The sequence below is a fragment of the Oncorhynchus kisutch genome, linkage group LG18 (assembly GCF_002021735.2).
Source record: "Oncorhynchus kisutch isolate 150728-3 linkage group LG18, Okis_V2, whole genome shotgun sequence".
Classification (NCBI taxonomy): Eukaryota; Metazoa; Chordata; class Actinopteri; order Salmoniformes; family Salmonidae; genus Oncorhynchus; species Oncorhynchus kisutch.
Window position 1 is genome coordinate 39,379,717 of NC_034191.2, and position 63,635 is coordinate 39,443,351.

The following is a 63,635-nucleotide window of genomic DNA, read 5'->3' on the forward strand; positions in this document are numbered from 1 at the left end:
GGAATGCACAAAAAAAACTATGTTGATTCAACGTACAATTGCAAGGCAACCAGCTGCAATAGGATTGTGAGTTTGCTCAACATTTGGGCATATAGCTTGAACCAACATACATTCCGAATTTGAATTGTATGTACATTTTAGCTTGAGCAAACATACAATTCAACATAATATCCAACAATTGGAGCTTTTAATCACCTGCATTTAGAATGACTGCCAGGGTAGGGAAGACTGATTATTGAGACTACCTAAGTCAAATTACTGACAGATTCAATTCATTTATAAAAATGTATGATATTTATGTTTGTGTTGCATAATATTACTCAACCAATCAATGTACATGCAAAAATACTGGTATTGAAATAAACAATTCTGAAAAGCAACCTGCAATAGAAGCATGATGGGAAATATGATAATGATGGTTATGGCTTTGAGTGATTTTGAGAAAACATACATTTGTAATTTTACTCAACAAGCTTGTTCAAATTCAGCTCACTTCAAGCTGAGTTTGTTGATTCGAAGTACAATTGTAAGGTAACCAGTTGCAATAGCATTGTGAGTTTGCTAAACATTTGGGCATATAGCCAAGCTGAACCAACATACCTTCCAAAGATGAATTTGTAATTTGACTCAACAAGTTTTTATACATTGACCTCACTGTGAGCAAACGTTCACACATTAGCTCCATTTCCTGTCCTTCGGAAGTCTACCCAACTCACAGAATAATGCTGATTGAGCAAATTGGTTAAGTTGGCTTTTTTACAGTGTACCATACGCTTGTAAAGATTCTACTCTGATATCAGCTGAGAGATAGGCCTATTTAGTTATATCAGCCCGTTTCTTCTGTTTGTACCTCAGATGAGAGCATTAGCTAAAAGTGACCCACCAAAAAGGCAATATGTGTGCGTGATTGATGCTGCAATCTCTGCTGTAAGTGAATTCATTCCTTATTCATTTATTCATTGGCCTAAAGATTAGCTCAATTAGACATCATTACTATTTTAAACACCATCAATCTGTGTTCTGTGCCACTGTGTAAAATGTTGTTCTGTACTGAATACTTATAGGAAAAGAGTCAACTCAAACGTTGTGTCTCCTTTAAAGCAGTAATCAGCAGTAGAAACAATAACAAAGTGTCTTCGCCACCCCTGTTTTGACAAAAAGCTGAAAAGTGGGGTTGGTTCATAGACAAAGCTATGGATGCAAGGTGCGACCACCAATAATATCAAAATTATAGTTTTAACCATGTTTTGGGGCTATATACTGTTTGTTTACGTTTAATTTGTTTACAAACAAGCTTATATTTGGGGTCCTGATGAGGTACGACAGTTGAACTAAGCTCATGAGGCATTTAAGTTATATTCTTCACCATCCCGAGTGGTGCAGAGGTCTAAGGCACTGCCTCGCAGTGCTTGAGACATCACTACAGACCCGGGTTCGATCTCTGCGTCGTCCAGGTTAGGGGAGCATTTGGCTAGCTGAGATTTCCTTGTCCCATTATGCTCTAGCAGCGCCTTGTTGCGGGCCGGGCAGCTGCAAGCTGACTTCGGTTGCCAGCTGGAGGTGTTTCCTCAGACAACTTGGTGTGTTAAGCTTCCGGGTTAAGCGAGCAGTGTGTCAAGAAGCAGTGTGGCTTGGCAGGCTTGTGTTTTGGAGGTTGAGAGCCATGTGTCCTTCTCCTCTCCTGAGTCCGTAAGGGAGTTGCAGCGATGGGACAAAGTTGAAGCGAATAACAATCATTGTTATAAGTAAAAAAAATGGCTGTAGCAACTGCCTTGTGAGCCACTGCATCCTTTGAACATGTTTTCAGTACCAATCAGTCCTTAAGAAAGTATTGCCTTTCATCGCATTTGTGAGATGCATGCTGATTGCTGACAGCGCGTGTATTTGTTCATTTATGATTACCTGCTGTGTATAGAGCGGTGTCTCTCAGTCCCCGCAGGCAGCGATAGAGTGGAGCCCGCTCATCCTAATGTACCTCACAGACACATTCACAGTCACAGGGACTTCTCACTGATCGGACCTGTGGGGAGACAGAGACACAATTCAATGAGAGACACACATCACATAGCCATGCAGACATTACCTGGGCGAAAATGACTAAGGTAATGGATTTGCAGTCTAGCTAAGGATTTGCAGTCTAGCTAGGATTTGCAGTCTAGATACCACTGCATTGAGGCTAGCAGATCGATATTGAGCCATTAGAACATGAATTTGATAACATTACTGATTTGATAATGTCCAATTATCCTCGTCAATATACACAGAATTCAATGAATTGCATTAAAACAACACTGCTCTATGACTGCTTTATGGGAGGAGCAAAACATCCCATAACAAAACAATCTACCGGAAGCCTAAAGTAGCCTAGGCTACATCTCATGCCTCCTCATCAACTGTGACAGGCACAGAAATAGGTCCAAGTGATCTTTCACCACAGGCCTCCAGTCAACAAGTTCTCAGTATTTTAGGTTCAGCTATAATACAAAAAAATGCATAATGACTGTAGACTATTCTTCAGTGCTTGTTGTCAAATCCACAAAAATGATCTTCCTTGAAAATATGATTTTGCCTTCCTATTTAATGTCCTGTTTCAGACATTCTGTACTTGTTGAGTAGTTTAATAATCCAGCACTTGCATCCCATTATGGTCCAAACACACCATACCAAAAGACCTGTGTCCCCACAACACTGGCACAGCCAGAGTTCAAGGAATAGGTCTAGTAACAGCCAACAGAAAATTGCCAATGAATAAATAGGTCTCAAGATGATTTTCGGAGAAACAATATCCCTTGTTTCTTCAACAAAACAAAAGATGGATAAGCAAAATGAACTAACAGTAGGCGTAGGCTACCAACAGCCAAAATAACAGAAAGGTACCCTCGTAAAAAGGGAAACAAAGTGCAAATTGGTGAAGAGGCTCACCGGTGGCGTATCAAGCGGACAGGCAGGGTAGGGTGCTGCATAGGAGGCTGTGGCTCCAGAGTGAGAGGAGCCAGGGAGGGATTGTATGAGCACAGCGATCCAGAATGCCAGAGATCAAGTTACAGAGACGGTAAATATAGCAGTTGCCTATGACCTCCACAGGTCACTCAACACTCATTGGCATTCCAATTTGCTCTTAAAGGATTAGCATTAAGGTTTTTTATAGGCCAGGAATAGGCCACGCTGTGTAGGCCAGCAGCAACCACTGGGATGTGCTCTCTCTGTTATCTAAAGGGGTTTTCATTGTAAACCTTCAAGGAATGGAAGTCAGTGAAATGTCCAGTTTCATCCAAAAGTGGAAAAAATACTAATTTACACATTGATTATCAACAACTAACCATGGCTAGTTTATATAAAAAAATATACATTATATTTATATTATAACGGGTGTATGACACCATTAGGATACAAACAGGCAGCTATTGTCATAACTTGTGTTAGGACTGTTTTAAGAATGGGGGTAGTTCTTCCGCAATATTACACTGTCCGGTTTGAAATGCATATCACATAATGGATAGTTGAGTGATGAAAACTGAAACCCTGGGCTGATGAGCTACTTTGAGTGCAGGGAAGGGCGTGGGTGTACTGTACGGGGGCACAGTTTATGGACTAACCGCCAATACACTAGGGGCTAGCAGCTCCCCGAGTTTCTATACCGCAGCAGTTGGCTAGAACCACATATCACTCACTACCAGTCCCAGGGCAAGCAAGTTGGTTAGCTAGGCTAGCTAACGTGTTAGCAGAGTGTGCGCGCGAACGAGTCAGAGCGCGGGCGTGTATTTTTTTATTACAAGGGACGGGTTTCTTTTTAGCTAAGCATCTGATTGTGACTCAAGACCACCGGTTTTTAGCTTAGCTGCATTCATACTACGAGATTGAAGCATACACATTTTAGATAAACTATCAGAGTGGCAAGAAATCAACTGTTCCAAGGTTTGCCTGCAGCCACTGGCCAGTGGCCACTGCATTCTTCACTCACCCCCAGTCTGAGATCATCCCGTTTGTTGTCAGTCCGACTGGCAGAGCGTCCCCAAAGTGGCTTCTAGCTGGCCTATCGGCGTCGTTAGACCGCAGTTTTGAATATCGGTATGCTGAACCGATAACATTTGACATAAAATAGCTATCACTGCCTTTGCATTTCAATAGTTTTTAGCTGACCAAGTAACAGACCTTTCTCTTTAACTGTGACGTTAGTTCAGCAAATAGCTGTCGTGGATTGGTTTATTCCTGTCCACGAACGTAAAAGCAGAGGACCGCCTCCCTCACGATCACCTTGGCGACGGATGTAAACAGCACACAGAGAAAAAGACCCCCACGCTAATTCAGGTCCACACACTCACGTTCACATCTGATCTGACATAGCCCACACAGCTACTTGCAAAACAAATTTCACTTTATCATAAATCCCATTGCGTCCGTGGGGTTCTAGCCCCCACTCTGACTCTCTTTGCTTGCCTCTCCTTGATTGCTGTTCGTGGCCAAGACCACACACGGCTCGGAAAAAATAATCAAGATAAAACTCGACAATCCAGAAGAGGGCAGCGTTGTGTCATAATGAGAGCCTGTTACGTCACAACAAAGATTTTCTACTGTCTCTCTGGTCACATAACCACAGACATGTTCATAGATGTCATGGTTAACGATAAGCATAGTGGTTATGACATTTCAAAATGTTAGATTTGGAATTCAGTAATACCACATAATATACACACACACAACACCATTAAATATTGAAAAAATGTTTAATGCATTGTTCAATGACAAACATTGGGCTTGGGCACTGCATCTCAGTGCTAGAGGCATCACTACAGACACTATGGTTCAAATCCAGGCTGTATCACAACCGGCTGTGACTGGGAATCCCATAGGGCGTCATTGCAAATAAGAATTTGTTCTTAACTGACTTGTCTAGGTAACATAGAAAAATCAAAATAAAACGTGCATTTTTTATTTTTATTTTATTTTACCTTTATTTAACCAGGTAGGCAAGTTGAGAACAAGTTCTCATTTACAATTGCGACCTGGCCAAGATAAAGCAAAGCAGTTCGACAGATAAAACGACACAGAGTTACACATGGAGTAAAAACAAACATACAGTCAATAATGCAGTATAAACAAGTCTATATACAATGTGAGCAAATGAGGTGAGAAGGGAGGTAAAGGCAAAAAAGGCCAAGATGGCAAAGTAAATACAATATAGCAAGTAAAATACTGGAATGGTAGTTTTGCAATGGAAGAATGTGCAAAGTAGAAATAAAAAAATAATGGGGTGCAAAGGAGCAAAATAAATAAATAAATTAAAATTAAATACAGTTGGGAAAGAGGTAGTTGTTTGGGCTAAATTATAGGTGGGCTATGTACAGGTGCAGTAATCTGTGAGCTGCTCTGACAGTTGGTGCTTAAAGCTAGTGAGGGAGATAAGTGTTTCCAGTTTCAGAGATTTTTGTAGTTCGTTCCAGTCATTGGCAGCAGAGAACTGGAAGGAGAGGCGGCCAAAGAAAGAATTGGTTTTGGGGGTGACTAGAGAGATATACCTGCTGGAGCGTGTGCTACAGGTGGGAGATGCTATGGTGACCAGCGAGCTGAGATAAGGGGGGACTTTACCTAGCAGGGTCTTGTAGATGACATGGAGCCAGTGGGTTTGGCGACGAGTATGAAGCGAGGGCCAGCCAACGAGAGCGTACAGGTCGCAATGGTGGGTAGTATAAGGGGCTTTGGTGATAAAACGGATTGCACTGTGATAGACTGCATCCAATTTGTTGAGTAGGGTATTGGAGGCTATTTTGTAAATGACATCGCCAAAGTCGAGGATTGGTAGGATGGTCAGTTTTACAAGGGTATGTTTGGCAGCATGAGTGAAGGATGCTTTGTTGCGAAATAGGAAGCCAATTCTAGATTTAACTTTGGATTGGAGATGTTTGATATGGGTCTGGAAGGAGAGTTTACAATCTAACCAGACACCTAAGTATTTGTAGTTGTCCACGTATTCTAAGTCAGAGCCGTCCAGAGTAGTGATGTTGGACAGGCGGGTAGGTGCAGGCAGCGATCGGTTGAAGAGCATGCATTTAGTTTTACTTGCATTCAAGAGCAATTGGAGGCCACGGAAGGAGAGTTGTATGGCATTGAAGCTTGCCTGGAGGGTTGTTAACACAGTGTCCAAAGAAGGGCCGGAAGTATACAGAATGGTGTCGTCTGCGTAGAGGTGGATCAGGGACTCACCAGCAGCAAGAGCGACCTCATTGATGTATACAGAGAAGAGAGTCGGTCCAAGAATTGAACCCTGTGGCACCCCCATAGAGACTGCCAGAGGTCCGGACAGCAGACCCTCCGATTTGACACACTGAACTCTATCAGAGAAGTAGTTGGTGAACCAGGCGAGGCAATCATTTGAGAAACCAAGGCTGTCGAGTCTGCCGATGAGGATATGGTGATTGACAGAGTCGAAAGCCTTGGCCAGATCAATGAATACGGCTGCACAGTAATGTTTCTTATCGATGGCGGTTAAGATATCGTTTAGGACCTTGAGCGTGGCTGAGGTGCACCCATGACCAGCTCTGAAACCAGATTGCATAGCAGAGAAGGTATGGTGAGATTCGAAATGGTCGGTAATCTGTTTGTTGACTTGGCTTTCGAAGACCTTAGAAAGGCACGGTAGGATAGATATAGGTCTGTAGCAGTTTGGGTCAAGAGTGTCCCCCCCTTTGAAGAGGGGGATGACCGCAGCTGCTTTCCAATCTTTGGGAATCTCAGACGACACGAAAGAGAGGTTGAACAGGCTAGTAATAGGGGTGGCAACAATTTCGGCAGATAATTTTTGAAAGAAAGGGTCCAGATTGTCTAGCCCGGCTGATTTGTAGGGGTCCAGATTTTGCAGCTCTTTCAGAACATCAGCTGAATGGATTTGGGAGAAGGAGAAATGGGGAAGGCTTGGGCGAGTTGCTGTTGGGGGTGCAGTGCTGTTGTCCGGGGTAGGAGTAGCCAGGTGGAAAGCATGGCCAGCCGTAGAAAAATGCTTATTGAAATTCTCAATTATGGTGGATTTATCAGTGGTGACAGTGTTTCCTATCTTCAGTGCAGTGGGCAGCTGGGAGGAGGTGTTCTTATTCTCCATGGACTTTACAGTGTCCGAGAACTTTTTTGAGTTAGTGTTGCAGGAAGCAAATTTCTGCTTGAAAAAGCTAGCCTTGGCTTTTCTAACTGCCTGTGTATAATGATTTCTAGCTTCCCTGAACAGCTGCATATCACGGGGGCTGTTCGATGCTAATGCAGAACGCCATAGGATATTTTTGTGTTGGTTAAGGGCAGTCAGGTCTGGGGAGAACCAAGGGCTATATCTGTTCCTGGTTCTAAATTTCTTGAATGGGGCATGTTTATTTAGGATGGTTAGGAAGGCATTTAAAAAAAATATCCAGGCATCCTCTACTGACGGGATGAGATCAATATCCTTCCAGGATACCCCGGCCAGGTCGATTAGAAAGGCCTGCTCGCAGAAGTGTTTCAGGGAGCGTTTTACAGTGATGAGTGGCGGTCGTTTGACCGCTGACCCATTACGGATGCAGGCAATGAGGCAGTGATCGCTGAGATCTTGGTTGAAGACAGCAGAGGTGTATTTAGAGGGGAAGTTGGTTAGGATGATATCTATGAGGGTGCCCGTGTTTAAGGTTTTGGGGAGGTACCTGGTAGGTTCATTGATAATTTGTGTGAGATTGAGGGCATCAAGTTTAGATTGTAGGATGGCTGGGGTGTTAAGCATGTTCCAGTTTAGGTCGCCTAGCAGCACGAACTCTGAAGATAGATGGGGGGCAATCAGTTCACATATGGTGTCCAGAGCACAGCTGGGGGCAGAGGGTGGTCTATAGCAGGCGGCAACGGTGAGAGACTTGTTTTTAGAGAGGTGGATTGTTAAAAGTAGAAGTTCAAATTGTTTGGGTACAGACCTGGATAGTAGGACAGAACTCTGCAGGCTATCTTTGCAGTAGATTGCAACACCGCCCCCTTTGGCAGTTCTATCTTGTCTGAAAATGTTGTAGTTTGGAATTAAAATGTCTGAGTTTTTGGTGGTCTTCCTAAGCCAGGATTCAGACACAGCTAGAACATCCGGGTTGGCAGAGTGTGCTAAAGCAGTGAATAGAACAAACTTAGGGAGGAGGCTTCTAATGTTAACATGCATGAAACCAAGGCTATTAAGGTTACAGAAGTCGTCAAAAGAGAGCGCCTGGGGAATAGGACTGGAGCTAGGCACTGCAGGGCCTGGATTCACCTCTACATCGCCAGAGGAACATAGGAGGAGTAGAATAAGGGTACGGCTAAAAGCTATGAGAATTGGTCGTCTAGAACGTCTGGAACATAGAGTAAAAGGAGGTTTCTGGGGGCGATAAAATAGCATCAAGGTATAATGTACAGACAAATGTATGGTAGGATGTGAATACAGTGGAGGTAAACCTAGGTATTGAGTGATGAAGAGAGAGATATTGTCTCTAGAAACATCGTTGAAACCAGGAGATGTCATTGCATGTGTGGGTGGTGGAACTAATAGGTTGGATAAGGTATAGTGAGCAGGACTAGAGGCTCTACAGTGAAATAAGCCAATAAACACTAACCAGAACAGAAATGGACAAGACATATTGACATTAAGGAGAGGCATGCTTAGTCGAGTGATCAAAAGGGTCCGGTGAGTGGAGAGGTTGGTTGGTGATTTAGACAGCTAGCCAGGGCATCGGTAGCAAGCTAGCATAGGATGGAGGTCTGTTGTTAGCTACCTCTTGCGTTCCGTCAGTAGATTAGTGGGGTTCCGTGTGGTAGAGGGGATTAATCCAAATCACACAACAACAACAAAAATAAAAACAATAGATATAGTTATAGAGGCCCAAGAAGAAAACATAATAATAATAATAAAAAATAAAAAAATATATATATAAAAAAAAAATTGTCCGATTGTCTATTCAGATAGCAGCCGGTAAGACAGCTAACGGTTAGCAGGCCGCAGATGGGCGTTCAGGTAACGTCGCGACGGAGGAGCCAGCCGAATAACTCCTTCGGGTAGATAACGTCGGCAGTCCAGTTGTGAAGGCCCGGTGGGGCTCCGCGAAAGCAGTAAAACGGGTCCGGATAGGTGACTGCAGCCCAGGTGTGATTGATGGAACTCAGGAGTGATTGACGGAGCTTGCTAGCTCCGGAATAATTGATGTTTGCTCCGGAATCGACGAAGGCCGATAGTCACACGGATAGCAGCTAGCTAGCTGTGAGATCCGGGTATGAATGTCCAGAGAGCAGTCGAAATCCAGGGACATGGAGAGAAAAATTGGTCCGGTATGTTCCGTTCCGAGCCGCGCTGCGCCGTACAGAACTGGCGATAGATTTTCGGGCTAAAGGATAGCTGATGACCACAAACCGTGGTTAGCTGAATACTAACGATTTGCCAGTAAAGGAGCTAACTAGCTTCTGAACTAGCTTCTGGATTAGCTTCTGGCTAGTTTCAGGCTAGCTTCTTGGAGTTTCTGGCTAGCTTCTTGGAGGATTACAGATCTGAGGTAAATAATACTTTTTTATAAATATACATTGGTGAGGCGGGTTGCAGGAGAGTGTTTTGAAGATGAGTTGATGGAAAATAAAATGTATGTGAAAAAGTTGTAAATATAGATATATACAGGACACGACAAGACGAGGACAAAAGACGTCTGAACTGCTATGCTATGCCACCTTGGAGCATGTGTGTCCCTTGGTTATAAATCCTTTAGTTTGTTTCACAGCTACCAAAGCTGATAAGAATAATGTAGTTATTTGCAGTCTAGTTACTCACACTGCAGTGACCGATTGTCTTTTTTTGGAATTTAGGAGGGGGACAGAGATAATTCACATAATACAAATCATTAATATAAAATTGTGTCATTGATTGTTTTTTCACCTGCCCTGCCTCTTATCAAAAGAAAGGTTTAGAAGCCAACATAATCTTTAACATTATCATAGCAGCACCTCTATACATCCCATGCCCTAAAAAAAATGTGCCACATTTATTTGGATTTACATTGTTGTAATGTATTTGAGCTGAAATGGGGCAATTGTTTTGTAACTTCCATCAAGACAATGGAAGGTAAGACAACTGGGACTGGCAACAATACCACAGACAACTTCATAATAATAATAATTAAAAAAGGAGGCTGATAGAAATGACTGCATCGACAGCATCGGTCTTCAACATCTCAGTCAAAGTAATAGTAGAATAATTGAATACTACACTGTAGAAAGAACACCACTGTTTATTCTTGTATGCATCTTTCTCTACACAGGTGACTAATATGGAGTTAAGAGGAATTACATCAATCTGCTCATCTGCCATTTAAATTGCATTCAATCATACAAACTCATACAGCCATCATTGAACGATACATGTTCCATACTTATATTTATGCCACACATATATACCTTTTCTAAACATTTGCATGTACCGTAGTAAACACATTTGGACAGCATTGTTACATCCAGGAGGCAGACAATCAGAAAACAGTCTCTATACTGGTTGAACTCATGGAACACACATATATCAGGTGTTTAGAATCATGCTCATGTCGATGTAGCTAGCTGCCCGGTTTACCTAGCCTGTAATGTGGCTGAAATTCTCAGATTCTTTTGCCACATTTAAACCATTCCCTTCAATACAACAGTAAGTGGTACATTACTTTACTATCCCTTTCTTCTTCCCACATTTTACACAATGATGAGAATACACAAGGTTAGGTTGAATAAGCAGAAGGATTCATACCTACAACAGAACAGCAGGAGATATATGTACTGTACCTGATTATTGTGGAGCTGCATAATGGCTTTATAAATAATTTGCGGTTCAGGATAGGCACTAACCCACAACAGCGATAAATATTTGTACTACTCCGGAACAAATAACACATAAATGAAGTATAAAGCATTGGCTATTAAACCCAGACTAAAGTAAGGTGGTGACCTGGAATAGATGCTAAACAAATCCTTTACCCGAAAACATACTGATCATGAAAATAACTAGTGCATCAATTCAGTGTGTGCTGACACTACTAGGGAAAGCATCACACAAAAATAAATAAATAAATAAATAAATATTATACATTAAAATATAATTAAAATGACACATTCATGCATTTCAAACTCTAGCAGATATAAGTTGATAACTTGATTCAGAATCCTTAAATGTGCTATGTTGATGATGATGAAACGGAAATAAAAGGCATCACTGCAGTATGAACTGAATGAACGGGCTCAGATGACTGTCGCATACCATTAGCCTATAGCGGATTCAATTTTCCTTTAATTACTGTACTGTGCCACTCTCAATTCTGTCACATTGTTACTAGTAGTGTCCACTGCTTACACGAAAACATTATTTCAGAAATCACAGGAAGCATTACATCTAGGCACATGACATTATCTAAATGTACATTGAGCCATGGCTCCAGAATCAGATGAATGTTCTATTCCTTTATATTTGATTAAATCTTTATCCCTTTAGACAGTGCCACTCTCAATATTCACATTCATGCATTAGGGTGCCTGCCAGTGGGTGGGGTTATATCCTGCCTGGTTGGCTCTGTCCGGGGGTATAGTCGGACAGGGCCACAGTGTCTCCCGACCCCTCCTGTCTCAGCCTCCAGTAATTATGCTGCAATAGTTTATGTGTCTGGGGGCTAGGGTCAGTCTGTTATGTCTGGGGTATTTCCCCTGTCTTATCTGGTGTCCTGTGTGAATTTAAGTATGCTCACTCTAATTCTCTCTCTCTTTTTCTCTCTCGGAGGACCTGAGCCCTAAGACCATGCCTCAGGACTACCTGGCCTGAAGACCCCTTGCTGTCTCCAGTCCACCTGGTTGTGCTGCTGCTCCAGTTTCAACTGTTCTGCCTGCGGCTATAGAACCCTGACCTGTTCACCGGACGTGCTACCTTGTCCCGGACGTGCTGTTTTTCAACCCTCTCTCTCTACCGCACCTGCTGTGTCTAACTCTGAATGATCGGCTATGAAAAGCCAACTGACATTTACTCCTGAGGTGCTGACCTGTTGCAGCCTCGACAACCACTGTGATTATTATTATTTGACCCTGCTGGTCATCTATGAACGAGGACTGGCCACCCCTCAGACCCTGGTTCCTCTCTAGGTTTCTTCCTAGGTTCCTGCCTTTCTAGGGAGTTTTTCCTAGCCACCGTGCTTCTGCATTTGCATTGCTTGCTGTTTGGGGTCTTAGGCTGGGTTTCTGTACAGCACTTTGTGACATCGGCCGATGTAAAAAGGGCTTTAAAAATACATTTGATTGATTGATTGCCAGTGCATACTGACTACATTAAAACATGGGTTCACTAACCAAGAGAAGCCGTCTAGAGTAAACCAAGTAGCCATCTAAGCGAAATAGAAATATTATGCCTACCAAAAATAACGGACCCTTACCGCTCATTACAATGTTTTAATGACTAAATAAATACAACAAGCGGTATGAAATATGCTGCTATTGTCTAGTTTCCAATCTTTAGCGAGATCTAGCTCTACTAAGCGCATCTTCCAATACTTTACTGTCTTCCAAATCAGACAATGACATAATACAACAAATTATGTCAATTAAGATCCAACAGGGAAACAAACAGCCTGTAAATTGGGATTTAAAGTGGCGGTGTCCCTTAGCTGTGAAGTACCAAGCAATGCCTTAGTTCTACTGTCCCAGACAACCGCTACTGACATAGTGACCTTTGCCCTCGCAATGACAAAAATAACACCAAGCATGAGCCTCTTCACACACAAGGAAAATGCATCAACATTGCAATGAACAGTACACAGAGTTCATACAAATCTTTGGTGAACACACAAAGCCTCTGTCTGCAATAGACCTGAGATACTTTGGCTCTGGCACAGAAGCAAATGTGTCAATAGGTGTTCAAACGTAATTTAGGCTTAACATATATGGACGGTCCCAGACAGTGGAAGGATCCACACAAACTACATAAAAACACACTTAAGGAAAGAACAGTCTCATGCAGCACTCTATGGTACATCAATGATTTCAGTCAGAGGCATCAATATCCTATAAACACTATGATACAACTGGAAAGACCATTTGAAAGCTCAACACGATTTGAGTTTGAATATGAAGTATCCTCCAAAAATACTAATCTTACTGAATTCAACGTAGGAGAACTAAACCTAACTTAGAATAACCCATCAAAAACTATGGCTCGGTCTTGTGAGGAAGTGGAATGACACGACGCGATGAATACTTCCGTTAGCTACAGTACAATCAACCTAGTACACTCAAAACAGAGTCTGTGGCACAGCAGTATACCATATCCTTTCATCAACATCCTCTGCACACCACAGGGTATGCAAATGGGAGATTGTCTTAAAGATAAAAAGATACTGTGGTTGTACTCCGCAATATCTCCTGTGCTCCTTCCCCAAAAGATAGCCTTTTTAGGAGTTACACCAAGACAAAGAGGGGACTCAGTCACACATAATACGCACACCTTTCGAGGGCAGCATACAATACACATTTATTCTGATTAATTGGTGTGTGTGTGCATGTGTGGTGCTGTGAGGTGAAACGCAAGCCAGTCAGAATCAGAGTCAGAGTCGCTGTTATTCCTGATAGTGTGTCCCACACTGAATGTAAAACATAGGATGGGCGTAAGGAGGGGTGCAGGGAGTTCTTCAGACAAGATTAGGATGGGGAAGGGTATTAGCATAGAAATATAATTACTAGAACTGCATTACCCATTCAAGTCAATGTGCCATGATAGGTGGACCGTTCTAGTTATTCTACTTCTATGGCGGGGGAGTTAAGGTTTTGGAGTTAAGGTTTGATAGTGGTTTGGCAGCGGTGGTAGTCCCCCGGCCAGCCTTAGGCACCACCAGGAGTTCGTCCCCGTCCTGGATACTGTAGGAGTGGAGGGCTCTGGTGTGGTACTTCATCTCCTCCGGCCCAAAGACACACTCCTTGTCGATGTAGTAAAGACGCATCTGATTGGCCGACAGCTGCACCACTGTCCTCAGCTGTTTCTTCAGCTCGGCCACAGTCTGGTCCAGGCGGATACTCACCTCCTCCACTTTGTCCTCGCAGTGCACCTCCACCTTGGCGTGGCAGCGGGGTCGAAGGTCGATCTCAGCCAAGGGTTCAAGCTTCCCGTATTTGGTCACCAGGCAGTGATACCTAGGACGGCAAGTAAAAACGGGTTTAGCAACACACAAACACACTACATTTACGTCACGGTGAGGTGAGGTTATTGTAATTCTTTTTAATGAATGAGAAGATTCGATTTTTAATGTACACATTTTAATAGGCACCTGATACTACAATTAAGCCAGTTAAGTATGTGCCAAATCCTTTTGAATGGATATATGCAGTCTCACTGGATCAGTGAAAGGAGAAGCACAGTGTTGTACACCTGTAAGGTAGCTCCTCCTCTGGGTAGTCGACATGGTAACGAATGAAGAACCTCTCCGAGTCCTCTCTCTCCCCGTCCGTCACCACACTGCCATTGAGCGATGATACAGAGGGCAGGCTGCGAGGATGAAGGTTGAGCTTTTCACTATCTAGATATATGGCACTGTTGAAGTATTGTGTGGGTGTCTGTGTTAATGCAATGTCACAGTGAGTATGTTTACAGGCACAGTAATAATTTGATATTAAACTGATTATGGCAGTAGGAAGATTATGCAGTAGTCATGTAAACACCTCACTCTGCTTATCATAATCGGTGTACGGTCAAAATTGAAGTCAGCACACACCGATTAAAACACCTGGTTTTCTGAATAATCTTTCAAATTATTAGGACATGTAAACACCTTAATCTGTGTTCCAGTGCTGTATTCGATCTGTGTATGTGCCGACACCAGCCGAGCGAGTCTCCCTCTTTAGCGCGAGTGAAGTGAGTTCGGAACAACTGAATGTATCCGTCTTAGAAGTCGTTTTCACAGACAAACTTTCTAATGTCCGAACTCTGAAAGAAAACTGCTTAACCAAAAATAACAAGGTGGCTGTGGTAGAATGTTTATTTTGATTGGCAAAAAAAAAAAATCGCCATCAGGTAACCTGTGTCCTTGTAAACAGGGTTGTTAGGGAAATTGTTCTTCTTGCAAAGCATGTAAACGTTTTAATCAAACTACTACATTCTTTTTTTATTATTTTTATTTTTATTTGACCTTTATTTAACTAGTCAGTTAAGAACAAATTCTTATTTTCAATGACGGCCTAGGAACAGTGGGTTAACTGCCTGTTCAGGGGCAGAACGACAGATTTGTACCTTGTCAGCTCGGGGGTTTGAGCTCGGAGGTTTGAACTTGCAACCTTCCAGTTACTAGTCCAACGCTCTAACCACTAGGCTACTCATTATTGTGTGCATGCAACCGCACTCAGTGAAAAATGAGATCTTTCAACTAATTTGTGTGTTGAGGTCTGTGTGGTTGCCTCACTCACCCAGTAGCTCCCAGAGAAACTTACTGTGATACCATGAGGCTCCGACGCTCTGTGTTGGTATAGGTCTGCAGTAAGGGAATCCCCTGCAGCCTCACATCTTCCAGTTTAGGAAACTGGTTCAGCTTCTCTATGTCCTCCCATCGGTTAAGACCTGGCACACACAGAGACGGATAGCAGACCGCACACCCACACACACCTTATTAGTCAATGAGATTAAAACTCATAACTTCCATAAGCAGTCAAAAATAAGGATCTTTACATTTGTGCCCTGGCTCTGACACAAACGGTTGAGATAACTGATGGTCAAAGAGGATGGTGGGAATGGGAGAAGAGGGGGATAGATAGATAGATAGACAGACAGACAGACAGACAGACAGAGAGAGACCGACCGACCGACCAAGTAGAGGGGAGTGTTAGCGATAAGGATGTTGGGTGCACTTAAAATATCCAAGGACAGTTGCCAGTGAAGGACACAACCCCAATACTCTGCTCTGGTTGATACCTGAGTTGTGCAGATTGATGCTGCGTAGGTTGGGGAAGAGGCGCCGCAGCATGTCTTCGGAGTCCTGAATGGAGCTCAGGTTGCAGTTGGCCATAACCAGAGTTTCCAGGCCGGGGAACATGGGCCCAATCTTTCGCACCTCGGCCCAGTCCTGCAGGTTGTTGTCGGTGATGTGCAGCAGGCGCAGTGTGGGGCAGGGCACAGTAGAGGCTGACACGGTGGTGTACTCATTAAGGCACAGGAACAGCTCTTCCAGCCTGGCGGGCAGGGCAGGGAGCAACACAGACCATTATATATATACCATTAACTTGTTTTAATGCTTCTACTGTAATGTACTGTTGGCTGCCTGCAACCTGGACCTCATGACAGATAACCACTCACTACTCTCTCCAGTCCACAATACTCGAGAAAGATACAAAATCCCTCTCGCTGACTTAGAAAAACAAAATTTTCCGTCTTGAGAAGTGAACAATCAGAAGTTGCCTTTGCAACAAACAAAAAAAGGTGTTTAAAAGCAGTGTGGCATCAAGGTTGATCTTACTCAGGCATCTCCCGTGTTAGTACGAGCACCGTGTTCCAGGACACTTGAGTGTTGTTGAGGACCAGGCGTCGGACTCGGGCAAAGGCCTTAGCACCGCTAGGCTCCAAGACAACCTCACTTAGCGGGTTGGAGCTCAGGTTGAGGAAGTCCAGGTTGGGGATGTTTGACACAATCTTACTGATCTGAAAGGAGTGGCTTCATACTTAGTGTGACGTCCTCAATATAATTATTCACACATGTAACTAGCTACAAGGATATGGGTGAGATTCCATACAGGTAGAGGAATTAATGTACAAAGTTACGGTATAATGTACCCAAATCTTATACTAAATGTACTCAATGTTTCCCATCTTGACAGAGTACCCTAGTTGAGCCCACCCACCTCATGCCAGTCCTGGAGCTTGTTCTGGGACAGGTCGAGCTCCATCACGTGGGCACAGAAGGCTGCGATCTCTCTCTGCTCTCCCGCATGGCTGATTCCACAGCCAGCCAGGACGAGCACACTGGGAAGGTTCAAACGATCTGGAGAGAGAGAGAGCAGAATGACTTGAGTAAACCTGGCCTCTCTCTACCATCGCTCAATCATCATAATCCTCATCCTCATCTTCATCTTAACTGAGCTGCTGAAGAGGAAGGAACCTACTCAGGGATGCCAATGGCGTTTTTAAAACAGGGTTCAATGGGTAAAACTGTGGATGGATGATATTGAAGTCCTCACCTTTCATGGGCGAGCCCTGTGGGAGAGTTGGCACTACCACCACGCCCATGCCGGGCCATCGGCGGTACGGGAAGTTCTCCGGGCTGTACTTCTCGCTGAGAACCTGCATGAAGGTGCGGCCCTCCTCCTCGGGTGGATCCACGGCCCCACTGTCCCACATCCCCTCTGGGTCGGCTGGGACGCCGAAGTGGTAAAAGAGCCAAACACTCATAGAGGTTAGCTTGGCAGGGTCAGCTGGCTGAGACAATAGTGGAAGTCATTCACCTTCACACTCACGTCCAATCACTTGGAGGGGCTCGCCCATCACTAACACTAGCCTAACCTGTTTCACCTTCTAAACAGCTATACAATACATACCAGTCTTCACTGAAAAGTAGGCTATTCACCTACGACAAATTCTATTTTCATCTACAGTATTTCAATCAGGCTTGTTAACAGTTACTCTTTCACATGGTCATTCAGTTGATGCTGCTTGATATAAATACCTTGGAGACCAAACAGACAGACCATAATATTACATTCAGTCGTCTGTCCTGAAGTCCTTATCAGTAAAACACAGGGAGACTTTCCCATAAAGCCCTCTGAACGCCTGAGAAAAGGGCGGGCCTATAATCGGTGATTCTCAAACTGTTTGTCTGGATTATGTTGTCGAAACCAAAAACAAATGAATTGAAAAAGTGGATAGACTTCTGCTGTTTGGACATAATATTTCATGTTTAACCAATTGAGGAAAGATTAAGAAACCAGCACACTGCTCTTGATAGTATTCACTGATCTTTAATAAGCTTTACGTATCGGCCTCACGGTCTTCCTCAAATGAATGACATTATTACGCGCTCCACCACCTTTGTTATCTACATGATTAAATGTCCATGTGGGCTGTGCTATGTAGGAAAAACCTCTCGTTCTCTCAAACAGAGAATCTGTGAACACAAAAGTTCAATCAGGAGAAACGACAGGGATTATCCAGTCGCAGTACATTTTGTGGCATAGAGAAAGTTAAAGGTCTTAATGATGAAATGCCTACGTATGTTATGTTGTAAATGTGAACATGAATTATGCCCCTATTTCAGATTACTCTGACGTTTTTCTTGCGCTGTACCCATTGATTTATGAAAACTTGCTTGGTAGGTCGATGTCCTCATTGTGGTTTTACAGACGTGTTTAATACGTTTTATGTACACACTTTATTCTAATATTTATGAAATGCATATTGTTATATTTGGTAGCACTTATTTGTTTTCCCTCGACCTCAACCCCATTCGATGAGTGGAACGGATGTGGGCGGGGCTAGGTCTACATAAGGGTGCAATTATTATTTTTTTAACTCACAAAAGTTCTGACGAAGGCCGTGAGGCCGATACGTAAAGCTTATTAAAGAGCAGGGACACTAGCAAGAACTGTTTGCGGGCTTCTTCTTTTTTTCTCATTTTATTCAACTGTACCCATGCACCTGCAAAAAAAAGATAGCTCAGATGTGCGAGTGCCTTTTGAATGTTTAACCAACTGAACAGGCAAAGTTTGACACAATCCGGAGACACTGATGACATTATCTGGTGTGCATCAGGTGATTTTAAACAACTATGAGCAGGCAAGCGTTAGTAGTGTTTGACAACAAAACAGAGAAACCCATCCTTTTCAAATATGTTGATATTGGAATGGTGCTGGAGATGATGAATGAGGTCGTTAAGTGGTGAAATTTCTCTTTCGATATTCAACTGTGAAAAAACACATTTTTGAACGCCTTGCAGGTTGCCCTAGATAAACCACCATCTGCTGCTGGCTATATAAATAATGTATATACGTTTTACTGAAATGAAAGTAATAGTATCATATTAAAGTACTTCACCAGAACGTGTAGGTCACAGTAAACAGGGGATATGGCCTATATTTGTTATATTACGACAACAATAAAAGGAAATGATACATTACAGTATCCATAATATCCTTATACTTATCATTGTACAAAAGTGACACGTTACTATTAGGTTATTGACTAATATGAGCAAAATTATTTCATTAACATATATGAGTATGAGGAAAATCATAGGTCATATAAAGTACAATGATACTACAGTAACAAGAGTGTCTTACCTCCAGCAATGTTCCTCTCCACCAGTCCACTATCACAGCTCATTGTGGGTTTCTGCAGAGAAGGTCTGTCAGAAGGACACAGTTTTTGGAATTGAGGGACATTCATGTGCTGGTGGGACGGATTTGCAAGTAACACCAGTATAAAAGGAAGTACAAATCTCTTCTTCGAACAGTGTGCAATAACTCAATTTGCTCTTGCACTCTTTGCAAACAATGCCATTTTTTGAAATCTACAAAACATAGTGCACTCTGTTTACAATAGATTGTAGTTTTGGGAACAGAAAACTGTATTGAGGTCGGGCTTTTCATCGATGAGAAAAATCTGCTGAATTTCGGCCCAGTTCCATCTCGCTCCATACTCTCCCACTGCCGGCCACTGGCCTTCCTCTCCTCACCATACTATTTATACATATGATGAAACATCTGGCTTCTTGTTCTATCTGTGATGGCGCTGGCTGTGTGCTCACAGATGCCATAATGGGACATTTATAAAGATGATATCTCTATAATTCTCAATGCTTACTCCATAGTGGCTGGCTGGGCAGGGGAAGAGAGGCTGAGCCCTCCTCCTTCAGACTTCTCTCCAGTGAGGGGCTGCTAGGTGAACAGGAGGGACACGCAGGCACCACGTGAGAGTAGACACTAGAATCAAAACAAACCATATGCAGTTATGCATGATATTCAAATGACCTTAAAGAAATCTACATAAATATGTTTGTATTGTTGACTTGTTAAAGCATAACTTTGAGGGGCAGGTAAAATAAATATCAGCATGGAAATGAATTTCGATTGTAAAATAGGCCTAGGTCTACTCATTATATTCGTTTGACTAGGCTATAGCCCAGTCCAGGGACGTTCAACTAGATTCAGCCGTGGGCTGATGTATTCCTGAGCGGATGGTCAGGGGACCGGAAACACCATTACAAATCATTTGTAGGCTGCAAATTGACCGCAAGAACCCAAACAGATATAATATTTGACTAAAACATAATACTTTCAAACCTTGCTTACATTTTTATATGATCACTTATACTATATCTCTCTATTATGCGTGAGAATACTTTGGAACAGATTTCCTAAATAAAAATCACTTGGCGCTGATAATCTGGTGGTTTTCAGTCTTTTATGTCCGACATTTAAAACATTTTTGGACATTTTGCTCAGAAAACTTGGGGGGGGGGGGGGGTCAAATAACAAAATCCCCTGCGGGACCCAAGTTGGGGAACTCTGGCTAAGTTATGTCCCCGACGTAGTATTATGTTTTGTGAATAGCTTGGCTCTGATGAACATCAATAGGCACATAAACTGACCATAATATGGTGCTGTTAACTTCAGAATAGAAGGAATAAAAGAACCAAATAAAATATGTTTTTTTTCCTGAGGTTCAAATATGGTCACGAGATTGTGCGTATAATTAGCCTGGTTCATATCTGTTTGTGCTATTGCCAATTAAATTTCTGTCAATGTCAAGCCAAACATTGTTTGTGTAATCCATGCCAAATCCTTGTCACAGCTATCTAGCTCATTTACAGGTCAGATATTGCTCAAATTAAGTATTTGATATACTAGCTAGTGCTCCAGTACAGCAAATGCACATAATGAGTAATTTACTGCAGAGAGCTAACGTTAGCTAAAAATATGGCAATCATATCAGGGACAATTACGTGCAGATCAAACCGATCATGAAAAAGAACACAAAACAATAAAAACAGTGAACGGACAACGCTACGCTGGAAAAATAAATATGTCAAGCATGACATATTTACGTATTTTATAGGATAAACCTCGAGGCTGATTACAACGTGATTTCATAAACATTACCGGTAAACATTCTGTACAATTTGACTGTAGCTTTCAGCTGCTAGTTATCTGCAGGATCAGTGGTTTGCTAGCTTGCAATGTATTACGATTACACTAGTACGATTAGCTAGCTAGATGGTCTACGAATGGTCAGAGATTGGTCCAGACTCCACAGTCAGCATCATTGAACGACCCATGCAAAGACAATGCATCAACATGACGCAACTACTATTGTCATAATACGATTGCATTAGCTAGATATAATCTAAAGTAATATATATACATTTCATATTTTCGCATTTCCAAACTCACCTTTATTGATCTGATCTGTGCAAATGTCTTGTTGTTGATCAAGCTGTCATTGCCTCTCTATCATCCCGGAAATGACGTATATTTATGAAACGTCTGCATATTTTCCCGATATTCTGCATGCGTAGCTTTGTATAGTATACAATACAATAATTTGTAATAATAACCCATTTGCAATCATATGTAATGCTACTATAGCTGACATGACTGGTAATGATGCGAAAGTTTTGAAAAACAGTTTGCTGACTAAATATGTTGCACATCGATATCTCTGCTAAAACGTTTTCAGGGATATACTTCCCGCTCCTCTTGCTGTTGCATACAAATACAAATGATGAATTAAATTTGATGACATTGACTGAAGGAGTGGTGGGCAAAACCGAGTACATCCACTTGTACATGACAATTGTCACTGAAATTCCCATGACTGTACGTCACTTTAATACCATGTCCTGCAGTGTCCTCTCCTGGTAGAGAAGCTTGTTGTTTTGGTTCAATTGGAAGTGGTGCTGTCCCCGCACAGTAGAGGGCACTGTGCTGGCGCCCTCTACTGAACATCCCAGCCTGGTCTCATACGAAATCAAACCAAATAAAATTATAGCACATACACATGTTTAGCAGATGTTATTGCGGGTTTAGCGAAATTATTTTGTTTCTAGCTCCGACAGTGCAGTAAAATCTAACAAATAATATCTAACAAGTTTACAACAATACCGATAATACACACAAACCTAAAGTAAAGGACTGGAATTAAGAATATATCAATATTTGGATGAGCAATGTCAGAATGGCATTGAATTAAATACAGTAGAATATAATATAATACAGTATATACATATGAGACGAGTAATGCAAAATATGTAAACATTATTAAAGTCACTAGTGTTCCATTATTAAAGTGGCCAGTGATGTCAAGTCTCTTTATATAGGACAGCAGCCTCTAAGGTGCTAGTGATGGCTATTTAAGTCTGATGGCCTAAAGATAGAAGCTGTTTTTCAGTCGCTCGGTCCCAGCTTTGATGTGACTGCACTGACCTTGCCTTCTGGATGATAGTGGGGTGAACAGGCAGTGGCTTGGATAGTTGTTGTCCTTGATAATTTTTTGGTCTTTCTTGTGATATCGGGTGCTGTAGGTGTCCTGGGGGGCAGGTAGTTTGCCCCCGGTGATGCGTTGGGAAGACCGTACCACACTCTGGAGAGCCCTGCGGTTGCGGGTGGTGCAGTTTCTGTACCATGCAGTGATATAGCCCGACAGGATGCTCTCAATTGTGCATTTGTAAAAGTTTGTGAGGGTTTCAGGTGGCAAGCCACATTTCTTTAGCCTCCTGAGGTTGAAAAGGCTCTGTTGAGCCTTCTTCACCACACTGCCTGTTGGGGAGGACCATTTCAGTTTGTCAGTAATGTGTACGCAGAGGAACTTGAAGCTTTCCACCTTCTCCCCTGCGGTCCCGTCGATATGGATAGGGACGTAACATAGTAAATGTAAATCCGAGACACTCAAATTAGTATGTTACTTTTCATATAGTATGTTACCTTTGGTATGGTTACATAAGATAAAAGTTGACTTAAGGCAGAAATTAAAGAAGGGTGGTTGGTCGGGGTGTCAGGTAGCCTAGAGCATTGGACCTGTAACCAAAAGGTTTCTAGATCAAATCCCCGAGCTGACAAGGCAAAAATCTCTCGTTCTGCCCCTGAACAAGGCAGTTAACCCACTGTTCCTAGGCCATCATTGTAAATAAGAACGTGTTCTTAACTGACTTGCCTAGTTAAATAAAGGTTAAATAAAATAATTAAATAGATGTATAACTTGAATACCTAGCAATCCAAAGGTTGCATGTTCAAATCTCATCACAGACCATTTTAGCTAATTAGCAACTTAACAAATACTTCCTACTTTTATTTACTTTGCATTTGCATTTGTATGTTAGCTAATCCTTCCAATAACTCTAACCACAGATAGAATAATGAGACATACATTTGAAGTCGGAAGTTTACATACACTTAGGTTGGAGTCATTAAAACTCATTCATCAACCACTCCACACATTTCTTGTTAACAAACTATAGTTTTGCCAACTCGGTTAGGACAACTACTTTGCGCATGACACAAGTCATTTTTCCAACAATTGTTTACAGACAGATTATTTCACTTATAATTCACTGTATCACAATTCCAGTGGGTCAGAAGTGTACATACACAAAGTTGAATGTGCCTTTAAACATCTTGGAAAATTCCAGAAAATGATGTCATGGCTTTAGAAACGTCTGAAAGGCCAATTGACATAATTTTTAGTCAAATGGAGGTTTACCTGTGAATGTATTTCAAGGCCTACCTTCAAACTCAGTGCCTCTTTGCTTGACATCATCGGACAATCCAAGACCTCAGCTGAGCCAAGACTTCAGAAAAAAAATTGTCGACATCCACAAGTCTGGTTCATCCTTGGGAGCATTTTCCAAATGCCTGAAGATACCACGTTAATCTGTATAACCAATAGTATGCAAGTATAAACACCATGGGACCACGCAGCCGTCATACCGCTCAGGAAGGAGCCGCGTTCTGTCTCCTAGAGATGAACGTACTTTGGTGCGAAAAGTGCAAATCAATCCCAGAACAACAGTAACGGACCTTGTGAAGATGCTGGAAGAAACAGGTCCAAAAGTATCTATATCCACAGTAAAACGAGTCCTATATCGTCATAACCTGAAAGGCAGCTCAGTAAGGAAGAAGCCACTGCTCCAAAACGGCCATAAAAATGCCAGACTACGGTTTGCAACTGCACATGGGGACCAAGATTGTGCTTTTTGGGGAAATGTCCTCTGGTCTGATGAAACCAAAATAGAACTGTTTGGCCATAATTTTCGTTATATTTGGAGGAAAAAGAGGGAGGCTTGCAAGCCAAAGAACACCATCCCAACCGTGAAGCACGGGGGTGGCAGCATCATGTTGTGGGGGTGCTTTGCAGGAGAGATTGGTGCAGGAGGGACTGGTGCACTTCACAAAATAGATGGCATCATGAGGCAGGAAAATTGTGTGGATATATTGAAGCAACATCTCAAGACATCAGTCAGGAAGTTGAAGCTTGGTCGCAAATGGGTCTTCCAAATAGACAATGTCCCCAAGTATACTTCCAAAGTTGTGGCAAAATGGCTTAAGGACAACAAAGTCAAGGTATCGGAGTGGCCATTACAAAGAGCTGACATCAATCCTATAGAACATTTGTGGGCAGAACTGAAAAAGCGTGTGTGAGCAAGGAGGCTTACAAACCTGACTCAGTTACACCAGCTCTGTCAGGAGGAATGGGCCAAAATTCACCCAACTTATTGTGGGAAGCTTGTGGAAGGCTACCTGAAACGTTTGACCCAAGTTAACCAATTTAAAGGCAATGCTACCAAATACTAATTGAGTGAATGTAAACTTCTGACCCACTGGGAATGTGAAATAAATCATTCTCTCTACTATTATTCTGACATTTCACATTCTTAAAATAAAGTGGTGATCCTAACTGACCTAAGACAGGGAATTTTAAATGTCAGGAATTGTGAAAAACTGAGTTTAAATGTATTTTGCTAAGGTGTATGTAAACTTCCCACTTCAACTGTATATACTACCGTTCAAAAGTTTGGCGTCATTTAGAAACGTCCTTGTTTTTGAAAGAAAAGCATTTTTTTGTCAATTAAAATAACATCAAATTGATAAAAAATACAGTGTAGACGTTGTTAATGTTGTACATGTTTTATGGAATATCTACATAGGCGTACAGAGGCCCATTATCAGCAACCATCACTCCTGTCTTCCAATTGCACGTTGTGTTAGCTAATCCAAGTTGATCATTTTAAAAGGCTAATTGATCATTAGAAACCCCTTTTGCAATTATGTTAGCACAGCTGAAACCTGTTGTTCTGATTAAAGAAGCAATAAAACTGGTCTTCTTTTGACTAATTGAGTATCTGGTGCATCAGCATTTGTGGGTTCGATTACAGGCTCAAAATGGGCAGAAACAAAGAACTTTCATCTGAAACCGGTCAGTCTATTCTTGTTCTGAAAATTGAAGGCTAATCCATGCAAGAAATTGCCAAGAAACTGAAGATAGAAGACCAGCATCCCAGAGTCGCCTCTTCACTGTTGACATTGAGACTGGTGTTTTGTGGGTACTACTTAATGAAGCTGCCAGTTGAGGACTTGTGAGGCGTCTGTTTCTCAAACTAGACACTGTAATGTACTTGTAATCTTGCTCAGTTGTGCACCGGGGTCTCCCACTCCTCTTTCTATTCTGGTTAGAGACAGTTTGCGCTGTTCTGTGAAGGGAGTAGTACACAGCATTGTACGAGATCTTCAGTTTCTTGGCAATTTCTCGCATGGAACAGCCTTCATTTCTCAGACCCTTATGGTTGTTGTTTTTGTTGTTGTGGTAAATTACTGTTATCTTACATGTAAAAGAAAAGATTATTGGGAAAAACCAACTCCAGGAAGTTTTCCCACTGAGTGGTGTACATTTGGCTCATCTAAACATATTAGTTTTCACCTAGTTGGACAACAGCAAAACTCTGTTTACTGAAAAATAAGCTTATCTGTAAGCATTATTAATAGTCCTATACTCCTGAACTGAACCAATCACTTTTTCCACATTGCCCAAATACACAACCTACCCCCATGCACCCGCCCTGCTGTTTTCCTTCAGAAACCAAGCTTGAGTCTCGTCTCTCTAACATCCCTGAGTAATGAGAGAGGGACTCTTTGCCAAGACGCTTTGGGTGGATGGGTGGAAAACAAAACAGAAAGAAATAGCATTGTAAAACACAAATAGATGTAGACCTACACACAACAGTTGTGCTGTAGCTTTGTGACCCTGTAGTTAGGGGCCAGAAAACAGCCACTCGTATCCAGACAGCGCATGGTAAGATCTGTTTGTGAACCTTGTTTTCCATTCAGGTTGGTTACCAAGGAGTTGTCACCTCAGCTCTGTCACGGAAAATGTTACATGATTGGTTTAATCCTCTCTCATCAATGAATTAAAGGAAAGTTAACAACAGGCTCTTCAAAACACAGAGATGATTTGGGAGTGAGGTCCCATCAATCTCCCATCGTTAATGGTCATTTAAAACAAAGCCAAAATATTTGATCTCTGTTGTCGTTTATTCTCATTTAATTAGATGATTTATGTACGATTTCAAAGCAGATAGATTATTACATCCAGCTGTTTAATTATGGAACATCAGGTGAACAGATGAAACATTTATTTTTTATTAAAAATTGCAAGTATCAGTCAAATTATCTGAGGATTAAAATATTTGTTATCAACAATCACGAAGAATAGTAATTATTCATTGTTTAATTTACATAGGTAGAAGTACACATCTGAAAATAATCTTTATCTTCATCTTCAATGATGGCTGTCGAATTATTTTAGTCAGGGTCTCAGCATTTGACAAAACCCGGAGAAAACACAAGCTTGGAATGATCATACATTAATTAGACTGGGATTTACAGTTTGACATTGATTACAAGCAGCCACAATAAATAAGTTCATTGGTTGGTACATAAATAGGCAGTTATGATTTCATCCACTCACACAGGCTTCAATCATCTCTTGAGTTGCTCAACATACATTACCCCATATACTGTATATCACAAAATGAAAATAAACTATGAATCATTATTTTAAATACAATGAAAATCACCACTGAGATGACAGATAATAAAAATGGTGTAGTACCTTAGATCGAACTTTTATCATGTGCAACTACAAAACGGACTCCAACCTTACCCATATCAATGTCAGCACGTTATGGGATTGTGTGTGACATTTTGATTTATTCCAAACAGTGCTCTTGATCAGTAGAACTGATTTAAACCATAGTTCCTATCTAACCCTCATAGTCACCTAGGTGCAGTACTAAGAATCTTGTCCAATAGGTTGCTTGTGTCTCTTTGCCCTTTGTCAAAAGGAGTCAATACCAACAACCCACAGGGATTCAAGTCCAAAAGTCCTTTAAATGGGTATTTTAATATTTTTCTCCATATGGTTGCACTTATGAAATCTCTTTCCCAGTCTTGCAAGGACTAGGCATATCGCTCACAATGGAAACAGTCATCACACTTTCTTTACCAAGGTGGCTGTGAAGGGTGAAAGGTCACAACATGGCTATTCTTTCCATGTGTTGTTCCACTTCCTCAATGTGTTGTGCCGCCCGCCCCTGGTATCGCCACCATGTGCAGAACTTGACAACGAGCTCCATTGTGACTTGCTGTTGAGCTGCTGTCTGTCTGCTTGAGTCATCAGAACGTTTCCAGAGCAGTTGGGGCCGTTAGAGCATGTCGTCGTACGCCTCTCTGACCGGGACTCGCTTGGTACGCCGCCGTCTCAGGCTGGAGAAGCAGGAGGAGGCGGTGAGGGCGATACGGCTCAGGCCCAAGTTCAGGCAGTGCACCTCGGATGTGACGGGCACCTCTGAGAAGAGGGCGCGGTCGCGGGACAGCCGTGTCAGGGTGTCACTGTTCTCAATGTCCTTCACGATGTTCAGGATCTCCTGGCGCTCCGTCTGCCGAGTCATCCCACGGATGTTCAAGATGGCCGACACATGTTTCTTCCTGCAAACAGAGGAGGAGAAAGAGGGCTTAGTCTAGTTCACACTAATACAAATCGACATGGAACAAAGATGTCATATAGGCCACATCTAGCACATAAAGCCTTGATTGAGTTGATTTGAAAAGAGTGTATCTTGCATCACTGCAATGGCAGAGACAACCATCACAAGGACATGATATGTGTAGGAATAAAGAGAATCATCAAAATACTGAGAAGGCAGTCGGCCCTGAGGCAAGTCACTAAGGAACATGGAAAGTTAGACAAAATAGTTAGCAAAATACAGTTAGTTAGAGAGCGTTCCCAAATGGTTACATGCAAACACAATTAGTAAAACATCTGTCCCTGTTTTAGGGTGCCTGACTGGCCTCTGATTTGACACCTTGGCCTATGGAAATCTCCCTGCGGGCAAGTACGAGCGGCTCTGAAGCCACTTCCTCTCTGTTGCGACTTCCACTTCCTCTCTGTTGGGCTGAGCAGCAGCACAAGGCTGAATGACAAGCAGCCATAAACACTAACAGCAGCCCTATCCCTGGGATGGTAGTAACTCCACCTTACCTGACACCCTAGACCCACACCAATTTGCATACCGCCCCAACAGATCCATGGATTACGCAATCGCCATTGTATTAAACACTGCCCTATCCTATCTGGACAAGAGGAATACCTATGTAAGAATGCTGTTCATTAACTACAGCTCAGCCTTCTACAGCTCAACACCAGAGTGCCCTCTAAGTTCAACACTAAGCATGGGGCCCTGGGTCTGAACCCCGCCCTGTGCAACTGGATCCTGGACTTCATGACGGGCCGCCCCCAGGTGGTGAACAACACCTCCGCTACGCCGATCCTCAACACGGGGGCACCACAAGGGTGAGCTCAGCCCTTCCTGTACTCCCTGTTCACCCATGACTGTGTGGCCATGCACGTCTCCAAGTCAACCATCAAGTTTGCAGACGACACAAAAGTGGTGAGCCTGATTGCCAACAACGACGAGACAGCCTACAGGGAGGAGATGAGAGCCCTGGCGGTGTGATGCCAGGAAAATAACCCTTCCCTCAACACCAACAAAACAAAGGAGCTAATTGTGGACACCGTCCGCAACCACAGGGCTCTCCAGAGGGTGACACGGTCAGCCCAACTCATCACCGGAGGCACACTGGCTGCCTTCCAGGACATCTACAGCACCAGCTGTCACAGGTAGGCCAAGAAGATCAACAAGGACCTCAGCCACCTGAGTCATGGCCTGTTCACCCCCGCTACCATCTAGAAAGAGGAGACAGTACAGGTGCTTCAAAGCTGGGACCGAGAGACAGAAAAACAGCTTCTATCTCCAGGCCATCGGACTGTTAAATAGTTACCACTAGCCGGCTCCCGCCCAGTACCCTGCCTTGAACTTTAGTCACTGTTACTAGCTGGCTACCACCCGGTACTCAACCCTGCATGTGAGAGACTGCTGCCCTATGTACATAGTCTTTGAACACTGGTCACTTTAATAATACTTTAATACTGTTTTACCCACTTCATATGTATATAGTGTATTCTAGTCATGGGTCATCCTATATAACTACTGCTGTACACACCTTTCCTATTCATATACTGTCCATACTGTCTGCAACCACTATCTTATACATATATATTTATATTCCGGACTCTGCTCGTTCTAATATTTATGAATTCCTTTCTTTCTTAAAAAAAACGATTTGCGTGCGTTGTTTTTAATCGTTAGGTATTACTGCACTGTTGAAGCTGGGAACACAAGCATTTCGCTACACCCGCGATAGCATTTGCAAAACATGTGTATGTGACCAATAACATGGATTTGATTTTGATGATGGAGCCCAAACTCACTTCCCACCACGACCAGTGACTATCACCAAAAATAAAACGCAGATAAAGTGGTGGGCAGTTTGGCTTCCGGGAAACCTTGTTTTTCTGTTCGCTACTACGGAGGTTTAACGAGCAGTTCCATGCAACCAGGTGATTGATTTGCAATTGGTATGTGGAGCAAATTATGCCATGAAACCAACTAGGGTATTATTGTACATAGTGTACAGGATAGTACGAGGCCCTGAAGGGTCAATGCCCTGCACAGTTGCAAGCATCAGGTGTGTACTTTACAGAGGGATTTGTCGTACTTGATGCAATATGTCAAGGTTTGTACGGTGTAGTTTCTGTCAATGGTTAGCATTCTCCTGATTCAAGTCAAGATTCCAAACAATACATGCGAGTCTGTTATGAGTTACGGATGGAGACAAATCTTAATTTAGAGAAAAGATTACATTGAGGACTGCTTGCCCACGCCAGGTTGTGCTCCACAGCTACCATGTCACCCCTGGGCAGGAAGTACGTGTTTTTGCTTTGTTTTCACCCAGGACCCGAGACGGACAAACGGACAAGCACCCCCCCCACCCTTTAATGTGTGCCAGCGACGGCCAACAGCTCCCCATAAAAATAAGGAAACGACTCAGCTCTTGTTTGCTTTTAACAAGTCTCCCATTTGCCATCCACAATTAATGCAGAACAGTAGCCATGTTTGCTTTTGGGGTGTTTCAGTCCACCTAAGCTTTTGGAAATATTGACGCTCATGTGGCTCGATGGAAGTCCTGAAAATATGGCTGTCATTCTGCATAGATGATCGCTGCCTCCCGTGCTCCTTACCGAATGTCTGGGAACTCCCTCACCAGGACCCCCACCTCCATTTGGATGGAGGGGATGTCTTCCAGGAGGATGATCTCAGAGAGGTGTGGGATAGCACTGTCCAGCCAGGAGGAGGGAGATTCCTGAAGGGGAGAGAGATAGAGAGAGAGAGAGGTGGGATCAGAACAGATCCTCTAAACAACACAAATGAGGATACAACCGTCTAAACAGGGCAATTCATGTTCAACTAGTTCTGCAGCGTCATGACAGGTTAACAGGCTATTCTCCGACTCAATGCCTTTGAATCTACTACCTTGGCAACGGCCCAAACCCAGAACTAGATGAAGTGATTTCAAGCCTTAATGGTTACAACTAGATTGGTGATGTTCACACATTCGTTTGACTAGAGGGAACCATCCGATAACATAGACCCAAAACACCAAAGGTTAGAAGTACAGTGACAGTATTCTTCGTACAAACTCAATCACCTGAGCATCAAAGTGACCCTGTTATTCTGAGAGGACTAAACCGTGTGGTCGACCAGAGGTTCATTCTGGTCCTCCACTCAACCCCAAAGGCTTGTCAGGGCTCCTAAGGCCCAGGGCAGGATGCCAGACCACTCGTCTGTAAACAACGCTATCCTGTTGTCCGGAGAGGTGACAAATGGATGTCTTATCTGGAGAAAGGGGCGGACGCCACAGAGGGAAGGATAGGGAGTGGGCTGGGGTGAAGGTTGAGGTGATTGCCCCCTTGTGCAAACGGCCTGCCTGGTCATCCATCTCTATCTAGGTTTACAGTAGCCATTTTTTTCCCTCTTTTTTCTTTTTAACCCCTCTTCCGAGGTCAAATATGATTTATTTATTTATTTATTTTTTCTTCACGTCTCCTTTGTTTGAACTCATCCGGAGTTGTTTCAGTAACTCTCACAGACAGGCCGCATACCAGTCAAACGTGATTAATGAGCACACACTCATGAGTGCAAGCAAACACACACACACACACACGGACACACGCCGTTCGTTGCGTCATGTCACAGGCAGCACTGTTGATCCGACTACGGTCGTCTAGTGTACCATAGTTGTTCTAGAATGACTCACCAGATCTTTGAAGAGCACTTTGACCTGCTTGCCCTCGTCACGCAGTCGTCCAGCCATCCTCTTCCTCATTCTGAGTGACGTGCAGATGATCCTCCCCCTCATGAGGGAGCGCAGGTATTCCATCAGAACCCGTCTATGCACCTCTCCCACCAGGACCTGGGAGAACGAGGGAAAGATTGATTGATTCATTCTATCAGCCAATTATCCATTCAGTCAATCAATTTTTTAAAAACAGTTTTCTCCTGAACATTCAGTTTTTTTTGTTGCTTAGAATTAAAACCAATCAAATATCTTTGAGTTATTAGTGCACATTGTGACATTGTGCCAGAGGACCTTAGCGCCTCCCCTTGTCTACATGGCTCATACTTGCTGTGTCTCTGCCATGTACCTGATAGGGTGGGCTGTCCATCCTGCGGAACTTCTTGAAGTGTTCCTTAATATGGGACTCGATTTGCTCATAGGTCTCTGTGTTGTTCAGCCACTTCCTCTTCACCAGCTTCTCAAAGAAGAGCTAAATATGGCCAGGAGAGGGAAAATGTGAGTGAGCAAGAGAGAGAGAGACAGGAAAATGGTGAGAGAATGAAGAAGACTAGGAAGCGAGGGAGACAGAGAGATGTGGATGTGGCACCTGAGTCAGATCCGTGTTTTATCGCTAACTGAGTCACCCGACTGGGTTTGTGTCTTCCTATGAGGATGTGTGGGCCGTTTAGACCAATAATTTCACAGATTGTGACTTCCTACCCAACGACAACAGCATAAAAAGCCCCAGCTCGGTCAACTGTGCCCCTGGAAGACTGGCACTGCCCCGTCTCTATGGCGGCTACTGAAGAGGAGTGGAACTGCATAGTCTGCCAGTAACTATGTGGCATGCTGCCAATCTAATCTTATTTAACCATGTTTGTCACATTGGAGCGGCTATTTTAGGGCCTCAGTTCTTCAGCACATCCCTGAGAACTTTGAGGGCAAGCCATGTGGAGAACACTGATAAGATGTGCTATATATTCTGGGACACATGGCAGACTGAGGGACGCTTGAGGGCGTGTGTGTGTGTGTGTGTGTGTGTGCGTGTCTGCGTGTGTGTGTGTGTGTGTTTTTACTATGTGTGTGTGTGTTTTTACATTTTATTGTACTTGTGAGTACCAGAAGTCATCATCAGAATAGTAAACCAACTAAAATTCTGAGAAGTGAGGACAGTCCTCACTTGTAAAAAAAGGCTATTTTAGGTTTAGGGGTTCGGTTTAGGATATATGGTTAGGGGTTAAAGTTAGGGTAAGGGTTAGGTTGAGGTTTAGGGGTTAGGGAAAATATGATTTTGAATGGGAATCAATTGTTGGTTCCCAAAAAGTACACACAAGTATAGTAAGACATAGCAGTGTATGTGTGTGAGGTTGTTTACATGTTGTGTTAGAAAGCTGTGACCATGGGTGTGTTTAGGAATCCTATGTGTGTGTGTTTACGTGTGTGTGTGTGTGTGTGTGTGTGTGTGTGTGTGTGTGTGTGTGTGTGTGTGTGTGTGTGTGTGTGTGTGTTAAGAACACTCACCCTTATGCGCTCATACAGTCTGTCACTCAGCACCTTCACTCCCTGGTTGACTATTCTGTCCAGTGAAGTGTTTGCTCGCCTGGCTGAGTCCTCATTGATGGCAGGGTCACACTGCACACAGCGCTGGACAAAACCCCTGCACACACACAGTCACAGCAGACTAATGAATACATTGTACACTTACATGATTTATGTATGTTTTAAGGAATATTCCGAAAACACACCAAGGCAGTTTTTGCTCTGTACTTGAAAACTTGAATGCTAACATGTACCATTTTGGGGAATTGTTTTTGAGTATAGTAATTCAAGGGAAACTCCACCCAAAAACGATATTTTGGTATAAATTCATTAGTCCATTGTGGCCCTAAAATGTTCTGCATGTCAGCAATCGAGTCTTCAAGATATATAACTTTTTACAGAAATACAGCCGGTGTGATGCATTTTGCATCATACCGGCTGCAAAACAAATACCAAAATATATTTTGGGGGTGGAATTTCCATTTAAGGTGTTATTGGGGAAATGGACCGACTGTAACACAATGCAGGCTAGCCTACTACTGCTACAACAGTCCTACCTGAAAGGGGGACAGCAGTTGACTAGGGCGATGGTCTTGGAGATATATCCATCCTCGTTATCCCCAACCATGTTGACCAGACACTCGTGGAACATCTCCACTTTCCTTTGGAAGCTGGAAGTTAAGCAGTTTTAACAGTATTAGAATGTCTCATAGAGATGTTCCTTTCCATATTCCAGTTGAACTGGTTGGTTCCAGTTGATATATTCTAGCATTATTGCACAATAACATGCAGTGGGCAGTGAGACAACTATAGGTTTGGCCCTGTGTAATACTCCTTTCATTCTAAGAACGATGACAGTGACTTTGTTCTAGGCCTTATTATGCAATATGTAATGAGACAGTGTGCTCTAGGCCTTATTATGTAATATGTAATGATACAGTGTGCTCTAGGCCTTATTATGTCATATGTAATGATACAGTGTGCTCTAGGCCTTATTATGTAATAATAATGATGCAGTGTGTTCTTGGCCTTATTATGTAATATGTAATAATACAGTGTGCTCTAGGCCTTATTATGTAATATGTAATGAGACAGTGTGTTCTAGGACTACTACAGTGTGTAACATGTCATTCTGCAGTGTGTGGTCCTCTCACCTGTACAGGAAGTCGGCCAGACCATTCAGACTGCACTGAGCCACAAGGGAACCCAGGTTTCTGTTGATGGCAGCTGACTGCTCGAGATCTACCTGCAGCCTCTACACACACATACACACACACACACACACACACACACGCACTAACTGTACTTCAAATCTATGATACTCCCCCACTTAACATACTGCTTGACTAGTTGGGCCCAAGCTTGCTGTACAACATTAAAACCTATTCAGTCTGTCTACAAACAGGCTCTTAAAGTGCTTGATAGGAAGCCCAATAGCCATCATCATTGTCACATCCTTAGAAAGCATGAGCTCTTGAGTTGGGAAAATCTTGTGCAATACACTGACGCATGTCTTGTATTCAAGATCCTCAATGGCCTGGCTCCCCCCCCACTCAATATTTTTGTTAAACAGAAAACCCAGACATATGGCAGCAGATCCACAAGGTCTGCCATGAGAGGTGACTGTATAGTTCCCCTAAGGAAAAGCACCTTTAGTAAATCTGCATTCTCTGTGAGAGCTTCCCATGTCTGGAATACACTGCCATCAGACACACATAACTGCACCACATATCACACTTTCACCAAATGCTTGAAGACATGGCTAAAGGTCAATCAGATTTGTGAACATGGTCCCTAGCTGTGTGTTGCCACTCTCCATGTTGTCTGTTGTCTGTAGCTTGTGAGGTGTGGAAACACTTTGTTGCTTTTATGAATTTTGTCTTGCTGCTTTTTGTTTTATGCTGCTCTGTCTGTATGCTACGTCTTGCTTGTCCTATGTTGCTCTGTCTGTATGCTATGTCTTGCTTGTCCTATGTTGCTCTGTCTGTATGCTATGTCTTGCTTGTCATATGTTGCTATGTCTTGCTTGTTCTATGTTGCTATTGTCTATATTGTAATTGTTTTTAATAACCTGCCCAGGGACTGCGGTTGAAAATTAGCCGGTTGGCTAAAACCGGCACTTTTACTGAAATGTTGATTAATGTGCACTGTCCCTGTAAAAATACAAATAAACTCAAACTCAGATGTAATGTTGGCAAACGTGTATTATGTGTGAAATGCTATTTGACTCTTTCTTTTTTTATTTTACTGCATCTGTGTAGAAAGTGCTGGTACCAATCAAGGCCACTAGAGGCCAGTGAAGGGACTCTAACACAGTGAGCTGTGATGGAGTTCTAAGGGAAGTGTTTGTATTGACTTTGGCTGTTGCTTGAGGAATGTTTCCTCTGCTCCACCAGATGGATGAGCTTATCCTCAAAATACGAAGTGACCACATTTAGCGTGCAATACAAAACCATCATGACCGGCCTCATCAAAATCAGGAGAAGAAATAAATTACTTACGTAAGCTCCTGATATCTATCCCTGTGTGTGTGTGTGTGTGTGTGTGTGTGTGTGTGTGTGTGTGTGTGTGTGTGTGTGTGTGTGTGTGTGCGCGCGCGCGCTTACCTGGATGACGGTGCGAGCCAGCGTGATCTGATACTCCTCGATGTGCAGCGTCTCCATCCAACGCTTCTCCTCCTCGTCCAGCACCTGAGACAGCTCTGTGGTCACCTTCTCCTGGAACGCAACCAGACCGCGGAGTCAGACACAACTCCGCCATGCACTGAACCACTGTGAGCTCTGCAGCCGCTAAGCATCAAAATATTCCCAACAGATTCCGTCAAGACATCAAGATGGAAACAGGCGTAGAATCACAGATAATACTGTAAATCTGGCTTCATTTGTTCTGATCAATATCCCTTTTGTAAACATCCCCTTATATTTTAGGTGAAGGTTTCCTCTCATTGGTGGGTGAACCCGCAGGGGCATGATTGATTGCCAGCCCACAGGCCATGCTGCCAATAACCTCTGTGCTCTTTTTCCTCTGCAGGATTTACTTGTGGACTACTATTATGTCTACATACATGGGCCCTGGGCCCTGGAACTCCAACAGTGAACAGAGTACCACACACACAACAGTGCTCTAGCCTACCTGGACTTGACTCACAAGTGAGTTGCGTAATGACCTGAGCTAAATTGTCTGGCTTGTCTGGCTTCCATTGTGTGTTGTCCGTCGTAGAGAGGAAAACCCACGAGCTGACCCTGAGACGGTGCGCACTGATTGGCTGCACTGGTCAGTGTGATATCCCTCCCTTTAGGTGGACAGGAAGGACCATAGGAGCACCCTTTCTGGGTGCACCAAATGAGGAGGGGTGAGGGGTGGATGGTCGGCCCTTACCCTGACAGAGTTGAGACAGTCCAGCTCCAGTTTGTCCACGGTCTCCGAGGGCAACAACGGCCCCAGCTGGGACCTGTTGAAGGGCGTCGTCATGCTGACTGTTCCAAGGACGTCCCTGGAGCGATTACAGTAGGAGGCCAGAGTCAGTGGCATACCCATACAGTAACACGTAACTAATAAACGACTGTTTATCTACAGTATAATCGACAGTATTTATGCACAGTATTAAGTACAATAACATCACACCACCTTGTAACATGCTTTACTGTGAAAGCATAAAGTGAAATGAAACATTTCTGACAAGTTTGTGGTTCATGCAAGTTTGTTACAACCTGACATTTAGCTATATACTTTTGTTCATTCCTTTTTTTGTAATGCAACTCTGCTACTTACAAAATCTGATATGTGTAAAATCACAAGTTGCAATACACAGTTATTGAATGAACTATTCAATAGTCTACACTCAGTGGCCTTTAAGATGGACACCCACTTGTTATAGATGTTGTAGAGCCAGTCCAGCAGAGAGTAGATATCTGTGGTCAGCAGCTGGTCGTCAGTGATGCTCTGCAGTCTGCGGGCCACCGCCTGGTGGTAGCTCTGTAGGTACACCTGGAAGGGTTCATACTCCTCTGGGTACACTGGCACCACGTTTCTCTTGGCCGCCCCCAGGTCCTCCACCACCCGGGTCCGCACCCTGTCCAGGTAGTCCGCCAGCTCCCCGCCCCGGGCCTCGTTCCTCTGGGGAAGGCTCCCGTTTGCTGCCTCCGCCACCGCCTCCTTCCACCGTCGCTTCAGCTGCCTGGGTCTGGGGCCTCCGGGGAGCGCCCCCTCACCCTGCGCCCAGTCCCGGTCCGCCTGCTCCTCCTGCTGCAGAACCTGTACCACCAGCCCCAGGTTGGGCCCCGCCGTGGGGGAGCGCAGTGACTCACGCACCACCGCCCACAGCTCCTTCTGCAGGGCTTCGTACAGCAGCTCCACGTCTTTGGCTTTGCGCCTGCCGCCGTCTTTGCTCCCGGGGCTGTTGAGGTCCTCTGGGACAGCACCGCCTGCTGGCGATGAGGGCAGGGTCGCTGCGGCCGCCTCGTTACACTCCTGCTCCAGCTCCAGGATGTGTGTGTCAGCCAGGAACAGGTCTCTCTTAGTCACCAGCTGCAGAATTTCTAGAACTAAAGTAGAGAGGAGGAAAATGCGTGATACAACTCCACATAACGCATGATAAATCATGTATAGGCAATACAGCTGCATTAAGTCAGAAGTCCAGAATGGAGACACCATCCTGATGGAAAGATCTGGGCTCTTGCACCCTCACCTGTCTATCTGTTATGCCACACAACACTTGACCTGGTCAACTGGATCAAGTCCCATGTAAATCCAAGACCTACTCAAGTAAACATGACTATGCTTTGCTTTGAACGTGTTTACGAGCTACTTTTGTTTTCGCGTCAAGCCAAAGGCTAAGCCAGGTTGTCACCTCCTACACAGGTTCCCACATCAGGTCCTATCCATATCAGAGGCTCCAGGCCTGAGAGACAGATGTTGTTTGTCCCCTTTTGGCATGTTGTTTTTGGGCAGATTGGACACGGTTAGACCGATCTCTCTGGAGGTGGGTTAGTTTCATCTCGACTTCAGTTGCACACTTCAAAAGATCCCATCAGGGACATGTGGGTGCCAAACATAAAGCATCCTAGGTTCCCACAGAATGTCCACTCCCTTGTCCTCTCCTTAGACGCTTCTCTATCAGGTTGAGGTCTTTTATTCGGCTAGTATAGCTATGGAATTATATATAATAAAAGTTCATTTTGCTTTGCATTAAAGTGGAGAAATTGTATTTCCTGTGGAACTTTGGCTTCAGAAAGTTCCCATAAGTGCATATAGACTTTTAGAGCCCAGCCTCACCCATTGAGGTGATCTCATCATCTCTTACTCTGATGTGGTGTGACAGAACGTTTTTAAATTAGTACTAAAACCAGTGATGAAGTCGGCCATTTCCTATTGAAGTCACCAGACACTCCCCTCTGACATCATCCCTCGCCCTCTGGGAGGAGCAACACAGCCCGGTAAAAATCCATGAAGTCTGTTGGTCAACTATAGGATAAGACCAAGTAAAGGCCTGTGCACCCTCAGGTTTGTCCATTTTTTTTCTTCATTTTTCAGACATTAAATTAATGACTAAACTTCATTTTGAAGCCCACGTTTTATAAAGAAATAATGATCAAAAAGATCTGTCAGCAGTATTTTGCGGGGGGGGGGGGGGGGGGGGGCACTGACCAGGCAAAGAGTCCCCCCCCCCCACCACCGCCTATTCTCCCTAGTAAGTGGTTCCTTAAAAGGTGCACCACAGAGCAATGATTGATTCCTTCTTGATGAATAAATAAAATGCTAATGTTTTGTTGTTTCTCTGCAATACTAGCCACCAAGCAATTCTATGAAGTTTACATTGGACTCCCCAGTAGCGCTGCGGTCTAAGGTACTCCATCTCAGTGCTAGAGGCGTCACTACAGACCCTGGTTTTATTCCAGGCTGTATCACAACCGGCCGTGATTGGGAGTCCCATAGGGCGGCGCACAATTGGCCCAGCGTCGTCCGGCTTAGGGTTTGGCCGGGGTAAGCCGTCATTGTAAATTAGAATTAATAAGTAAAATAAAGGTTAAAAAAAGTCATTTAGTATACGCCCTTATCCAGAGCAACTTCCAGTCAGGTCATTCATCTTAAGATAGCTCGGTGAGACCACATATAACAGTGGAAGTAAGTGCATTTTTCCTCAATAAAGAAGTTATCAGAAAAGTAGATCTGGGGGGTGTCTTATTTAAGATGGGTAGGGTCTTACTTGACATTTTCGTAAGATGGGAGCAGGGACTGTCCTAGCATCAGAGGTTCCACCATTGGGGTTCCAGGACAGAGACAAACTTTGACTGGGCTGAGCGGGAGCTGATCTCCCGTAGTGGTGGGACCGCCAAGAGATGTAAGGTTTGAGCATAGCCTGAAGGTAGGGAGGGGCAGTTCCCCTTGCTACTCCGTAAGAAAGCCCCACTGTCTGGTCCTGGATGCGAGCTTTGACTGGAAGCCAGTGGAGAGTTGCGGAGGAGCGGGTGACTTGGGAAGGTTGAACGCCAGGCGGGCTGTGGCGTTCTGGATATGTTGTAGGGGTTTGATAGCACATGCGGGGAGCCCAGGCAACAGAGAGTTGCAGTAATCCAGACGGGAGATGACAAGTGCCTGGATGAGGACCTGCGGCGCTTCCTGTGTTGGGAAAAGTCGTACTCTACGGATGTTGGAGAGCATGAGCCTGCAGGGGCAGGTCACTGCTTTGATGTTTGCAGAGAACGACAGGGTGTTGTCCAGGGTGATTTTCAGAATAGTTTGCTTTATAGTTTGCTTTAATATCTGTGTTTTTGCATATACATTGATTGGTTGAATCATTTTATGCTACACAGAGACAAACAGGCTAAACTAATCCAATCGGTTAGTAGTTGGGCTTATTGCACTGAGATGGTTGTTCCAGTTTAGATGATTGAGAATTCAATCTTCCCTACCCTGGCAGTCATTCTGAATGCAGGTTGCGGATGGTTAAAAGGTAACAGTGTTGGATATCCTAACTCTGGCTGGATTCCGATAGGAATTACATGTCACTTTGCAAGCCAGCTTAATTTGCAGGCATGATGCGGCCTGTAAACCAGGAGTGTCCTAACACAGATGTGTTAGGGTATAACTAGGCCATCCAAGAAAGGCCTTATGATATATGCAAAGGGTTCTACCTAGCACCAAAAAAGGGTTCCCCTATCGGGACAAACCCAAGAACCCTTTATGGTTCTACTTAGCATGTCTTGGTGCAGACACAGATCCTCTCCACGCCACCTGGTAAGAGCAGCCTGCCAGGTAGGATGCAATCCAAGAGTGTGCAGAGCCTGAGACGCCCAGCCCTGAGAGGGTGGAGAGGAGGACCTGACAGAGCCTGAGACGCCCAGCCCTGAGAGGGTGGAGAGAAGGACCTGACAGTGCCTGAGACGCCCAGCCCTGAGAGGGTGGAGAGGAGGACCTGACAGAGCCTGAGACGCCCAGCCCTGAGAGGGTGAAGAGGAGGACCTGATGGTTAACGTTGTGGAAGGCAGCAGATAGATCTATGAGGATGAGAACAGAGGAGAGAGAGTCAACTGCTTTGGCAGTGTGGAGAGCATCCGTAACACAGAGGGAAGCAGTCTTGGTTGAGTGACCAGTCTCGAAGCCTGACTGATAGTGAGAGAGTTGGTCAGAGACAGCAGGCTCATGTGTTTTGGAAAGAAAAAGAGAAGGGGAAAGGGGGATACCTAATCAGTTGTACAACTGAATACATTCAACCCGAAATGTGTCTTCCGCATTTAACCCAACCCCTCTGAATCAGAGAGGTGCGAGGGGGATAATGGTCTGTAGTTTTCTGACGTCAGAGGGGTCGAGAGTTGGTTTCTTGAGGAGGGGAGAGACTCTGAAAAATGCAAAATTCTCCACCCATCCATCCTCACGTACTTCGTGACACCTCGAAAATAATGGGTGCATGACGTCCCTGAGACCAAGCCCTACTTCATGTCTTTGACTCAGTCCCTGGTTGTGCTGCCCTAATGTAATTGGCTAACATACTGTAAGGCTCCTGGAGTCCTTTTCACATGACCTCACTTACTGAAAGCAAATGCGAAATGGAACAGACTCATTTACATAGTTCATTCCAATAAACAATCTTATGTGCTAAACAAAACCATCATTTTACAGGAATACACCCGTTTAGGTGTTGATGGTTTTTCTAGAGCAGAGAGCTTTGAAATGTTCTTCATGCCTGGGCCCCATGATGGCATTTCAGACCAAAGTTCAGTCAGCGTTTATCGGATGGTGAAGTACACTTGTTGATTAACTTATTGTGGTTATGGGAGTTGGCTGGCAAAAGTGCCTCTCTCCGCATGGTGGGATCTGGTGGGTAACAAAAGCATAGCAGAAGTTCAAGAGAACATTAGGACAAATGGGGAACGGTCTCCCATTCCAAGTTGCTCATTAACTGACCAATCCATAGATCAGCCATCAACAGTGTTCCCAGTACCTGAAAGTGTTCCCAGTACCTGAAAGTGTTCCTAGTACCTGAAAGTGTTCCTAGTACCTGAAAGTGTTCCTAGTACCTGAAAGTGTTCCCAGTACTTGAAAGTGTTCCCAGTACTTGAAAGTGTTCCCAGTACCTGAAAGTGTTCCCAGTACCTGAAAGTGTTCCCAGTACCTGAAAGTGTTCCTAGTACCTGAAAGTGTTCCCAGTACTTGAAAGTGTTCCCAGTACCTGAAAGTGTTCCCAGTACCTGAAAGTGTTCCTAGTACCTGAAAGTGTTCCTAGTACCTGAAAGTGTTCCCAGTACTTGAAAGTGTTCCCAGAACCTGAAAGTGTTCCCAGTACCTGAAAGTGTTCCTAGTACCTGAAAGTGTTCCCAGTACTTGAAAGTGTTCCCAGTACCTGAAAGTGTTCCCAGTACCTGAAAGTGTTCCTAGTACCTGAAAGTGTCCCTAGTACCTGAAAGTGTTCCCAGTACCTGAAAGTGTTCCTAGTACCTGAAAGTGTTCCCAGTACCTGAAAGTGTTCCTAGTACCTGAAAGTGTTCCTAGTACCTGAAACGGAATGGTGGATGGAGGAAGCTTTCCAATCACACCTGCAAAGCAATGAAGCTAGCTGTATGCATATTTCAATACAGACATATTTAAAGTTGCTAAGCTCTATACGCCAAGGAACACGTCAAAGTATATATTACCAGGTTTTACCGCAACAACAAACCACTCAGTTTTATGAAGGTGAGCAAGTTGTGGGCCCAAGCTAATGGAGTACGGTACAACTACACCTTTATAAATCCAGCCCTTACACCCAAAGCAGCTGACTACAGTTTGACAAAAAAACATACATGCATTGAATGCTTGCTTGTGCAACATGCATGGAGCGCTAATTGTGTAACAATAGTTTACACAAAAGAAAACTCAAAAGAGCTGTTTGCACATTCTGTGTGATAAGTGCAAGGGGGTAGATAGGGGTTTTACAGTTTTTACAGTAATCACACAATGTGATTAGAGGGGTCAGTGTAGTGAATCACTGTGTCCTAGAGTGTTTGGAGATGCTTGTCTCTGCATACCGCCCAGCCTAAGCGAGGTGACTGGGGCATGAGCATAGCACTGGGAGGAGAAGGTTAGCTGTCTGATGAGAAGCAGGAGGAGTCAGCCATGTCTGTTTACGGTATATGCTAGTGAATGGGCTGCTATGTGTCTCAGCATCAGGTTTCAAACTCAATAAGGCTCCCGATCTGCTTGCATAAGTCATTTGTGTCTCTGGACAGCCAGATAGCAATTCACATGCTGTTGTCCTGCACAGCCCAGCAGCATGGCAGGAAATGATGTAATTTCCTCCTCCTACATTTAATTGGCGTGATGACTGAACACAACGACCCTAGGAAAAGGGGCAGGGAGGTGTGGGGCTGGGGCGTTGACATAACACCACTTTGGGGACTCTCTCTTATTGGCCTAAGAAGCACATTGAACCACTGCTATGGTGCGTCACAGATCAGCTGTGTAAATAACCACCCCTCTTGCTCTGTTCGGGGAACCTCACGGCTTCCACTGCCGCGCTGAGTTGCCTGTTTTTTCTCCCTGTTCCCATAAAGGAACTAGAGGATGCGGGGGCGCGCCACTGCCGGCCTATCGCCTTGCTCATCCTTCCCTGTCCCGCTTGAGGAAGAGAAGTGATGCCATGGCACCGCCCATACCCGTCCCCCCCAACATCACTCCATCATTTCCAAAGCTGCCTGCCAACGCATATAAAACATAATTCAGCCAGGCACATCTCCCTTAAAGAGAGCGGGAGGTGGAAAAGGACTGTTCGTCTTCCCTTGTGATAGGAAGACACCACGTCTTCCACATGATGGTGGTCTGCCCACAGACAGAGCGTGGTGTGGCTGGTGACGACGCGTCACAGAGAGGGAGTAACCGTCCGCCGTGGCTCGGCCTGCTCACAATCACCACGTTAAGGTGAGAAGTCAGTGGCCCTCACTTTGAGTAGAGATGTTTTTTTTGTTGAGGCCCTATAACGTATCCCCTTGAAATAACACCAGCACTGGCATGCCAGATGTTTGAGGGCTTTTCACAGATTTGACGGCCTATTCGGGGATCATTAAATGCACAGATTGGCCTGGAAGGGGCAGTTCCACAGACGCTTAGCTAAGCTAAACAGTACATGGGAACACTGGTCTTTTGTTCCAAGGCACTTGTCCCCTAAGCCTGCCATTCAGAACATACCCAGCTAATGTATAGCAGTGACACCACCCTTCCTCAGTGCAAACCACAAAAGTTATAATGCTGCCAGGGCCGCCTATGGGATCTCTATGAAGGCTGCAGCTGTGGCAGATATTATGGAAATTTACCTTGAGGAATTTAGGGGGAAATGTTGTTGTTTTTTTATTCCCAAAAGGAGTAAAATCAATATGTAGTGATATGTAGTGTACTCTCTATTCAAATGACGCAGGGTAAGAACGCACCTGTAGAACTGCCATCGAGACGCTCTCCAGCCACGCTGCACAGAGCCTGGCAGCGCTCTATTGTCCGGGGGTGCCAAGCAAGTCAAATATGAGCCTCCTTCCTCGACTCCAAAAAACAACACTTCTCTCTCCAGTGAATTCAAAGCAGCATCACATGTTCCCTTTAAACTGTATCTTCGCCTCTCTTGAGTCTGTAGAGGAGTTGCAGAGATGGGACAAGACTGTAACTACCAATTGGATATCACGAAATTGGGGAGAAAAAGGGGTAAAAGTAAAAAAAAATATATATATATATATATATATAAATAAATAAATTACTGTATCTCTAAAATCTAAGACCAGCATCTACGCCCACCACCTCCTCAGTCCTCTGCAGGCTTTCTATGGGAACTGTATGTGGACACCTGAGCTGTAGAAACTCAACCTCTCCCATTCTCTGGTACCCATTCAGCCTTTATCTAAAACAGAAGCAGCCTAGCCTGGTTCCAGATCTGTTAGCGCTTTAGTAGAGCCAACTGCTATGGTAGTTGTCTATGCTAAACAGATCTGGGACCAGGCTAGAGGCAGCCTGCCTGTCTTCACATCTCAGCGTGTGCGAGGCAGATAAATATTTTCCTCCAAAAGCAAAAAAATCTAATAAGCAGGGGAGCATCCAACAACCTCCCCACAGCTCCACCAAACTCCCCCATACTCCTGCAGGCACAGCTGGGTCAAATCTGTTCCCCCCTTCCCTTCCCACCCTCTCATTCCATCCCTTTCTCCACAATCCCAAGCTCAGCCACAACAAAGCGAGCCAGGCCCTGTCCTAGCCCTGTCCTGAGAAAGCCTTTGGTCCCAGGCCAGCCCTCCAGGCCTTGGTTGTCCCTCCGGATGGAGAGTGACATGGCGTCTATGCGAAGTGAGCGGAGGCCCAGAGACAGAGAGGCCTCCTCCCCAGTCACTCCCTCCCGCCAGCCCACATCCCAGCAGGGCTGGGACTGATCACATGAACTCATCCTGGGAGTCGGTAGTGCACTGCACTCAGATTCCCCTTTCTCCTCATTGCTCTGGACGTTCGACCGACAGCAACAAAACAAACACTAATCAGATGATAGGACAAGTTCACTCCCTGGGTTGTCACTCTGGCAGAAAAGGCACCTCTGCCCAGCTTCATTTATTCTTCTTTTATTTCCCTAACTGGATTGCTTGTTATACTGCATTTCTATTTGCCACAGTGAGGTATGAAAACACCTGTTACTTTTGGCACACGGACACTTTAAACTGACAGTGTTACAACTGCTGTGTTTCAAGGTCATATATTGAATATGAGAGGAAGCAGCATGCATTTCATCATGGCTAATATAGCCATTAGTTTCTAGGATCCCAACACAGTTTTCACAGCAGGTATTGCAGGACATGAGCCAGTGCTAGCTATGTTTTTATGGTCCAGGGGCCTTGGGGTTGTCATTTGGCAAGGCCTGGAAATCATTCACAAGGCAGTGGCCTGCACCTCCTATATGGCCCTGTTATCAAGGAGCTCTTGGATGCTATGAACTCAATCCAATGTGGATCCACCCAGACAATCAGAGGGGTATGACGCATTGAGATCATGGCTACCATGTTAGCTGGTTCACCAGCTAGGGCTGACAATGATGGGGGAGCTGGGTTGGGGCAGGGGGCTGTGGGCTGAAGGCTTGGTCAGAATATGTTGTAATCCGACCCTAGCTTTCTGAATACCTGAGGCCAGGTTGGTGGCCACATTCATCTGATTGGAAGAAGACTGAAGGGAAAATCCCATGTGGAGGTACAGGGAGCAGTGTTGAGGTTGCTATAGCTTTGTGCTCTTTCAGGCTACACAGATTGAACTGCTTTACTTTCAAGGCACGGATGGGTTGCAAGATGTACTGCGGTTTCGCATATGAATACATGTTTCCTTAGTTTCAATATAGTTTATGTCTGTATTCTCTTGTCTATATCCTGTCTTGAATCATTTAATATCAGCACACTCCATATTCGGTTGGCGGATCATGAAAATGTTTCTTTCAATACATCTGAAACAGCTGGCAAAGAGTCTAAATAGTCACTCACTCTCCATTACTGAGGTATTTCCTGACACTTGAGCACAGTCACACAGTCTACTTAGCCGAGCACATACTGGTTTCTTTTTGTAATGAACTCCACAATACCGATGTCCACAAACATAAACTGTCCGTCCTGCGGGCTAACAACCACCAACAGTTTGTGCTGACAGCTGAGAGAACAATGCCAGAAAGCTCCGTGTTTTTCCCCTAACAAACACATTCAAATATACCAAAAGAAAAGGCCTGTTCGCGGTGCGTCAGCTAGGGGGTTCACCCAAGAAATAACACACATGGTTGAAATGCAGCGGAGCACGCATCCCATTCCTCCTCCGTGGATCCCTCCTTCATCACTCTCTCCGTACGGCACTCATGCATGGATCCCCGGGGCGAGGTGTAATGGTGTAGAGCTTCGACGTGACAGCCTGTATGGCTGAACTCCTAAGGTGATAAGGCCATTCTGTCCCGCTTCACTAGTCTCAGATACGTCATGGGGCCCAGTGGTGCAGGTGAAATGGCATGAGCACGGAGAAGCAGCATCGACACAAAGCCTCCGAACACGCGACGTGTCCTCTGGGTCTTAGCAATGGAGGCATGAAGTCAACAGCCTGTAAACAACACATCTCAGTGATATTTTGAGCGTGATAAGAATGGTATTTGGACTGCTTGCTTACTGAAAGGCCAGGACAAAGAGTGGACATGTCTGATCCTGAGCTCTCAGCAGTTTCTGTGCTCTTCGTAAAGCTGGCTAACTGGCCCTCTGCATTCTTGATCATAACAAAAAAATGCGGGGCTGTTGCTGCCACCATCAGCCTTATCTTTACTCCTCACACAGAGAGACAGGCACAACCTGTTGGTATTAAACATGAAAGCTGATCTCTAGCAGAGCTGACATGAGGGGAACACCATTACTGAGTGCTCACACACTATCCCGACCATTAAGCTCTGGATTAAGTTCAGACCCGCGGAATCAAGTTCTGTGCTTTACAAATATTTAACAGACCTATCGTCAGACAATGATTAGTGTACAATAATTATTAAATAAAACCTTTTTTTCTTCCAACATTGGAGATTCTAAGCATAATGGAGTACCTTTTCAAGCAACCCCGTAGTGTGGTTTGTGTGCTAATTATACTCTTTCATACCGGAGATGCCATTTAATGAACAAAGGTGGGTAACGGAACAGCACATATTTAACGGCGAGGAAGGCCAGCGTAATAGTGAATAAAGTCCCAACAGCACCACAACACCACCCTACATCAAACATTTCTGTGGGAAATCCTTTGGTTGGTCCTCCTGCATGGGGATGACCGCATCTCTCAGCCGTGGCCTAGTTGGACCTGGTCTCCTCTATCCCAAGCGACATCTTTCTCCCATTGTTTCCAAAGTGTCCAAAAATAGCCCAGACATTGAGACATTGATAGCATCATCCCTGTGGTGAAAATAGTAACATACTGCAGGGATTATGGCGGGAATGATTGTTTACTGGAAGGGAGGCTGACACTGTTGTATCATAGACCTGTGACACATGGAACGCCCAGCTGAACTGAAGTAAACCTTGGCCATAACTATCAACTAACTTTGCGCATAGAGTGTGTCTCTGTCTGTTGTGGATGACCTGAGTGGTTTTACTCATTGGTTAAAATGTGATTTTGTGATATATCCCAAGGCAAAATAACAGTTGAAATGTTTGGGTTATTATTAGCCACGATCTCCATTAATTTGACCAGTATCTTATCTCCTCAAATGTAATGGTGAGCTAGCATGACCTTACTGTTACCAATCAACAGTCATTGACAGTCATCATGTGACCCCCGTTGGAATCCTTCAGAGTGGATCCCAGTGCACACTGGCTGACCCTTAGTAACCCAGTGCTCCACTGAGGGCTGTCCTTACCTGAGAGGGGCTCCCTTGGCTTCACCTCCTCCACCACTTCCTCCTCCACCACCTCCTCTTCATGAGACGAGTGGTCGGCCATGGACCCTCTATTCAGCTTGCCCAGGCCCACCATCTTCATGAAGGAGAGCCGTCGGCTGGAAGAGTCGCCCCCCTCGCTCTCTGAGCACAGCTCCCCGTTGGGCAGGCTTTCCTTGCGAAGGCTCTCCCTGCACTTCCCTGCAAATCTGTGCAGAGTTAAGGGTTCATTTTTATTTTATTTAACCTTTTTTTATCTTAAGGGGGTTAGGTTATAGGAGACGTGGGCTGAGCTCAACATCCTCTACTAAACCACCTCAACAGCTTCCCTCTACACCTCTCGTACCTGTGTAAGCTTCCCTCTACACCTCTCGTACCTGAGTAAGCTTTCCTCTACACCTCTCGTACCTGAGTAAGCTTCCCTCTACACCTCTCGTACCTGAGTAAGCTTCCCTCTACACCTCTCGTACCTGTGTAAGCTTCCCTCTACACCTCTCGTACCTGAGTAAGCTTCCCTCTACACCTCTCGTACCTGAGTAAGCTTCCCTCTACACCTCTCGTACCTGAGTAAGCTTCCCTCTACACCTCTCATACCTGAGTAAGCTTCCCTCTAGACCTCTCGTACCTGAGTAAGCTTCCCTCTGAGCTCCGTCGGCCCTTCTTCTTCTTCTCTGAGGTGGGGGTGCTTGCAACGGACCCCTGAGGGGAAGGGGTGGCAGTGCCCTTACTGCGTCCTGACATACGGAGCCCCTTGCCCAGCTTGCCCAGAGTCTTTAGTGGGGAGACGCCACGGATCCGGTCCAGGGTGCCCTTGAACGAACTCCTCCCTGAGCCGCCACGTCTCTCCTCGTTCGCCTCATTCTCATCCTCCTCGTCCTCGAAGGGGTTACGGTCTCGTGGTGTGCCCCCTTCCAGGAGTGAGTGTGCCTGAGCCCATTCCTCATTGTCACTGGGCACCTCAAAGGGGCTCAGCTTCAGGCTCATCTTGCGAAGGATCAGCTCGCCACGCGTGTTCTCCAACTCCCCGTTCACCCTGCTGCCTCCCTTCAGCCGCGCTGGGAGGTTCTTGAGGATGGGCATGCTTCCACTTGGGGGTTAAACTAAGGAACAGAGAGAGAGAGAGAGAGAGAGATGTAGAATGATTACAGGGGACCTTTTCCAAGAGATGCTTCCATAAAATTTGGCCTGAATGGAACTGATAAATGCAGTGTCACACATCTTTCTTTGTTCATTATACTAGGCTACCTGATAAGATTTATTCTAACACAGCTAATAAAGACAGTTACTAAAGTAACTCAGATATACAGTTTAAGATAAGTTATCTGTTCACCCAATGTTACTGCCCCCCCCCCCCTTGTGTCAGGTAACGGGAGAGTTCATATATTGGATGGTTAACAACAATCATTCTCTAGAAAGAGTCTATCTGGTAAAACATTAACATGTAACCTTCCGCCTTACCACCCAAACAGGAATCACCATGGAAACCCTAACCCTGCTTCCATTTGGGTGTGAAGGCGGTTATGAATAGATGTGCTACGTTATTATGGTCATGTGGCTAAGATCCAGGATCTGGGGCTATTTTATTAGGTTTCAGATCATTGTTCTACTTGTTTATGCGCTATAGTCTTTGATGCCCTTTGACCCTTTTCAAGAAAACCTATTTGTTCCTCTCTATGGGCTTCCTGCCACACCGAGAGCCCTGCGGTATTTACGGCTGGTGACAAGGGGAAGGGACAACACTGAATCACTTCCTCTGTGTGTGTGTTCAAAAGCTTTAGGATAATGATGGAGGCCGCTAGTTCCGTGCCCTTATTTGGGGGGGAAATTAAAGTGGCATTTGAGAACATTTGAGTGGGAAGTCCTGAATTGATCAATTGAAAATCCTAAGACCTCCTTCGCTCACCAATTTACGATGCTCTCCTACCTACTCCTACCGATACTTGAGACAAACAAAAAAAAGTATTGATTTTGTTCTAATCAATGAGAATTCCTTGATGAATTCTGGGTAAAGTAAAAACTAAGTCAAACATGATGAATGATTAGCTTGGATATAACATATTCTAAAACACGTTCCATGTCAGATTTGAAAAAAATACTTGATTCGTGATGTTTCACAATAACATGAATGGCTTTACACAAATTATTACGGTCAGCGTGTTTTAAATTCCTAAAGAGGACCTATTGTTTTCTGGCTTCCCTAAGTGTTTTAGAATGACAATGCGTCTGGATGCTTTTTCCATGTGGTGGCTAAAGCGTTTAAGGTTTCCCTGTGCAATTAGAGAGCCAACCTCCAGGGGAACCACACTGAGAATATTGTGATACCATATAAGAGCGATATACACAGCTGTACTTATTTAGACCAGGTCGCCAGCTTGGAAAAGTACCCACCTGTCTAGGGAGGGGATGTTAACCATGGGGCGAAGGAAACTGCTACGACTGAGACAGACAACTGATGACCGGTTTGTGGAAAGGGATATTATGTAACAGTGAACCATTTCATTTTTCTTTACACAACTTGGGCTATATAAGTGATGTGACAGAATAAGCCTGCATGTGACTCTGGTTATAAATGTGTTATTACACACCCTTACCAATGAAGTTATATTTTACCCATTTGGTTCAAGGTCATGACATGCAGAAAACGCATATGAGCAAACAACAGGAAGCAAGCCCAACTAGCGGCATGACAACAAGGAAACTAAAAAGATACGGAATAGTTCTGCAAAGCAAATGATAGGCCCATCTTTGACTTCTGGTAGAAAACACAAAGTCTCATGAACAATGGCTTGCTAAATGCACAGATATTCACGGAGGGACATCAACAGGAAGCATGATGTTGACAAACCGAGTTGTGTGAGCATGTGGCACTGGCGACAGTTGGTGACACTAGTAACACAGATGTCTGATAAGCTTTTTTGAGAGTGGATGTAACAAGTGGTCCCGTGGACAGCCCTCCTTGTTATCCATCCCGCTCTCCCACACCTCCTCATCTATTTAGCTACTAAAGCCACATTGTAATTCCTGCTCTAATTATAACCTAATCAGAGGAGCCATTATGAAAGCAGCAGTTAGATCACTGGGGGAGATACGGGGACCACTTTCCCAGACTAACTCTACTTCCTGTCTCGTCCAGGACCAAGTAGCAGACAAAAGGGACAGGTCCCCCTTGGTCCCCTCCCCTCCACCTCTGCAACGGGCCAACGGCACAACTCACCAGCCAGGCCAGGCATTTCTGTTTTGTTTACACACACTATCGAGGGTCTCATCTCTCTTGACACAGATAAACTTCAAAAGCTTGTACACCATGTCCTTCTGGATTGGCTGGATATGTATGACGCTAATGTGTTGTTTGTTAGCCAAATCAACAAACAACCCTCTTTACTCTCATGTCTTGAATAGGCCTACACTCAGGCTTGACCTCCAGCTATTTAACATTTTAGAGACGGAGAAAAAGGCGTAGAATAAGTTTGAACTGTCGAACTGAACACGATAGTGTGTAATGAAAGACTTCACTGGGTCCAAAGTCCCCTCTCTGAAGACATCTTGTCTCTTCTCTGAAGGTCAGAAGGGAGAGAGCGGGCATCGAGCTACTGCAGAGAGGCCAGGCCTGCCGTCAAGATGTGTCAGATATGAGGGGCTCCTCTCCGTCTCCATCCTGGCCTAAGGCCACTCGATGAAGGCAGTGGTTAGAGGAGAGGCCCAATAATGTTGGAAGGGCCCCAAAAACACACAGTTTTGTGTAACTTTCCTTGAGGACAGAAACTGTCCTGAGAGCGATGGTGTTATGGAGACTGGTGACATGGGAATGTGAATCCAATAAAACATATTAGCAGCATAGGAAATACCTGTACGAGTAAGTACGATTACTTTGGAAAGGCTGTTTTTTTCCCCCTCAATTATTTCCTCATCTACGAGGAAAAATGAAACAACAGGTGATTTCGCCCTTCGGTGTCCTTGATGGGCCAGATTTCATCTCAATCAAGGCTTCCAATCTCAGTGTTGGCTTTGAACAATGAGCTCTAATACCGTATCTGTCATCAGGATCATATTAAGGGATGAAGCAAAGCAGCTCACTATCACATCAGCATTGCTCAGTAGTTGCAACAGCTAACACAACACTATAAGACTTCGGCAAAGATTGCGTTTTTTCCATGACAGGTCCCTTATTTCAACATATTTAGGACAGTAAATTGTTAACCGTTCTCTGGTAGACCCATTGTCTAAATCCACAGTGCTGGCTGTGAGCAGATCTAAAAGAGGGGAGGGGGACCCCCCCCCCCCAAAAAAAGAAGTGGACTTTCTGGATTTTCTTCTGCAGGAAGAAAATATGTCACAGTCAGCTCATTTCGAGTTAAATTATCCTGAGAGTGCAGAGGAATATATCATGAATCTCTTGAAAATGCTTGAGTTTATAAAGAGAGTCAAGCTCAGCGTTCAGCATTAGAGACTTTTCTGATCAATAGTTATTCTACAAAGGTTGTTATTTATGAACTAATCAGATTAGTCTCTAATGCAGAACCCTGAGCTTGACTCTTTATAACTCAATAATTTTCAAGAGATTCAGGAATCTCAAACTAGCTACAGATTGTAACACCAGATAATGTGATTTAACGTTTTTTTGGGGTTAAATTGTATAGTTTTACAAACTGTAGTTTGTCATAGTCTACTGCCACCAAAATATAACACAAAAACCGAAAATCAGAGATGATCTCTGCAAATATCTTTAAATTAAAATATAGCACTTTATGTTTCATCATACACAACACTGAAAAATAATGAATACAATTACAACGTGTAAATGTACCACATTTCCCTAGACACTACTGTTTGTAGGTTAATGCCATTTGTCAATGTCATCAGTGTCAGTCCATTAGTGACAAAATCATAATGAATATCCAATAACAGTCAGAGAAACACACAACAGATCAATCTACTTACATGATTCATGATTGCGCGCTTATTAAAAACATGCACCAAAAATACAACTAAAAGTGAAATCCAAGAACTAGTCACAAACCAAGATAACGTTGTCTCGTCAGGTGAGAGACTGCTGCGCTCAATGCGCTGCTGAAAGTTCCATAAAGCTACCTCCCTTTATTTTCTGTGGGCTGGCTTCTGGACGAGGAGCCTATCGCCGTGACGCGGAGCAGCAACCCTGGCATCGCGCGAAGGCATTAACAGCAGTGCGACTGAGGTCTCTAGAGTTGCTGTCAGAATCAAGTTAATAAGTTCTCTCTTACAGACGTGTAATGCCACGCTGTCTTGTCCGCACGTTTCCAGTAAAACAGTATACCTCCGCTAAATGGACTCCCCTGGAATTCCCAGTCAGGTTTACAGTGCTACGGTAGGCTACCTCACCTGTTACATTATGACCCTGGATCAGCCAATGGCTTGAGCTTCTGGCAGTCATCCTGACTGATGATTTATTAGGAATGTAGACAGTTTATTCACAAAACATCGCATTATTGTGTTATGTGAGCCTGTCTTTGTCCGTTCTGTGAGAGTGACACCCTCTGCAGTCTACATAAATAGGATGCTATCATTAATGAGCACTGATGGCAATACTCCACGATGGAATATTGTGGGGTAGGTGGTGCTATAGAGTTAAAATTGAATCCTAACAGGCTCCCTACACATATTTTGCCATAAGAAAATGTCCATTAAGATTGAACTCAAAAGTCCACCTTGTGCCTTGTGAACGAATGGAGCACATCCCTCAAAAGGTCAATGTCCTGTCTCTGCCCTTCTCTCTGGCCTCACTGGCCTGTAAGTTGTCCAGAGCAAAACGGCCTCTGCACGCGCGCTGAAAGGAAGTCACTCAAATACATATCAGTTCACTCTCAAAAAGACAATAGGAGCTGTGTACGAGTGCGTCATGGCGGGGTACATTTCATTTTTGACAGCCAATAAGGACACCATTGTTTGGAGCCGTGTTGGACGAAGCACCCCAGACTACACAAACTCCCGTTTTCCTCTCAATTCCTCTCAATTCTGGCACTCAATAAAAACATTGAGAAATCCGTTTGAGCCTGGGAGGCTGAGAGTACAGTAAACAATTGGGAAAAGCTTAGCCACGGATATATTGATGCATAAACAAAGGATGGTCCCGAGAGTGCCCTTTCAGCCTGGCTGACCTCAAAAACCATCTTAAAAAGTTCTACAAGGTTAAGTCATGGGGACAAGTGAAAGAGTCTAATACACATGAATTATAAATATTTACGCTCCGTAGTCGGTGGACACTTTAGAATAGCAATGGTTTCTCGTAAGTGTACGTTTTTTTTTTTTGCACAGCACTCACACAGCACGCACAGCACTCACAACAAGCATCAAGCTTTTAGTGATTTTGACTTTGAGAATGGATGGTGATACTGATTAACCTGGGCTGCCGCTGGACACAGACTCTGAACCGGAAGAGTGAGTGGCCACCACCAGTCACCTTGGCTAACGCAGTTGGCCTGCAGTTCTTTAAGGGCAGTTGAGTACTCAGTTACCCCACCTCGCATAGTGCTAAGTCATGCTGGAATGCCAGAACTTATTTGTCAGAGACAACGAGCTGCATGAAGATACAGTACACCAGGGGTGTCAAACTTATTCAATGAAGCCATTACACAACCAGGTGAGGGGAGTTATTTACTAATTAGTGACCTTGATTCTTCAATCAGGTACAAGGGAGGAGCGGAAGAACCTGCTGCCACTCAGACCTCAGTGGAATGAGTTTGACACCTGTGCACTCGAGCAGGGATTTACCCTCGCTGAGATCATTCGAGAATGATTTGCAATCCATCACTAAATGGATACACACCATATACGGCAGGTAGCCTAGCAGTTAAGCGTGTTGGGCTAGTAACCGAAAGATTGCTGGTTCGAATCCCAGAGTCAACTAGGTGAAAAGTCTGCCGATGTGCCCTTGAGCAAGGCACATTAATCCTAATTGCTTAGGTAAGTCGCTCTGGATAAGAGTGCCTGCTAACTGACTAAAATGTCAAGGTAATACAGTTCTGAATAGTCTCCCCTGGCCAGAATCAGGGTGCTCTGTATGCTCCAGTGTCTGGGAGTAGAGACCAAGCACTGCATGGATATGAGAGTTGGAATGAACTTTGCCACCTTTCAGCATCCCGTTGAGTGAGTCCTCCAATGTCCTGTCCCAAACAGATGAATTACAGAGCAGTGATAGGATCTGTCTGAGTGGAAACACTTTGAGCACACCACTAGTTGGGCCTGTTCCTGTTGATTGGCATGTGGGTGATGAGAGGGACAGGAAACATAGCCACTGGCAGCACATCTAAGGCATGCTGTGAATACAGAGTGGCTATTTGTGTGCCTTGGCTTCTATAAAGAGGAGCCACGCAATTGGAGTGTATTTCAGGCTTTAGGGAACAGGAAATCGCACTGCATAAGATTGCCTTCTTCATTGTCAAGTCCAACATGTTCTCTCTGTCTCTCTATCCTTTTCCCCAAGCTGTCACTACAGTTCATCTTGGCAGTGTTTCGGCGGTTTTGTAACGGCCCCCAAGTGTTATTTTGGTTTTTAGACAGTGAGTTATCTTTAGGTCATCTTCATGACTGTGGAATGGATTCCATATCTCTATCATCTCAGCATCTTTCACGCTAGGATTGAAAAGATAGGCAAAAGAATGAGGGTAGTTCTAGTAGCTCAATATTTCTTGAGGTAGAGGCTCTGCCACAGAGGTTCTGGAATTCCTGAACGAACAAGATTGCATGCTATTAGAAAAGGGTTCCGTCTTCTGCGATAACGTTCGCATTCTCAACCCACCCATATTGTACAGTGGCATCTGCATTCAGATGGGCAGGTGACATTTTTCCTCAGGATAAGCTAAAAGATACTAAATACAAATCTTTATAGACCACTCTGTCCACACAACCCCTCTCTGTGTGTGTTTCTCCAAAACCACAGACCACTAGTATGGCCCTGGAACCACTGCCAAACCACTCCAGGCTGGATGACACTAGGCGCAGACGTCAGTTCAAGGTCTAGTTTTGATTTCGATTTTTGTTAAGTTGTCGACTAACATGAATTTCATGTGAATTCAACAAAAATATTCACCGTGTCATCCTCTCTGGCCAATCAGGACATTTTCCTTGTTTGTCGTCATGGTTATGTAACCTTCCACAATGTAGCACCTGTGTGTGGGAACAGCGGGGGGCGCTCCAATCATAGCCTGCCTGCATCCTGCACTGATCGCCCCACACAGGCCACGGGAAGCCCCCTCGGAGCACCTCTACCAACCCACACTGAGTGAAGGGCCCCTATTGAATGCCCTCTCGGTTCATCAGTCTCAGTACATCAATCTGTCTCCTGTCCCACTCAAACAAACGCAGCCAACAGCACATGAGGAATTACGGTTATCCTTTATTCGCGCTGACTGCAGTAGGTAGCATCCGGGTGCCTTCACGATTCACCCATCTGGGGAGCGGATAGACGTCAAACTCATTCCCTGACCTGAAGAGGTTCAGAGCGTTCTAATCCAATGCTAATTCAGGTGGACGGCAGGGGGATGCAGCTAGCTCATCACTCAGCAGGCGAGTCAATTGTAATGTGGACTGTAGGAAAAAGAGGATACAAGAAGATTCCCACAGAACCATTTTGGTTATCAAAGGGTGTGCTGTAATGGCTTGGTGACAAATGTAATTATGTACAGTATACTCCCACACATCCCATGTTTCTCTCTCGGTCTCTGTCTCTGTCTCTCTCTGCCTCAGCTTTTCCTTCCTGAGTGAAACTCTTTTGCAATCATGGCATTGGTACCACTGACCTTGGCAACATGACCACGATGTCCTCAGTTTGGCAGGCAGTTCTGTCCCTGATGTTGAGAATGAAGTTGCTCTATTTTTTTGTCAAGTTTTATATTGCTTGCGGTTGTTTACTGGATATATGACACTGTAAAAATGGATGTCTCAAAACGCCATGATTGTGTCATGAAACCATGAAAAGTAGTGCACCTAAGCTGAGATCTGGTGTTTGGAGGGTGTTTGAATGTAAACCCAATGGAAGTGTTCTGATACACCCGAATGGGTTTTAAAAATGAATAGAAGTACTCTGAAACAGCCAAAGTGGTCCTTCAATCTGAATATTGGGGTTTTTAAGAGTGTTGTGAAAAGGCTTTTTTGTTGTTTCAGTGCATGTAAAAGGCAGCATCAAAACACATTGGAATTCTATTTGAATTTTACACACTCAACCACACAGTAAAATATTATTCAGCGGCGAATGTTATTTTACCTCAACAACTAAGAATAAATCCAACTTAACATGTTGCTCAAAATGTAAGTGTCTTTTATGAGGATAACCAAAGATAGAGAAAATTGAGTTATTGAACTCATTGGAAGTCTCTGGTTTAATCTCCTTGCACTTCCTATCTTGCAACGTGGCTCTGTTTTTAGAGGATTGTGGGTAATAATATTTTGGACATTCTTATATACACAATGTTGCATGCATGTTTGAAAAAATAAATATGCATTTATTATTATTAATAAGCAGCTTGTTGTGCCATGAGGTGTAATGAATCACGATGAATGGATATCAGAACTGTCAGGAAAGTTGACTTTCAATAATGAGAGAACCCATTCCCACATTTCCAACTTCAAATGGTGGCGGCAAATACAGTATCCTGCAATACTTGCTGTAAAAACTCTAGCCACTGCTAGTGGTTTGAATACTGTACTTGACAATGCCTGCCAAAAAGGTATATAATGGCAAATGATCAAATATATCAAATAATATTAAACATGAAGACATTTCAGAAACAGTATCCAATTCTGCAATAGACAGGATTCAAAACATCATCGGGATTATTGGTTTCAATACTCCATCAAAGTTAAGGTTTCATCTCCTTCAAGTTGGTGGCAACTCAGTTGTCACTAGTTTTGTTGTTGCAAAGCACACATTTTTAACAGTGTACTTATCCACTTAACACACTTTATAGCCTGAAAACATTGTACTATCTCTCATAAGGTACTGTGACTCCTATCACTACTATAGTATGTTATATCACACCATGTAGCATCATTAAGGCCAGACAGAAACTCTTTACGCTATATGTTTTAAAGTACAGGTCAGATCGTTCAACATTGAAATCCCTAGTGGGAACAGGTCTTGTTCCTTTGAACTGTCCAAACTTGAATTGCCTAGGTGTACCTGTGCCCACAGTTGTATTTAGGAGTGAATAATAGGGGCCCTGGTTACATAGAGCCTCACTGTAAGACATCACACAAGAAGACGTATACTGGCCACTTGAAAAAGAGCCTCCGGGTCTCAATGGGCTTTTCCTGGTTAAATAAAGGTTAAATAAATCAAAAATAGGACTGAAGGATTATATTAAGCTACTGTTCATATGATTAATCTTTAGACTTTGTCATTGTTGCTCTAATGTTTCTAGAAAAAGTGACTTTGAATTTTCCCGTGACTGTGCATGCGTCACAAACACGCAGGAACAAACAGTGCAGACGACAACAGAGATTCCCTGATGGACTCTCAGATAATCATCAATGAATCATCAGACGGCTGCTCCCTCAACACTGGACATGTGGTCAGCGGGTCAGTGTAGTTGAAATGCACTACACCGCATCAAACAAGGCATTCCTACCATTGAAACATTGGTTAAAACGGCACCGACGTTACAGCTTCACCCACGGAATTCAGTTACGTTGTTTTGCGTAGCCAATGTACTCTTCACTTTTCACCCAGAGAAAACATGATCAAAACATCCAACAGACGAACAGCTGTGGCTAGTCCACTATGTGGGATGTTTCTAGAAGGACTCAAAATTAAGCAAATCTGCTCTTTGTGTATATTCATGTAGTTATCTATGCATGGCTTTTCCTGATCCACAAGGCGTTGGAGCCCTGTAAGTATTATCAAGTGCTGCGATACATGCTAACAAAATACTGATCTTGGAGGAGGTTATATTTAAATGATGTTATTCCATAGACTATAGTACAGACACAACAACAGATGCATAAACATACCATACAGACTATACATGAAACAGCAGTGACATACTGAATGACTCTAAAGAAAGCATCCACTGAATACCGCCGCTCACTGGTCTCTCATTGGTCTCCGCTCTGACCAATACGGAGCCCTGCTCTCTATGAGTGGGAGAGGACACTTGCCTCCGAGGGGAGCTCTGACTGGAGCCCAGCCAGACCAGGGGCACCCCGGACAACATGAAACTGAGATGAAAAGTGTAATATGGTTTCACCCGGGGCCCAGTGTCCAGCTCTTACCTTGTTATGCTGTTAAGAAGAGGATCCCTGTGGTTCTCACAGCAGTGGCATCCCTGGGCCACACGGACAATGTAACTGGTCGAAGTGGGTGTGTGAGTTGCTGTGTCCTCGTAGGTCCGACAGCTCAGAAGCAATGCCTGCTTCTCTGTTCCAGAGGCTCGTCTGGACTCCAGGGCTGGCGTTGGCCATTTCCTGGCTATAGCGCAAGATGCTTTTTCCTGAGGAAGTGGGCCATCCCATTTTTGCCCCCCCACCCCCACCCCACACACACCGCCTCCCCCTCCATAGCGAGCTACAGGCCCCTCAGGGAGAGAGGCTGATTATACTAATTGCCGTTGGTTATTGTGGCTAGACTTTCATTTAGTATATTCATTTGTTTGTTTGTTTTAGACCCATATGCATGTTGAAACACCCCTTTCATAGAGCTGATCTATTTTCAGTCAATAACCTTAGGCCACCCCCTAAGCCCTGTCCGCTGGCCATCAGGATGGAAGCGAGCCCACATGGAGCTGAAACGGATCTGTTTTGGAGTATTCTCCCGTTACCTCGTCGTCTTGCACTTTGTTTATGAACGTATTCTGCAATGAACACACCTACACACGGATGTGGTCATAGAGTTCATGTGTAAAAGCTCTTTGTTTGAGGCCCATGTTTGTTTATGTGCTTTGAGCATCTGTGAGACTTTGGGATGTATTGATGCTGTGGAACAATGCACTTGGAGTTCTAACCCTTTACTGTATGCTGTTTGTCCAGCCTACATAACAGCCTCAGTCTGTAGGAGCATGAACCGTCAACCAATAACTCATTGATCATTGGTTCACGATACAGTTGAGGTCGGAAGTTCCACAATTCCTGACATTTAATCCTAGTAAAAAATCCCTGTCTTGGGTCAATTAGGATCACCACTTTATTTTAAGAATGTGAAATGTCAGAATAATAGTAGAGATTGATTTATTTCAGCTTTTATTTCTTTCATCACATTCCCAGTGGGCCAGAGGTTTACATACACTCAATTAGTGTGTTGCCTCTCCTTGTTCGGGCGGTGCTCGGCGGTCAACGTCACTGGTCTTCTAGCCATCATTGATCCATTTTTCATTTTCCATTGGTTTTGTCTTGTCTTCCCACACACCTGTTTTCAATCCAATTCATTACCTGTTGTGTATTTAACCCTCTGTTTCCCCTCATGTCTTTGTCAGAGATTGTTTATTGTCAGTGTTGTGTTTGTTGTATAGGTGCGTGACGGGTCCTCGTCATGTTTGTTTATATCTGTTCTTATTAGTGTTATGGAGCATGTTACGTGGACATTCATTAAAAGACTCCATTTTACACTCCGTTTGACTCCTGCGCCTGACTTCCCTGCCACCTATACACAGAACTCTGACGTAGTATTTGGTAGCACTGCCTATAAATTGTTTAACTTGGGTCAAACGTTTCGGGCAGCCTTTCACAAGCTCCACAATAAGTTGGGTGAATTTTGGCCCATTCCTCCTGACAGAGCTGGTGTAACTGAGTCAGATTTGTAGGCTTTGTAGCTTTTTTTTTTAGTTCTGCCCACAAATTTTCTATAGTATTGAGAACAGGGCTTTGTGATGGCCACTCCAATACCTTGACTTTGTTGTCCTTAAGCCATTTTGCCACAAATTTGGAAGTATGGTTGGGGTCATTGTACATTTCGAAGATCCATTTGTGACCAAGCTTTAACTTCCTGATGTCCTGACTGATGTCTTGAGCTGTTGCTTCAATGTATCCACATCATTTTCCTTCCCCATGATGCCATCTATTTTGTGAAGTGCACCAGTTCCTCCTGCAGCAAAGCACCCCACAACATGATGCTGCCACCCCCGTGCTTCACAGTTTGTATGGTGTTCTTCGGCTTGCAAGCCTCCCCCTTTTTTCCTCCAAACATAACCATGGTCATTATGGCCAAACGGTTCTGTTTTTGTTTAATCAGACCAGAGGACATTTCTCCAAAAAGTACAATCTTTGTCCCCATGTGCATTTGCAAACCGTAGTCTGGCTTTTTTATGGCGGTATTGGAGCAGTGGCTTCTTCCTTGCTGAGCGGCCTTTCAGGTTATGTCGATATAGGACTCGTTTTACTGTGGATATAGATACTTTTGTACCTTTTGTTTCCTACAGCATCTTCACAAGGTCCTTTGCTCTTTTTCTGGGATTGATTTGCTCTTTTCGCACCAAAGTACGTTCATCTCTAGGAGACAGAACGCGTCTCCTTCCTGAGCGGTATGACGGCTGCGTGGACCCATGGTGTTTATACTTACGTACAATTGTTTGTACAGATGAACATGGTACCTTCAGGGGTCTGGACATTTCTCCCAAGCATGAACCAGACTTCTGAGGTCTTGGCTGATTTCTTTTGATTTTCCCATGATGTCAAGCAAAGAGGCACTGAGTTTGAAGGTAGACCTTGAAATACATCCACAGGTACAACTCCAATTGACTCAAATTATGTCAATTAGCCTACTAGAAGCCTCTAAAGCCATGACATCATTTTCTAGAATTTCCCAAGCTGTTTAAAGGCACAGTCAACTTAGTTGTTGTAAACTTCTGACCCACTTGAATTGTGATACAGTCAGTTATAAGTGAAATAATCTGTCTGTAAACAATTGTTGGAAAAATTACTTGTCATGCACAAAGTAGATGTCCTAACCGACTTGCCAAAACTATAGTTTGTTAACAAGAAATGTGTGTAGTGTATGAAAAACGAGTTTTAATGACTCCAACATAAGTGTATGTAAACTTCCGACTTCAACTGTACAATGGTTTATCAGTTGTTCCACCAATTGGGTGCCTTTTGAGTAGTCACCTATTTTTAACATTCTGTCATAAAGAGCACAGACAAAATGTGTTTCCCCATTTCAAGTGGTAAAAAATGTTTTAAAAATGACTATATTAAGTGCCTATTAAGTAACAAGATTGATTATTTAATCTTAAAACAGATGTAAATTCCCTTGTGATGGGGGGAATGGAAGTTTGTTGTGTGCAACAGGACTGACATGTTATGTTACATTTATAGCCTGTCTAACTATGGGTAACAGGACTGACATGTTATGTTACATTTATAGCCTGTCTAACTATGGGTAACAGGGCTGACACGTTATGTTACATTTATAGCCTGTCTAACTATGGGTAACAGGACTGACATGTTATGTTACATTTATAGCCTGTCTAACTATGGGTAACAGGACTGACACGTTATGTTACATTTATAGCCTGTCTAACTATGGGTAACAGGGCTGACACGTTATGTTACATTTATAGCCTGTCTAACTATGGGTAACAGGGCTGACATGTTATGTTACATTTATAGCCTGTCTAACTATGGGTAACAGGACTGACATGTTATGTTACATGTATTGCCTGTCTAACTATGGGTAACAGGGCTGACATGTTATGTTAAATTTATAGCCTGTCTAACTATGGGTAACAGGACTGACATGTTATGTTACATTTATAGCCTGTCTAACTATGGGTAACAGGACTGACATGTTATGTTACATTTATAGCCTGTCTAACTATGGGTAACAGGGCTGACATGTTATGTTACATTTATAGCCTGTCTAACTATGGGTAACAGGGCTGACATGTTATGATACATTTATAGCCTGTCTAACTATGGGTAACAGGGCTGACACGTTATGTTACATTTATTGCCTGTCTAACTATGGGTAACAGGGCTGACATGTTATGTTACATTTATAGCCTGTCTAACTATGGGTAACAGGACTGACATGTTATGTTACATTTATAGCCTGTCTAACTATGGGTAACAGGACTGACATGTTATGTTACATTTATTGCCTGTCTAACTATGGGTAACAGGGCTGACATGTTATGTTACATTTATAGCCTGTCTAACTATGGGTAACAGGGCTGACACGTTATGTTACATTTATAGCCTGTCTAACTATGGGTAACAGGGCTGACACGTTATGTTACATTTATAGCCTGTCTAACTATGGGTAACAGGGCTGACATGTTATGTTACATTTATTGCCTGTCTAACTATGGGTAACAGGGCAGACATGTTATGTTACATTTATAGCCTGTCTAACTATGGGTAACAGGGCTGACATATTATGTTACATTTATAACCTGTCTAACTATGGGTAACAGGGCTGACATGTTATGTTACATTTATAGCCTGTCTAACTATGGGTAACAGGGCTGACATGTTATGTTACATTTATACCCTTTCTAACTATGGGTAACAGGGCTGACATGTTATGTTACATTTATAGCCT

The 63,635-nt window shown here is 43.9% G+C and overlaps 3 protein-coding genes across 9 annotated transcripts in view; all 3 read right to left on the reverse strand.

The window, feature by feature from the left end:
• Positions 1 to 4,180, reverse strand: part of usp2a (ubiquitin specific peptidase 2a) — a 30,291-nt gene extending 26,111 nt beyond the window's left edge. For 2 of the 4 annotated variants that reach the window (XM_031796018.1, XM_031796016.1), the window contains exons 1-2: positions 2,923 to 3,019; positions 1,903 to 2,020 (exon numbers count right to left, since the gene is read on the reverse strand). The gene's annotated coding sequence lies outside the window, so the exon portion shown is untranslated. Of the gene's footprint in view, positions 1 to 1,902; positions 2,021 to 2,922; positions 3,020 to 3,961 lie in introns of those variants that run through there. The other 2 variants (XM_031796020.1, XM_031796017.1) reach the window with 2 other exon arrangements.
• Positions 4,181 to 10,220: 6,040 nt separating this feature from the next.
• LOC109908937 (tubulin-specific chaperone cofactor E-like protein) lies at positions 10,221 to 21,510 on the reverse strand. Of its 2 annotated transcripts, none has more exons than XM_031796021.1 (10): positions 21,388 to 21,510; positions 19,799 to 19,917; positions 19,276 to 19,340; positions 17,182 to 17,355; positions 16,846 to 16,985; positions 16,464 to 16,645; positions 15,923 to 16,179; positions 15,445 to 15,571; positions 14,390 to 14,506; positions 10,221 to 14,154 (listed from the first exon to the last, which is right to left on the reverse strand). In XM_031796021.1, exons 2-10 carry the CDS (start codon positions 19,801 to 19,803, stop codon positions 13,770 to 13,772), a joined length of 1,452 nt encoding a protein of 483 aa, XP_031651881.1. In that variant the 5' UTR covers positions 19,804 to 19,917; positions 21,388 to 21,510; the 3' UTR covers positions 10,221 to 13,769. The 2 variants fall into 2 exon arrangements, with proteins under 2 accessions (XP_031651881.1, XP_031651882.1); XM_031796022.1 differs by having other exon boundaries at positions 17,182 to 17,419.
• Positions 21,511 to 26,498: 4,988 nt separating this feature from the next.
• On the reverse strand, positions 26,499 to 59,505 carry LOC109908936 (tumor necrosis factor alpha-induced protein 2). 3 transcript variants are annotated; one of them, XM_020507742.2, is made up of 13 exons: positions 53,069 to 53,245; positions 48,756 to 49,230; positions 48,113 to 48,339; positions 37,130 to 37,805; positions 36,640 to 36,754; positions 35,868 to 35,978; positions 34,416 to 34,516; positions 33,819 to 33,932; positions 33,244 to 33,379; positions 32,090 to 32,212; positions 31,702 to 31,857; positions 30,626 to 30,747; positions 26,499 to 27,972 (listed from the first exon to the last, which is right to left on the reverse strand). In XM_020507742.2, the coding sequence occupies exons 2-13, from the start codon at positions 49,208 to 49,210 to the stop codon at positions 27,690 to 27,692; spliced, it is 2,619 nt and encodes an 872-aa protein (XP_020363331.2). In that variant the 5' UTR covers positions 49,211 to 49,230; positions 53,069 to 53,245; the 3' UTR covers positions 26,499 to 27,689. The 3 variants fall into 3 exon arrangements, with proteins under 3 accessions (XP_020363331.2, XP_020363332.2, XP_020363333.2); XM_020507743.2 differs by lacking the exon at positions 53,069 to 53,245 and adding an exon at positions 59,375 to 59,505 and having other exon boundaries at positions 26,604 to 27,972; XM_020507744.2 differs by having other exon boundaries at positions 26,604 to 27,972; positions 53,148 to 53,237.
• Between the last annotated feature and the right edge of the window lie 4,130 nt (positions 59,506 to 63,635).

Bases quoted from the DNA above. Each gene is read 5' to 3' on its own strand.
- LOC109908936 (XM_020507742.2), bottom strand. From the start codon at position 49,210: ATGCCCATCCTCAAGAACCTCCCAGCGCGGCTGAAGGGAGGCAGCAGG. The intron at 36,755-37,129 runs GTGGGTGTCCAT...TAATCGCTCCAG, and splicing joins CTCTACAACATCTATAACAA to GGACGTCCTTGGAACAGTCA. The intron at 34,517-35,867 runs GTAAGCGCGCGC...ATGTGTGTGTAG, and splicing joins TGGCTCGCACCGTCATCCAG to AGGCTGCAGGTAGATCTCGA.
- LOC109908937 (XM_031796021.1), bottom strand. The intron at 16,986-17,181 runs GTGAGGACTTCA...CTCTCTCTCCAG, and splicing joins ACAGGGCTCGCCCATGAAAG to ATCGTTTGAACCTTCCCAGT. The intron at 14,155-14,389 runs GTGTACAACACT...TTGCCGTCCTAG, and splicing joins GAGGAGGAGCTACCTTACAG to GTATCACTGCCTGGTGACCA.